The sequence below is a fragment of the Gopherus evgoodei genome, chromosome 1 (assembly GCF_007399415.2).
Source record: "Gopherus evgoodei ecotype Sinaloan lineage chromosome 1, rGopEvg1_v1.p, whole genome shotgun sequence".
Taxonomy (NCBI): domain Eukaryota; kingdom Metazoa; phylum Chordata; order Testudines; family Testudinidae; genus Gopherus; species Gopherus evgoodei.
Genome location: NC_044322.1, coordinates 219,158,493 through 219,229,432, shown reverse-complemented (window position 1 = coordinate 219,229,432; position 70,940 = coordinate 219,158,493). Strand labels below are relative to the sequence as shown.

At 48.8% G+C, this 70,940-nt stretch overlaps 1 protein-coding gene across 3 annotated transcripts; it reads right to left on the bottom strand.

Moving 5' to 3' along the window:
- Positions 1-27,107: 27,107 nt before the first annotated feature.
- LOC115636641 (zinc finger protein 3-like) lies at positions 27,108-42,394 on the bottom strand. 3 transcript variants are annotated; one of them, XM_030537010.1, is made up of 10 exons: positions 42,310-42,394; positions 41,590-41,676; positions 39,773-39,994; positions 39,115-39,137; positions 37,659-37,771; positions 37,326-37,358; positions 36,330-36,434; positions 33,854-33,942; positions 32,985-33,111; positions 27,108-28,057 (listed from the first exon to the last, which is right to left on the bottom strand). In XM_030537010.1, the coding sequence occupies exons 5-10, from the start codon at positions 37,759-37,761 to the stop codon at positions 27,435-27,437; spliced, it is 1,080 nt and encodes a 359-aa protein (XP_030392870.1). In that variant the 5' UTR covers positions 37,762-37,771; positions 39,115-39,137; positions 39,773-39,994; positions 41,590-41,676; positions 42,310-42,394; the 3' UTR covers positions 27,108-27,434. The 3 variants fall into 3 exon arrangements, with proteins under 3 accessions (XP_030392870.1, XP_030392882.1, XP_030392876.1); XM_030537022.1 differs by lacking the exon at positions 42,310-42,394 and having other exon boundaries at positions 27,108-28,054; positions 41,590-42,228; XM_030537016.1 differs by lacking the exon at positions 42,310-42,394 and having other exon boundaries at positions 37,659-37,774; positions 41,590-42,226.
- Between the last annotated feature and the right edge of the window lie 28,546 nt (positions 42,395-70,940).

Sequence of the window (70,940 nt, the reverse complement as noted above, 5' to 3'; positions counted from 1 at the left end):
GCACCCTTTCCAGCCCACCTGGGTGCAGACAATCGAGGAAGAGAGCATCTGCCATCCAGCTCCATCCCATCTAGAGCAAATGTGTGGAGGTCTCCAGAGCCATCACCAGTGTGGTGGGAATGGCCCAGCAATAGTGTGGTGGGAATGGCCCAGAACCTGCCAGGTGCTGAACACCCACAACCACAATCAGTGAAATCAGTGGGAACTGAGGACTACTCCTCCCTCCTAGGACTGGCACCTTGTGAACGAACTTTCATTGAGGACTAGTCAGGTTCTGCTCTTTCTCTGGCCTGAGAGGGAGTGGGGCCTACTGGGGTGAAGGGAGCTGCTTGTCCAAACTAACAGAGAGCCCCATTGCTCTGAAAGGATGAGACTTTCCCAGTTTCACAGGGCCCCACTGGTGAGGGGGAACATTGAGAGCAGCCTGTGCTGTGAGCTGCTGCCAGTGCGTGTGGACGGTAGCCTCCCTGCCCTGGGGTGGGGTGTGTGGTGAGGAGGAATTGCCTCAGCAGAGGGGATGTGGGCAGGGGAGCAGGCAGGCCCATTAATGAGAGGCTGCCTTGAGGCCAGACTCGTGACTGCTCCCCACTCAGTTCCAGGATGGAGCGGCTGAAGCGGATGCTGAGGAGGAAGGCTGGGCAGGTGGCTCTGGAGCCAGTAGGGAGCAGCGTCCACCTTGCCCAGGAGGAGAGTGGCCCCTCTGTACTCGTGGGCAGGGAAGAAGCCGGTGGGCAGGCAAAGCAGAGGAGCTCCCTGACCTTCTGGAAGAAGAGAAAAACACCAGCTCCCTTAGCAGGCCCTGAGGCACCTTCTGGTCCCAAATGGAGGTGGCCCCAGGTGATGCTATGGAGGAGGGACCCAGGAGAGGGTGTGAGCCAGGCAAGGTGGCTCTGCGGCTTCCTTTCCAGGAAACGGAGGAGCCAGGAGCCCAGCCCCAGGGCCCAGCAAGAGCCATTCACCAGCCTGGCCACTGAGGAGCCCCCAGCCAGCCCAGAGCAGGAGTTGGGTGGCTCCAGCACGGGGACCAGCAGCTCCGCCTACTCCCGAGGGGCCAGCAGCTCCTCTGTGGGGTCTGACAGCCCTGAGGCTGAAGGCTCCCTCTTTGCAGGTGAGGGGAGATCCAGAAGATGGGGGAAGGATGGGGGCAGTGGGGGATTATGAACATCCTGTGCCTATTGGGTCACCAAGGCGCCAGGACTGAGCCACAGGAGCCCCACTAACACCAGTGGGGGTGACACAGCCACACCCTGTGGCAGGGGATGCTGTGCAGAACTGGGGGAGCTCTAGCCTTCCCTGATGAGGTTGAGGGGGGGCTGATGGCCATGGGGCCCTGATTCTGATGGGCCTGAGGGTGTCTCTGGGAGGGGCAGGGTGGGGCCCTCTATGCCATGGGGTTCCTTGTTGAGGATGAGGGACATTGATCCATTTCTCTACACTGCATCCCCCCAGTGGCAGCAGGGATTATCCTTTCTCCTTCTCTCCCTGGTGCAGAGACCTTCAGTGCCCAGCAGGAGTGGGCTGAGGCAGAGGAAGAGGAGTGGGCTGAGGAGGAGGAGGAGGAAGAAGAGAAGGAAGAGGAGGAGGATGTGTCCCCCGAACAAGACACCATCAGGGTCATCCAAGAGCACCTCCAGGGCAGAGCTGAGGTACAAAAATCTTCCAGCTGCGCTGCCCCCGAGTCTATCCTGCCCCTTGTTCCATCCCCACCCACGCAAGGGGGTCTTGTCCCAGAGAATCCATCACCCACAATGGGGGGAACTTCTCCCTTGTTACCTGACACCCCAAAGTGGGAGCATTTGTCTCACACAGGCCAAGGTATCTGCTCCCTGCAGACACTGTCCCAGTTACAACCCATCTGTGCAGGACGACATTGATTTCGGGAAACAGAGCGGCTTTCCCTGTCCATCTCCATGGGGTTCCTGAGCCATGCAGCTGGTGTAGATGGGAAGGGAGGTCCCTTCCTAACCGTCTCTTTCTCTCTCCCCCCACCCCACTCCTAGTTGGTGGAGGACAGGGCCCAACAACTTTGCTTCCTTCATGCTGTCCTACATCTGTGCTTCTTGGCACAGCAGCAGGGGCTTGACATTCTGGAGCCCCATCACTCCAAAGCAGTCCTCGTGGAGAGCATTGCGGTGAGTGGGACCCCGTGTCTGGCCTCTGGGGCAAGGGACCCAGAAATGGGAGGAAGAGCTGGTGGGGCCAGAGGGGGAAGCAGAGGACAGTGGTTCCTGGGGTTGGGGAGCAGGGAAGGGAGAGCTTCTGACACCGATCAGGAACTGGTAGTGGGGGAATTGTAAGGCTGGAGGGGATGTGGGGGAGGGGGAAGGAAGTTTGATGGATGGGAGGAATGGGGGCCCAGCTGGTTGGGGGTGGTGGGGACACTAGCTAAGCACCTTCTGCCCTGCCTTCCTCAGCTCGACTTTCCTCTTTCGCCCCATTCCTGCCTCACTTCCTCCTTTGGCAAGTCACACAAAGGAAGCCAGCAGGAAGTGACAGCGTCTATAGGCCAAGGGCAGTGGAGGCCAAGCCACAAACCTCTAAGAGGTGACTGGCCTAGATCATCTAGCTTTCCCCTGCTGATGCCAAGGTGCTTTCTCAGCTCATTTCACCACCCTCTGTTCGGAAGGGGTTGGGGTTATCCAAGGGACAGGCCAGTGGCAGAAGGTTGAGCACCTTGCTGGACAACTAGGAAAAGGAAGCCATCATCTGTCTGCTTGGTTTTGAACAAGGGGCCTTTTGCATGGTAGGGAAACATGAGAACCACAACACTACAGAAACTCTATTACAGGCTTCTTCCCTTTGCTTCAAATTCCAGCCACTTGGCTGGCGCTCGCCCTGGCACACACTGATGAGCGAACCTGGAGACAGTGGTGGCAGCCCTTCAATGGGTCAGCTAGTAGAGAAAAGGACTGGAGCCGGCGCTCAGGAAGTCGTCCTGACGTCGCCGTTGTGACTCCAGCTTGAAGGGGAGCTTCTTTTTCTTCCCCTTGCGGAGAAAGAGCAAGAGAAGAAAGAAAGCTCAGGTGGGCCAACTGGGTGCAGAAGCCTATGCTGCCTTTTCCTGCAGCAGAACCTGAAATGAGGGACTTGCATTGGTAAAGAAAACACCCCACCCCTGCATAAAGAGGGATAAGAGAGCCTGGGACTGAACCAGGAACCTCTGGAGCTTCAGTCTAACAGCCACCTAATTGAGCTGCTTCAGCACCTGCAGAATGTATTTTTGGGCTGCTTTTTCTCTGTCCAGGATGTGTTTGTCAGGCCTGGAACACAAAAAGATCGTCATTGCGAGTGGCCCATAAGGGCAAGATGAATTTTTGCCTGCTTTGCTCACCTTGACCTGCTTCCTCTCTCCATTCCTGCCTTAGATCCTGGGTTATCTGGTGGCTGAAGGTGACTGGGACCCAGCGGCATAGGGAGGAAGTTGGTCAGCTCAACCCCAGCAGCAAGAGTCCTACTGCCACTTGGTGCCCCACCCTGTTGTTCCAGCTTCACCTACTGCAGCTCAAATTCTCCAAGACTTCCCCCCTTCCCCAGCTCAGTCTCCTACATTCCCCATCTGGATCCTCAATACCCCTCACACATTTTTTAAGAACAGAAGAATGGCCACATTGGGTCATACCAAAGGGGCTGGGGGAGTTAGCCTGCAGCCCACGACTGCAGGCGGTAGGGGCTGGTACTCATGACACAGAGTGCTCTGAACTCTGGGGGCCGTGCCTCAGGTGCTCTGGGCACTGGGGGCCGGTGCTCTGGGCACTAGGGGTGCGATGTCTGCCCAACACTCAGGGTGTGGGGGCTGGTGCCCTGGGTGCTAGAGCCACTGGGAGCCACACCATCCACACCACTGGGGACCATGCCATCTGCCTATCTGGAATTTCCTCTAATATATGAGAGTGGATCTTAAACTGCTCATATTTGCATTATTTTCTTTTTAATCATTAAACACAGCTATCGCATTTTAGATGTTGCACTTTCCTATGTAATTATCTTATACTGATTTTTTTTTTAATTCTTTCAGGTTTTGAGACGTGCCCTGGGTTTTTAATTGCAGCCCTTTGTTTTTGGAGGGAGTCCACACTGATTAGGCCACAACTGGAGTACTGTGTCCAGTTGTGGGTGCCACATTTCAGGAAAGATGTGAACAAATTGGAGAAAGTGCAGAGAAGAGCAACAAAAATGATTAAAGATCTAGAAAACGTGAGCTATGAAGGAAGATTAAAAAAATTGAGTGTGTTTAATCTGGAGAAGAGATGGCTGAGAGGGGACATGATCACAGTTTTCAAGTACATAAAAAGTTGTTACAAGGAGGAAGGAGACACATTATTCTTAATCTGAGGATAGGACAAGAAATGATGGGCTTAAATTGCAGCAAGGGAGGTTTAGGTTGGACATTAGGAAAAACTTCCTAACTTTAAGCATTGGAGTAAATTTCCCAGGGAGGTTGTGGAATCTCTGTCAGTGGAGATTTTTAAGAGCACGTTAGACAAACACCTATCAGGGTTGGTCTAGATTATACTTCTGAGTGCAGGGGACTGGACTAGATGACCTCTCAAGGTCCCTTGCAGTCCTATGATTCTATGATTTTGCATATTGGAGGATGTGGGTGGTTAAATCTCCACCCCCCAGCCTCATCTGATCAGATCCATGGTCCTATTAAGCCTTGTATTTCCCCTCCCCCAGCAGATATCCTGTCTGTGGGAGTGGCCAATGCCAGAAATAGTAAAGGAAACTCTAACCCCTCCCCACTGGCTGCACAATGACCCATTTCATAGGTTATTATATGGGAAAAGTCCCTCCTGAACCCCCAGCCAGAGAACAGTTTGAGACATGAAGTGTGATAGTTAGCCCATCCCTTTAATCCCCCTGCAGATACTCCAGCCAAGAGTGGGGGCACTGCAGAGACCCCAGCCAAGAGTGGGATCCCCAGTTGTGCCAGGCACTGCAGAGTCCCTGAGCAAGGGTGGAGGCCGATTCTGCCAAGTGTTGTACAACTCATAGTGAGAGAGAGAGTCCTGGCTGCCAAGAGCTCACAGGCAAAATAGATGAAGTGTGGGAGGGTGCTTACCATTTTACAGATGGGGGAACTGAGGCCCAAAGATGTGATGTAATTTGTCCATGTTTGAACAGAGAATAATGGGGCCAAATTGGGAACTGAGTCACAACCTGGCCCTTAACCATAAGCCAAATATTGTCAATTGCATAGTAGAGGCCTCAATGGGAAGTTGCAGAATCTCCTTCATTGGAGGGTTTGAAGAAGGGATTATGCAAACACCTGTCAGGGATCACCTAGGGATGCTTGGACCTGAATATTGGGCTCCCTCTCTGCCCCACCTTTCTGTATGATTCTCCTGTGTGGTTTTGTTCTGTGTCATTGTTCCATGCTGAGCTGTTTTGCACAGTGTCACTTTGCACTCTGATGCATTGTTTCGTGTTGTATGTTTTTTGCACTGCCTTGTGCTGCATTGGTTTGAGCTGAGCTCTTTTCCAATGTGTCATTTTGCCCTATAGGGCGTTCATTTGCACGGTGCTGAAGTGTCAGGCTTTACACTCCTACGTGTTGTCACTTTGTGCTGTGGAATGTCAGTTCACGCTGAATTGTTAGATGTTAGACTGGGATGTTTTCACTTTTGTTGTTGTTTATATTATATTGCGATGGCATTGAATTATAGAGCTGTACGGCTGCAAGGGCCCTGGAGAGGTCATGAAATCCAGCCCTCTCTGCTGAGGCAGGGCCAAGCAGAGATGATGCATTGGGGGCATATGGAATCAAGTGCCATCAGCATTCGGCCCAGGCAGGGAGCAGAAGGAGGGAACCAGAACCAGAGCAGGTTGCCTATGGGACCAAGTATATGTAGAGTATCCTTGACAGAGCTTTGTTCAACCTGTTCTTAAAAACCTCCAAGGACAGAGACTCCACAGATAGCCTTGGAAGCATATTCCAGAGCTTAACTACACTCAGAGTTAGAAAGCTGTTCCCAACATCTAACGTGAATCTCCTTGGCTGCAGATTAAGCCTATTACTTCTTGTCCTACCATCAGTGGACATGGAGACCAATTGATCATTTTCCTATTTATAATGACCAATCTTTTCTCTCTGCAGTCATCCGTTAAATGGTTATTATCTCCTCTCTTGCCTGGGGTAGAATGAAAGAGGAGAAAATTCTATTTGTTCTTTCTTCATGTTTTACTGAAGCTCAGAGAGGAAGGAACCTGACCTGCCTAAGATTGTAGAGAGGACAGAGAGTTTATTTCATTTTGGGCTATGACTATTAGCAGAAGAGTGACACCTAAGGGCTGTTGCTGCTGCCTAATATGGGGTTAAACTCATGATGGCGGGATTAAGAGTCTCATGTTCTACCAACTGGGTTAGCTGGATTTGAAGTCAGTCAACTGCCCAGTTTCAGTGTAGAAGGGGCCCTGAGGACGTTTATTTTCAGAGCTGATGTTCCCTGTCTGACATTTGCCTTCTTTCCTGGTTTGTTATGTCTCCAGCAAGCAAACCAGAGCTGTCACAAGGCTGGTTAGATGCTGCTCTCTAGCCCAAAGAGCTGGGGTTGATTTAGCATGCTGTCGCCACCAGCTGGTCAGAGTAACCAGGGTGAGAGGGTGGAATTTAGGATTCTCCCACCAGTGGGAGGTGCTGTTGGACTCATCTCATGGAGGAGAGTCTGAAAAAGCTTCTCAGCTCCCAGAAAGGGGGCAGACAAGCTGGTTCCCCGCATACCACACACACATTTTCACAGGGAATCAGGTCCCCTGGAGAAAAACTCAAAAGAAGCCCAGGCCCAGGTGTGTCAGAGAAGGGAATCACTTTTTGCCTTAAGAGGTGGGTGAGGGAAACCTTCAGGTCCTTAGATCCCTCCAGTGTCTGATAGAACCATCTGTGGGGAAAGTCTGGGGAAGGCGAGGAGGACAAGGGCTTGCAGCTGTTGTGCAATCACCATGCTCCCAGCAGAAGGGTCCAGGGGGCTCAGCACTCAGAACTCACAAGATGGTAAAGCTCAGAGCCCCGTTACACAGAGTCAGACTGCACTCAGTCCACAGCGAGAGGGAGCAACACCCCTCCCTTGGTCTCTTTGCCAGAACTCCTATCAGCTCAGTGTCCTTCCTGCAAGAGTCGGCTGCTGAGAGGGTTGCGATGGGTTAAATGAAGGCAAAGGAGGATTGTTCCTCTTGGCTTTCCATTGTGTTGCTCTGTGATCCTGCTGGAGGAAGCCGAAGCATCATTTGAGTTTGTTTCAGTGGCTTGGGTTGGACTTAGGTTGTGACTCTGAGCACAGGGGTTCCTGCACTCTGTTCTTAGCCCCTCTGGGAATGGACAATGGCGCACCATCAGAAAGTGAGTAGAAAGTATCCTAAGAAAGTGTAGTATAAGTGAGGAGAAAAACAGTGTTGTTGGTCTTGTGGTTAGGATTTGGCACTTTCAGGGCCATAGCCTGGGTTCAATTCCTGGTCAGGGAAATATTCCTTGAAACCAAAAAAGCTTCAGTTGCTCTTCATTTGCAATGTAAACAAATCCACAGCTTTTTTTCCTGATTCCCCCATCTTCCCAGTGCCTCCATGGCAGAGCTGGCTCCAGGCACCAGTGCAGCAAGCAGGCACCTGGGGCAGCCAATGGAAAGGGGAGGCTTCAGTGGGAATTCGGCCTTCTCAGTCTCTCTCGGAGGGAAAGAATTGCTGCCAAAAGCAAGGACTTGCTGCTGATTGCAGCTTTTTGTTGTTTTTTTTTTCCGCTTGGGATGGGAAAAACTCTGGATCTGCCCCTGCTCCATGGAAAACAATTTGTTAAATCCCAGGTGAGTGGAGTTCTATCAGTTCTCAGCCTGAGTCCTTAGGTCTTAATCCTGAGGATATTGTCCCACCATGGGGCCATTTCCTGCCTTTCTTTCATACAGAAGCACAATTTTCCTTGCACAGACACAGGAACAGCAAGATCTTTCTCTGTCCCTTGTGCAAAGCAGGGGGCCAAAATCCATGGAAACAATGGATGAGCTGTGGGCCCTGGGCACATCCAGCCCTGGCAGTGAGATGCTCCCTCCCCTTTTTCTTTATGCTGCTGTTGTTATTTCATGGATTGTCTGGGATGGGGGAAAAGCTGAGTTCACTCCAGATGGAGGGTGAAAAGGACCCTGAAAATCTCAGGACCCAACCCCTGCTACCAGAATCACAGAGGTGCTGGGGATTTGAGTAGGAAAGGGACTGTGTGAATTGTCAAGGTAGGGAATGAATAACAATCTACAGCAAGATCCACCTCATTAATCACTGACACAGGCTAATCCTGCTGCTGATAGAAAGGAAACTGGGAGTGATTCTTTGCTGTTCAGCCATGGAAACAGTGACCCAATTGCACCGCAGTGAATGTGCTGGGGAAGGCTGGACTTCACAGGCAGGTGGAAACATCTAGAACTCCCCACCCCACTTCTGCCACCAGGGTGAGGTGTTGAGCTGCTCACAGCTGACCTTGCAGCAGGAGATTGCAGCACACCCAATGCTGGGGAGAGGGCTGAGTGTATCTCTGCACCCTGAGACCAGGGCACAAAGTCTCTCTGCTCCACACATAGAATCTGGCCCTGCTGCAAAGTGACCCCTATGAACAAGTAACCTCCAGGAGAGCAGGACTGGCCCTCAGAGAGGGGATGGGCTTCTCGTGAAGCTTATAGGTCACTGGATGCAGTGGAAACAGGATGGGTCTGAGTGTAACCCATAGCAAACACAACCCAGCTGGGGATGTAGCTCAGTAGTAAAGTGTATGCTTTGCATGTACAAGGCCCTGGATTCAATTCCTAGTATCTCCAGGTTCATTTTTTCACCCTGCTTTACTCATGCCAAAAGGGGATGTGGCCCAGCAATCTCCCTGCACCAGTTTATGTCTGCACTATGGGATTATCCCAATTTTACATAAACCAGTTTTGTTTATGTCAAGTGCACGCAGCCACACTAAGCACATTAATTCGGCGGTGTGCATCCATGTACCGAGGCTAGCGTCAATTTCCGGAGCGTTGCACTGTGGGAAGCTTTCCCATAGTTCCCGCAGTCTCCTCTGCCCATTGGAATTCTGGGTTGAGTTCCCAATGCATGATGGTGCAAAAACAGTGTCGCAGGTGATTCTGGGTAAATGTCGTCACTCATTCCTTCCTCCGTGAAAGCAACGGCAGACAATCATTTTGTGCCCTTTTTCCCTGGATTGCCCTGGCAGATGCCATAGCATGGCAACCATGGAGCCTGTTTTGCCTTTTGTCACTGTCACCGTATGTGTACTGGATGCCGCTGACAGAGGCAGTACTGCAGTGCTACACAGCAGCATTCATTTGCTATTGCAGGGTAGCAGAGATGGTTACCAGTCATTCTGTACTGTTTGCTGTACCATTGTAAATTGGTGATGAGATATTGGTTATCAGTTGTTCTATACCATTTGCTGCTGTCATGGGTGCTCCTGGCTAGCCTTAGCTCCTCCTTTATGGTTTATCTAAAAATAGAGTCAGTCCTGCCTAGAATATGGGGCAAGTGTACTAGAGAACCAGTGTATCAGAGAACCAGCGAGCACAGCTGCTCTGTGTCAGATCCTGCAGAAATGATGAGCTGCATGCTATTCACGGGGGGTGCCCCTGCAACAACCCCACCCATTGATTCCCTTCTCTTCATTCCTTCCAGTGACCAGGATATCATCCAGATAGCACTGAACTCCTGACAAGCCACACAAGAACTGGTCCATAGCCCTCTGGAACAGGGCAGGAGCAGACGTTATTCCGAAGGGTAGGCGATAGTATTGATAAAGCCCCTTATAAGTCACAATAGTCAACAGCTCTTGGGACTTTTCATCGACGTGCATCTATAAATATGCTTGACTCAGATCAATCTTACTGAACTTTTGTCCCCCAGCCAGGCCTGCGAAGAGGTCATCGATGCGGGGAAGCGGGTATTGCTCTGCACACAACACTGGGTTGACAGTGACTTTAAAAACACTGCAAATCCGGAGAGAGCCATCTTTCTTCACTATTGGAACGATAGGAGTGACCCATGAGCTATGGGTAACTGGTATTAGGACTCCATTGGTGACCAGGCACTCTAGGTCTGCTTCAACTTTTGGCCTGATGGCATATGGCACAGTTCGGGCTTTCAGATATTTTGGTGGACTGTCAGGTTTAATGGTCAATGTCACAGTGATTCCCTTCATACTTCCCAAATCATCTCCAAAAACAGCAGCATGTTTCCTTAGTATAGGGGTTAGACTGGTTTCTTCTTTAGTCATCCGGTGCACTTCTGTCCAGTTCAGCTGAATCTTCCCAAGCCAAGACCTATCCATTAAGGCTGGGTAGTTACCTCTCACCACAAACAGTGGAAATTTAGCAGCCTGTCCATTGAGCTCCACCTTAACATCAATAGTGCCCGACATGGGCACAGCTTCTCCCGTATACATCTTCAGAACAGTTTTTGTTGCCTTAAGCAGAAGATGCTGTAGCTTTTCTTTATACACAGTCTCGGAGACCAGTGAGACGGCTGCACCAGCGTCCAATTCCATGCGTATAGGTTTGCCATCCAACAACGAGGTCACCCAGTATTCATGTGAGCCCACTGCCAAAGACAAAACATGCAGTGGCACTTCCGCTTGCAATGAGGTGTCGCCTTGATCATCCTGGGTCTGCTCTAGGGTATACAGGGTTCCTCTTTTTGTCGGCCAGACCACAGGCCTCTTTTTCTTTTGTTTACAGGCACACTCAATGTGTCCCTTTTTGCTACAGTGTCGGCATACCAGGTCCTTACACCAGCATTCTGATGCCTGGTGACCTGGCTTACCACAGCGGTAACATTCCTGACTCTGCAGAGTTTTGTGGGTAGGTTCTTGTGACACTTTATGCACACTAGGGGACACCATTATAGGACCCAATCACATCAGCCACACTATCAGAGGCTCACTCACCTGCACATCTACCAATGTGATATATGCTATTATGTGCCAGCAATGCCCCTCTGCCATGTACATTGGCCAAACCAGACAGTATCCACGTAAAATAATAATGGACACAAATCACATGTCAAGAATTATAACATTCAAAAACCAGTTGGAGAACACTTCAATCTCCTGGTCACGCATTTACAGACCTAAAAGTTGCAATATTACAACAAAAAACCTTCAAACACAGACTCCCATGAGAGACTGCTGAAGTGGAATTAATTTGCCAGCTGGACACCATTGAATTAGGCTTGAATAAAGACTGGGAGTGGATGGGTTATTACACAAAGTAAAACTATTTCCCCATGTTTATTTGTCCCCCTACTGTTACTTACACCTTCTTGTCAACTGTTGGAAATGGGCCATCCCGATTATCACTACAAACGTTTTTTTTCTCCTGCTGATAATAGCTCACCTTAACTGCTCACTCTTGTTATAGTGTGTATGGCAACATCCATTTTTTCATGTTCTCTCTGTGTGTGTATATATATATCTTCCTGCTGTATTTTCCACTGCATGCATCCAATGAAGTGGGTTTTATCCCACCAAAACTTATGCTCAAATAAATTTGTTAGACTTCAAGGTGGCATGAGTACTCCTCTTTCTTTTTGCAGATAAATTAATGGAGGTTAAGTCCATGAATGGCTATTAGCCAGGATGGGTAAGGAATGGTGTCCCAAGTCTCTGTTGTCAGAGGGTGGAGATGGATGGCAGGAGAGAGATCACTTGATCATTACCTGTTCAGTCCCTCTGGGGCACCTGGCAATGGTCGCTGTTGGCAGATAGGATGCGGAGTTGGATGGACCTTTGGTCTGACCCAGTATGGCTGTTCTTAAGTTCTTATGAAGGGAGGGGCAGAGCATTGTGACAGAGTTTCTGTAGTGTAGTGGTTATCACATTTGCCTAACCTGCAAAAGATCCCTGGTTCAGAAACATGCTGGCTTAATTTTCCCAGCTCCTAGTGGCTTGTCCCTGCTGTTGTAGGAGCAACAGTGATTTCTATGCTCAATAGGTCAGTTCTACTTCCCCCGCTCCCACTTTTGTCTCCTTTCCCTCTCTGAATGCCTGTGAAGTGGATTTCCCCCTCCCGCTCACTCCTGGAATGCTTGTGGGATGAATGGGCTGGTTGAAGAGCAGAAGAGCTCCCAGGTAGACAAGATGTCTGGGACTCTAATTAGGCAGCACTCACACAGTCAGAGCATGCACACTGCTCAAGGTGGAGTGTGACCAACCAGATGCAGCCAAGTCATCTCTAGTCACAGGCCATTAGGTGCAGGTCCTTAAAAGAGGAAGGGGCCATGTGCTCAGGAGAGCACTCACAAGCTTGTACCTCCAGTGAATGCCCTTTGCCCGGACCGCCTGGCCAGTGGTTCTCTGCGTTGTATTTCATTCTGCCTCAGGAAGACTTACCTTCATCACACCGTCCATCACGGTGCTGTGGGACACTTACCTTGCAGAATCCTGACATCTCCAGTGCTGTGCTGGTCCTGGGAGTGTGAGTATGCAAGTGTGAGTATGACAGCCTCCACCCCTCTTCTTTTGAGCTTAACTGTCAGTATAATAAACGTGCTGCTTTCTGCCAAACTCTGGTGGGTCATTAGTCCTCCCTACTCTTACTAGCCGGCCCAATTTTGGGTAACACCTGAGATAAACTCAACCCCTGCAGGACAGAGGGTGGTGAAATGAGCTGAGAAAAAGCCTTGGCATCAGCAGGGGAAAGCTAGAGGATCTGGGCCAGTCACCTTTTGAAGCCTTGTGACTTGGTCTCCTCTGCCCTGGGAGGTTGGCCTATGGCGGCCGACTCTTCCTGCTGGTCTCCTCTGGTGACTTGCCAAAGGAGGAAGTGAGGCAGGAATGGGGCAAAAGAGGAAAATCAAGCTGACGAAGGCAGGGCAGAAGCTAAAGCGCCTCAGTGTGGCTAAGTGGGGTTAGTAGAGCACCACCATTCGTTCTGCAAAGCCTGGGGAGGTGCGGTTGGCTGCTGGGAGATAGAATCCTGTGCCTGCCTCTTGGCTTCCCAGGGATGACTACTTGTTGCCCAGGAGAAGAAGGATGGTTCTGAGTGAAAGTAAGACAAGCAAAGCTATGGGAGGAAATTTGGGTGCAGAGTGCAGGCTCTGCGCTCGGGGAGGGGGTTGGGATGCAGGAGGGGTGGCCCTTACCCCGGGCACTGCAGCTCCCAAAGTAACCAGTACATGCAACCCTCCAGCAGTAGCTCCTAGGTGGGCGGGTCCAGGGGGTCTCCATGTGCTGCTGCCTGCAGGTGCTGACCCCCGAGCTCCCATTGGCTGCAGTTCTTGGCCAATGGGAGCTGCAGAGTTGGTACTCAGGGAGGGGCAGTGCATGGAGACACTCGGGGATGCTGGGACATGCCAGCCACTTCTGGGAGCGGCACGGAGTGATGGAGGCAGAGTGGGCAGGAAGCCACCTTAGTGCTGCTGGCACATCTCTGCACATCCATTGGGGGAGGGAAGCAGAGGGTCTCCATGCGTTGCCTGGGGTAAGGGTAGTGCACAGAGCTGCCTCCCCTCCCGGGTCTATTACAGGAGTGGGTGAGTGGGGTCTTTTGGCCTGCAAGGTGCAGCAGGTCGGACTAGATGATCACACTGGTCCCTTCTGACCTTAAAGGCTCTGAGTCTAAAAGGGAGAGGGAAGTAAAGGAAAAAAAATAAATCAAACATTGTAATACCAGGATGACTCCACCTGCTCATTGTATAGTCCTGCCCCTTTCTTCTTCCACTGTGTGTTTAATGACCTGCAGGACATAGATTCTCTCATTCCTTTGCTAAACTGGTACAATGTGACTGACATTAAACCAATTCCCAGCAGAGAAAACATCACGTCCCTGCATTGGCTGGGAATTAAACCCAGCTCAATTGCTTGGAGGACAGCTATGCACACCACTATACCACCAATGCATCTGGAAGAAGTAGCACTTATGCTTGCCCAATGAGGCTAGACCAGAACTGAGGTGTTTTCCTGCCTGTTAAAATATACTGGATTCTCATCACTAAAAAAACTCACCTCCATCTTCACCTGGGTTTGAATCATCAGCATTTCAATTAGCCACCAAAGCTGTTAATCACAGACACAGGTAACTACATACTTTCCAAGCTTGTCTATGAAGCACCTACAGGGGTACAACTGGCTGGTGATGGAGGTGCTGGGGTTATGAGTTCAGGCCTTACCCAGAACATCAGTTTTCATTAGCCATGGAGCTTCCCCCACTTACTTTGTCTAATTCACATGGAAAGTGCCATATGAGGGTGATGAGAGTAAATTCTAAACTCTGAAATGCAGAGGTGGCCCAGAGATTGGGACAAGGCATTTGAAGAGAAAAAAGCTCTATGAGTATAAAACCAGACAGTCTCCAGGGGCAGATACGGTACAACCCCTCAGCAGGGAGCCATTTGGGGGAGGGGGTTTCACTTCCTCTGTTCAATGTCCTGAGAGGTATATGAAGGTGAAGATAACGCCATGGCTAACAGGTGACTGGCACGTCCTGGGTTAAAGAAAGGAAGGGACCTGGGTTAATAGTCTGAAGTATTTGTGTTACCGTCACTGTCTGACCCCCCTTCAGTCCGGAGCAGGTTTGTACTTTGCTGTGTGGAACGCACAGACTCCTGGAGAGCAGGGGCAGCTGTTTCCACGGCAGAGAGCCTGGAACTTAGGAGACTTCCTTGACTTGCTGTTTTGAAGCAATTCAGTAAAATAACAGTGGAGCTACAATGTCCAGTCCAAAATTTCACCCCCCCCCCGCTCCTAAAATGCTATTTTAGGATCTAAACAGGAGGCTTCCAGCACCAGGACACCTGACCAGAGAGCTCAGTATAGGGTGTAAGAGCTGCTGACTCTAAGAGTCCTGGGCTAAATCCACTTGCAGGTGGAAGTGTTTTGATTTGATGGATAATGAGCACCAGCTACCAGGGGAGAAGCCCTGAGGGCCCACTGCCATTCCAGCTGCTGCTGTGGTGGGGGACACCAACAGGGGGCCTTCTGCTGCTCTGGCCAGCCCAGGAGTGCTGCTGGGGGTCAAGCTGCGGCTGCTCCAACTGCCCTCGGAACAGCTGTCAAGTGGTCCCCAGGGCCAGCTGCATTGGCTGCTGCTTGGGCAGTCCTCGGAGCCAGCAGCTTGGGCAGCCCTAGAGTCAGCCACAATGGCCACTGTAGAAATCATGGAGGTTGCAGGAAGTCACAGAATCCATCACTGCCACAACCTCCATGACAGACACAGATCCCTTCCAATGAGACAAAGCCCTCCCTGCTGTGACTGCAGTTCCTGGACGAGAAGAGTAGAAAAGAAAGCGAAGAGAGAAGGAAAAGGAGAGACTCCCTGTCACCTCTCTCCTGCCTTGTATTCTGTAACCCCATTTCACTGGGTTCCCTGTGCTGGTGCCAGGGGGTGACACTAGAGTTCTGCGGATTTGCGGGGAGGGGAAGGGGGCTCTTCACTTCTCAACATTTCACACAAATTTGTCTTCGGGCTAAAATTTCTCCTGTGGGGCCTCTCAGTCAGAGCTGTACCCCACCCCCTTTAGTGGGGGAGGGGGGGTAATTTTTAGTATTTTTATTTTGAAGTGTTTGGCTTAACTGTGATCTTCTCTTTCCCTAACTATATTGCAATTTGGGATTTATTTTTATCTTGCCTCTCTTTTGTTCATGTCATTATAATTGTAACAGCAAAGGAATCTGCAGGAGCAAAAACTGACTCAAAACTTTATTTCCTCATCATGCAGGAACATCATACAAACAGCTCATGCAGCTAGAATCATAACACGGAAGGCCAGGGGATGGGAGATACAGGTTTCCAAGTGTTCTGTCTTTCTCAGATGACACATTCCAGCCCCTTGTGTGCCTCCATCCTGTATGACCTGCTGGACTTCGACACATTTAATGATTCATTCTATGGATAATGTGATTGTAACACATGTGACTGAAATTAAACCACTTCAAGATGAGGAAACAACAGAAGAGAAAATCCATCATGGCATTAGCTTGGAATCAAACCCAGATCAAATGCTTAGAAGGCACCTATGCACACCACCACATCTGGTGGGAATAGCTTTCCTGCAGGCTACGTGTGCTGGCAAAGAGGGGTGACACATGACCATGGAGTTAGTGAGTAGGATGGATGGGCTGGAAACTGCCTGACAGCTGGGAGCAGAGTTAGGATCACAGAGTGACTGAAAGGGGGCAAAGGTGAAAATAGATCTCACTGGGAGCTGGCCCCACCCCTAGGAGAGCGGAACTGAAGCTCCACTTCTATCATAGAAAAATCTTCCCTGAGAAGGAAGGGAACAGCTTGTTTTAAATGTAAGCAGAGTCAGGATAAGCTCTACTCTGACATCTGGTGGAAAGAATTTCAGAGAGTGTATTTGCATAGGCACGCCTACCCTATCCCAGACTGCCGAGCTGTGGGACTGCTTGGTGACAAATGACTCACCCTCAGTTGGGTGGTACTTGCTAGACAAGGGACATGGGTTCCAAAACCCAGTGAATTGAGAGAGGCTGGGGATAGGTATTTGTCCCTGGTGGTGCAGTTGCCTTGTGGAGTCAGAAGAACCAGTTCCACTCTCTTCACTGTGGAATGTCAGAGTTGATTTTTTTTATTCTCTCAAGAATCTAAATACAGGTTACTGAGCTGAACTCACTTTGGACTAATAGTGCACTAGCACTGGGGCTCCCCCACTAAGAGTTGAAATCACTAAAGAGTTGAGAGCACTGAGTACTGTGCTAACTAGTGGGGGAGCTTGAAGCTATACTGTGGAACAGAGCAGCTGGTGGAGTGGAGCAGTTGTGGGGACAGCTGCAGCAGATCATGGGACAGCTGGTGGCAGCAGAGTGGCTGGCAGAGCGGAGTAGCTGTGGGATGGGTGGAGCGGCCCACAGAGTGAGCGGAGCCGAGCAGTTTGCAGAGAGAACTGGAGCCGCTCATGGAGCAGAGCAGCTGGTGGAGCGGAGCAGTTTCTGAGGACGGCTGGAGGAGCAGCGTGGAGCGGCTGGTAAAGCGGAGCAGTTCATGGAGAAGGCGGAAGCAGAACCCACGGAGAGGCAGGGCAGTTGGCCCCGGACCACATAAGGTGCCCCTTTCTACCCAGGCTGGGGGGAGGGACTTCTACAGATAAACTCTCGAACTCTGTGGTGGCATTGACCAGAGACTTTTGGGTTGTTGGACTTTGGGGTGATTGGACTTAAAACCCCAAGGGGAAAAAGGACAGTGCCAAACGTACTTGGAGGTGGGTTTTTGTTTATGGTTTGTGTTATAACCCTGTTTGTCGTGTTTCTCCAATGGGATGCCGCATTGATTCCTTCCTTTATTAAAAAGATTTTGCTACACTCAGACTCCGTGCTTGCGAGAGGGGAAGTATTGCCTCCTAGAGGCACCCAGGGGGGTGTGGTATGTGAGTGTCCCAGGTCACTGGTGGGGCTCGAGCCAGTTATGCATTGTGTTACTGAAACGGAACCCCTGGATACTGAACCCGGCCCTTGTTGCTGCCAACTCAGACGGGCAGAAGGGTTACATTTTTGGGTGCTTGTCCGGGATCCCTGGGTCAGTACCCCTCGCAAGCACCTGTTGAGTGTTCCACTGTATTGGGAAATAATTGTGTTTATATTTTGAGGAAACTACTGTTTGTATAATGGCTAATATGTCGGGTTTGTTGGGCTCCAGTCCTGCAGCCTCTAGCTCAGGGGCGGCAGATTCAGCCTATGATTGGGCAAACGCACTGGGGCATATATTGGAAAAGATTGTGTTGGCCTATGCTACGTCGAACTCTTGTCGTAAGTTAAGGTTATTTGATGGGGAAGAGGAGTTTGAACTCTGGTCGGAGCATACTACTGAAATGCTGTGGGAGTGGGCTGTACCCGATGTAGAAAAGCGACGATGTCTAACAGAGAGCCTTAGTGGCCCAGCATTAGATGTAATTCGAACCCTGAAGCTCATTGACCCTGAGGTCAGTGTGAAGGACTGCCTAGAGACCCTTGATAATACCTTTGGGAGCGTAGAGGACCCTGAGGACAGTTACTGTAAATTCATTAATTCCCGACAGCAAAAGGGTGAGAAAATTTCAGCCTATATACAGAGGCTGGAGAGACTACTTCAGAGAGCTGTTATGAAGGGAGCAGTGACTGCTGAGCAGATGGATCAGACCAGACTGGCTCAAGTTGTAAGAGGGACTCAGTATCAGAACCCGATCCTACTTCACCTCCGACTAAGAGAACGGCAGGAACATCCCCCAAGTTACTCCCAGATGATAAAGGAGGTCAGGGAAGAAGAAGAAAGGCAGGCGGCCAGCGAGTGTTGGGAAGCCCAAACATTGGAACCAGCCAGCACGACACCACCACCAATGGCCAGTGTACTGATGGTGAGCACCACAGAGGAACTTGCCCAACAAATGTAGGTCCTGACAGAACGGATAGCTGAGCTGCAAAGCATCATTGACCGAGCTAAGATTTCCAAGAATAAGGAGCCTCAGACTGTGATGATAGAGAAGTCAGTATCTAGAGTCACCGTCCCACCTCGCCGAATGGGGAAAGGACAATTCTTTTGCTACCGGTGTGGTCAGGATGGGCACAGTGCTGCTAACTGCCATAAGGAAGAGAACCCCTCCTTAGTGTATGAAAAGCTGAGGATTAGTTGGAAGAGAACCAGTAGCTGTCAGAAGGTCCGGGGACAGAGACCACCTAGGCCTAGAGGATTTGAAGATTCCCCCAGAAGAGACCATCCAGCTGGGATCCCTGCAGGACTGATAGGGCCTCGAGCAGAGGTCATGGTGAGGATTGAAGGGGCGGAGTGTAAAGCCATGCTTGACACTGGATCTCAAGTGACTATTATATTTCAGTCATTCTACCAACAGATGCTTAGGCACCTGCCCATACAGCCACTGACTGGCATTGGTCTGTGTGGCCTCAGCATGGATGAATACCCCATCAAGGGTATGTCATAGTGCACCTGGAATTCCCAGAGGAGGTTGCTGGGGTAAGGCAAGAGGTAGACACCGCTGCCTTAATATGCCCTGACGCGAAAGGGACCTCTGATGTGTCTGTGCTGATAGGGACCAACTCCAGCCTCTTTAGGATATTGGCCGATTACTGCAGACAGCAAGCAGGAGACCAATATTTGAACACCTTGGTGATACACACACACTGTGCCGCGGCTTACAGAAAAATTGACGACACAAGAAAAGTGATGCCTGATTTGCCAGTAGGAGCACTGAGGTATGCGGGCCCGGTCCCTTTAGTGGTGCCTGCCATGTCAGAAAAGGAGGTGATTATCAGGAGTACCTGCCTAAAAGGCAGTAAGGGAACATTAGCTGTGGTAGAGCAGCCAACCAAGGGAGGACTCCCAGAAGGAGTGCTGGTTCTCAGTGGAGTCATAACCCTACCTGCTGAAGCCCAGGAGGAGGTGACGATACTGGTTGCTAATGAAACACGCCGTGATGTGTTTGTAAAACCAGGGCAGAAGATTGCAGACATCTTTGAGCCTGAAAGCGTTGTGAGACCCCAGTGTGAAGCTGAAGTTCCAATGATAGATCCTGCGAAGTTTGACTTCGGGGACTCACCGCTGTCTGAGGAGTGGAAGGATCGCCTGAGGAAGAAGCTTTGCGAGAGATCCAAGGTGTTCTCACTACATGAGTGGGACGTGGGATGTGCAAAGGGAGTGGAACACCATATCAGGCTACAAGATCCCCGACCCTTCAGGGAGAGATCTAGGAGGATTGCCCTCTCTGAGATGGAAGACGTGCGCCATCATCTTCAAGAGCTGATCGCGAATGGTATCATCACAGAGTCACGAAGCCCCTATGCCTCACCCATTGTGGTCGTTCGTAAGAAGAGTGGAAAAATCAGGATGTGTATTGACTACCGCACCCAAAACAGGTGCATTACAGTTGATCAATACACCATGCCTCGAGTACAAGATGCCTTGGACTGTTTGCTGGGTAGTCAGTAGTTCTCTGTGTTGGATCTTCGGAGTGGATACTACCAGATCCCTCTGGGAGAAGAGGATAAGGAGAAGACAGCCTTCATCTGCCTGTTAGGGTTCTACCAGTTCGAACGCATGCCACAAGGGATTTCTGGGGCCCCTGCCACATTTCAATGACTTATGGAAAAAGTCGTAGGAGACATGAATTTACTGCAGGTGTTAGTTTACTTGGATGACCTGATTGTGTTTGGAAGAACCCTGGAGGAACATGAAGAAAGACTTCTTAAAGTGCTCGATAGGTTGGAGGCATACGGTTTGAAGCTTTCAATCGATAAATGCCAGTTCTGCCAAACCTCAGTGAAGTATGTAGGTCACATCGTGTCCCAAGAGGGTGTGAGTACTGACCCCGATAAAATAGAAGCACTCACTACCTGGCCACGTCCCAGTAACTACAGAGAACTCAAGACGTTTCTTGGATTTAGTAGCTACTACCGCAGATTTGTGAAGAACTATGCTACGATTGTAAAACCTCTGAATGATCTTACCAGGGGATACCAGTCCAACAAGAACAAATCTAAGACCCAGAATAAGCGGAGGCCTCCAAAGCCTCCTTTGCAGAGACACTATGGCCCCTTCGAACCATTTGGGCCGTGGTAGGATGAAAGATGTGAGAGGGCTTTTTGAGAAATCATTACTTGCCTAACTCATGCTCCCATCCTAGTCTTTGCTGACCCAAGCAAACCGTTTATCCTGCATACTGATGCCAGTTTGGAGGGTCTGGGAGCAGTACTGTATCAGGAAGTGGAAGGCAAATGCAAACCGGTAGCCTTTGCCAGCCGAGGACTGTCTGACATTGAAACTCGCTACCCCATCCACAAGCTGGAGTTCTTGGCCTTGAAATGGGCCATCACTGAGAAATTTCGAGACTACTTGTACGGTGCTCAGTTCCAGGTGTGGACAGACAACAACCCACTGACCTATGTGTTAACAAGTGCTAAATTGGATGCTACAGGCCAGAGATGGGTAGCCGCCTTGGCTAGCTATGAGTTCAGCATTCAATACCGATCAGGGAGGAGCAATGTAGATGCAGATGAAGGTGCTGTGCCAAAGCTGCCTTCCAACGTAAACATCCGGCTCCCTGCAGCTAACCAACCCCTACTCAGCACATCTGAGAGTGAGTCTGAGGAGGAAGACGCAACCATGGTGTATCCTGGGATGAAGACAAGATTTCAGTCTCGATCCGCTGAATCAGAAGAGAGCACATCCTCTTCCGCCCTAAACCCTATGGCAGAAGTATTTAGGCCCATTCCTGACATCCCTGAGCCACTGGTGGGACCCTCGTGTAATGACTTACACAGGCTATTGGAGAGTGGTGACGTATAGATGGAGGATGTCCAGAGCACCTGTGACCCTCCACTGTTAGAACTAGAAATGCAGGGGCCTATGCCAGTATCTGAGGGGAACTCACAGGAAACCTCCCCATCCGTCACTCAAGAGGATGTCCCCCCTACCATAGCAACAGAGATTCTCAATAGTCGAGACAGGGTAATAAGACCAGTGAAACAGTTAACTTACAATGCACCTGGGGTGATTAGTGAGGAGCCTATATATTTAGCACACAGGTTTGTGAAAGCTAAAGTGGGCTATCTAATGCCTTTTGGAGGGGACCAATAAGTTGGTATAGTAGGGAATGTGATTTGTCGGGACGACAAATTCTTGGCTGGGGGGAGGATGTAAGCAGAGTCGGGATAAGCTCTACCCTGACATCTGGTGGAAAGAATTTCAGAGAGTGTATTTGCATAGACACGCCTACCCTATCCCAGACTGCCGAGCTGTGGGACTGCTTGGTGACAAATGACTCACCCTCAGTTGGGTGGTACTTGCTAGACAAGGGACATGGGTTCCAAAACCCAGTGAATTGAGAGAGGCTGGGGACAAGTATTTGTGCCTGGTGGTGCAGTTTCCTTGTGGAGCCAGAAGCACTAGTTCCACCTTCTCCTTTCTCCACTGTGGAATGTCAGAGTTGATTTTTTTTATTCCCTCAAGAATCTAAATACAGGTTACAGAGCTGAACTCACTTTGGGCTAATGGTGCACTAGCACTGGGGCTCCCCCACTAAGAGTTGAAATCACTAAAGAGCTGAGATTACTGAGCTGAGAGCACTGCGTACTGTGCTAACTAGTGGGGGAGCTTGAAGCTATACTGTGGAACAGAGCAGCTAGTGGAGTGGAGCAGTTGTGGGGACGGCTGGAGCGGATCACGGGACAGCTGGTGGCAGCAGAGTGGCTGGCAGAGCGGAGTAGCTGTGGGACGAGTGGAGCGGCCCACAGAGCGAGCGGAGCTGAGCAGTTTGCAGAGAGAACTGGAGCCGCTCATGGAGCAGAGCAGCTGGTGGAGCGGAGCAGTTTCTGAGGACGGCTGGAGGAGCAGCGTGGAGCGGCTGGTAAAGCAGAGCAGTTCATGGAGAAGGCGGAAGCAGAACCCACGGAGAGGCAGGGCAGTTGGCCCCGGACCACGTAAGGTGCCCCTTTCTACCCAGGCTGGGGGGACGGACCTCTACAGATAAACTCTCGAACTCTGGGGTGGCATTGACCAGAGACTTTTGGGTTGTTGGACTTTGGGGTGATTGGACTTAAAACCCCAAGGGGAAAAAGGACAGTGCCAAACGTACTTGGAGGTGGGTTTTTGTTTATGGTTTGTGTTATAACCCTGTTTGTCGTGTTTCTCCAATGGGATGCCGCATTGATTCCTTCCTTTATTAAAAAGATTTTGCTACACTCAGACTCCGTGCTTGCGAGAGGGGAAGTATTGCCTCCTAGAGGCGCCCAAGGGGGTGCGGTATGTGAGTGTCCCAGGTCACTGGGTGGTGGCTCGAGCCCGTTATGCATTGTGTTACTGAAACGGAACCCCTGGATATTGAACCCGGCCCTTGTTGCTGCCAACTCAGACGGGCAGAAGGGTTACATAAAGACAAGGTTTGTGTTTGTTCCTGCTACATACAGAGGGGCTGGGTAGTGCTGATTCCAGCCCCCAGACTCTGAGAGGATAAGGAACAAATTCAGGCTGCCAGTGACCTGCAGGAGGGAGATCATCTTTTGACAGTGACGGATGCCTCATCCTAAAGGCATTTGTCTGCTCCCTTCTAGTGAGAGTTTGGCACAGGAATGCAGCTCTCACTCCTGGGTTTCTCCTGGGGAAATAATGTTTCTGTGCAAAACACTAAAGCTTGTAATAGAAAGGAGGGAAAGGAAATGGCCACATGATGGGACCAGGACATAAGGAATGAAACATAAGATGTTTCTCCCATGTGCATTGACTTTGAACCTTGTTTGCGGTGTTATGTTGGTCCCAGGGGTCCTTTGGGGTGCCTGGCATTGGCCACTTTCGGAAGACTGGACAGTGGGCTAGATGAACTGGTCTGACTCAGTGTGGCCGTTCTTACGTTCTAACTGCTGTTTGTGGATGAGACGACCTTTCAGGCTACACAGAACTGAAGAAGTGTGCGGGGTTAGTTCCAAAGCTTGTCTCTTTCACCAACAGAAGTTGGTCCTCTGCAGGCTCTTACCCTCGCCCACCTCATCTCTCTTGGACTCTGATAAGTGCTTTCTCTCCACTCCCTTTGGAGAGAAGTTAAGTTTTCCCTTTGGGAACCTATCAGGCTGAAGCAACTGTATTGATTGTGACACTAGAATCCAAGATTTAATACTATAAATAAATGAGTCTAAACCTGAGGTTCTGGTTTTCACATTGGTTTTCCTAACTCAGTTCCCAATGCTCTTCTAGAAAGGTCTCCAGGCTGCCTGCCCAGCCCAGCAAAAGTGGCAAGGAGAAAGCCCACAATGCTGCTGTTTCAGGTAGTTGAAGGCTGCTATCAACCCCCCCTCACTCAGTCAGTCCCCAGTCTGTGGCAGTGCATGGGAGTCTTCCGTCCTATGTGCAAGACTCTGCACTTCTCCTTGTTGAACTTCCTCAGATTTCTTTTGGCCCAATCCTCTAATTTGTCTAGGTTACTCTGGACCCAAACCCTGTCCTCCAGTGCTTGGATTCTTTACATGCTTTCACAGAGCAAAGAGCACATGTTCCATGATTTCCTAGGGCAGAGTTTTATGCTTTAGGAAGCTTCCCCTGTGTGAATTTGACAGGTAGATCAACATAGACACACATTGTGACCCTTCTTAGGGTGCTGAGGGCTGTGAGTCTCCTTGTTGCCATCTGCCATGAGGAAGAGGGAGTTTTGCATTTGGATGTTAGTGACCAAACTCATCAGCCTGCTGGAACTCAAGCACCCTCCTCTGAGCTACTGCAGCCAACCTTACCCCTGAGTTCCTTCAATGTCCCCCTCTGGGGTCCAGCCCGGATCAGCAGATACTCAGAGAACTCCCAGATCCTCTCTTCCTGAAGTAACCCAGGTTACTAGTTTTACTGTAGACCATGGCTACTGTACAGCACTTGAGTACAGTTATTGAACAAGCAAAAAAAATTTTAATAAGGGACAGAGATTTAAACAAACAAATGTGAGTGCTGGAAACCATTACCAACTAAACAAAATCAGAAAATGCAACCTATATTTTAATAGTTACCTTTCCTATTTAAATTGATTTTCACCTCACACTTCAGTCAATTTCACTGATTGCTAGTTCCTAGGAGCCAGGGCCCTGCCTTTCATGAAGCACCACTAATCACTAGGAATCTCCTTGATGAATGTACCCAGAATGTTTTTCTCCACCCTGTTATGAACTGAATCAGTCTTTTGTCTTTACTCACAGAAAGGGCGATCTCCTCATTCTCATATTGGCCTCGTCACTTCCACAGGGTTTTGATGTCTATAGTTTGTCTTTGATGGTTTTCCATTGGCTTTTCTGGGTCAGTGCAAAGGTTGACAATGCAGCAATACATCACATAACTGGCTAGCAAGGGACAGATGCCAATTCCCTCCCACTTGAATGGGCTGTCCCTACCAAGACCTTTGACTGGGGTGACTCACTTTCATGAACAGAGGGTTGGACTACATGACCTCCTGAGGTCCCTTCCAACCCTGATATTCTATGATTCTATGACAATACCACATGGGCATAATTTTCCATATACTTAAATTACTCCTTAAATATGACTCATACACACCTGTCATAGTGCTTAGGAGTATCAATAATTTACAAGCTTTCAGTAGAGATCTCACTGCTATGCTTCCTGGATAAATATCATAAAAGCAGTGTATTAGGTGTGGTGAGTTTGTCAGGTCTGAGACAGGAGTTGCTTGTGAATAACAGTGACCCCTTTGCCAATTGGCATCAATGAGCTTTTGTCACACATGCTCTGAGCTATACAGTCACACCCTGCTATAATAGAAAGGCCAGCACAAAAAACAGAGAGACGAACAATAAGATACTAAAATTACAATGGTTGGAACTCTCCATTTCTCTCAGTCTTTGGATTGATGGATACTGAGAACTGTAGTTACAGTTGAGGAACCAAGTGATCGGACAGCTGTCTCAGCCCGCCATGCTAGTAACTTTCTCACATACAGGGAGATGGGTCAAAATTGGAATTGATGTCATGACTTGCTTCCCATAGGGGATCAATCTGTCTAAGGCTGTGTCTACATTTCGAACACTGGAAATATTCTTCTGACAACCTAACACTGTCTACACTGGGTCACATTAACTACCTCTCTCAGTGGAGAGGACTTTTCACACCCCGAGAGATGTGGCTATGTCAACATAGCTTTTCAGCATAGACCAGCCTTTAGATTGCTTATTGAGCTGAAAGGTAATGGACTTCAGCCTTTTCCTTCATACTGATGGTTGATGAGTGCAGCTTTCCTACATACACACATCCTATTATAGATGTCAAACCTTTCCTTTGCAAATTAGAAAAGTGGGGAAGACAGTGACCCTTACAGTCTAAGTGGATAAAAACTTATACAATTTATCTCCTCAAGTAGTTTTCCTTTTACTAGAAATTGACTTTGAACCTAAGCAAAATAAGTTCTATTTGAAAACACAAAAATTAAAATCTAAATTGGGCCAATATTTTCTTATACACTCTTTCTCACACACATTCTCCCACTTCAACCTTTGGAGTGAAGTTTTCAACTAGAACTCCTTACACTACAGGGGGTAAATTAAAACAAATTAATCTTTCAAGATTAGCCATCATTTCCTGTATGACTAACAAAACAAAAAACAAGACAACTTTCAGTTTTCCAAAATAATTCAGATGAAACTTGGGATTTAAACTCCAAATAACCACACTATGTTTGGGATCCATTTAAATCCCCTTCCAGGTCTTTGAAACTTTTATCTCCAGTTATAGCGTCTCTGGTATAGGATTAAACAAGTCAAAGCATCATCTCCAAGCACAGACAGCTGAGAATGCTTCATCACATGACACTTGGAGAAGTGGATGGATAGAATGAAAATAAACTCTGTATGGCACAGACAAAACGTAACAGTTCTGCAGTGATGGAGAAGGAGGGAATCGCTGAGTCACCTCGTATCCTTCCAGTGTCACAGAGACTGAAATAACACTTTTTTTTCCTGTCCCTGTTCCTCTTCATTTAAATATAATCTGAAAAGTGCCCAATATAACTGCTTTTCAGCAAAACCCAGAGCAACGTGAGGACAACTGGCAATGATACAATCTTTGTCATTGTGACTCTAACAATAACTTTGCAATAGGAGAAATGGTATAAATGTGATGCTCCCTGTTTCCTGGGATTCAAGTTACTCATGGGACAATTGTGCTGATAGAAAGGATCAATGGGTAAACCTCAAATCAGGGCGAACATCAAAAGGAAAAAAATGGGCCACTCATCTGGACAAGCTGAAGGAGCTTTAAAAGTTACTATGTGGGTGTGACGAACTAGGAATGTTCTTGTTTTCTCTGAATACTGTATTGGTGCCTCAGAGTCCCCTATGCAGTTCTTAAGTATCTAGCAGAGCAAAGGGCCAGTGCACCTAAATGCCTGACACTCTGTCTCCTAGCAACTGATGGCCTGGGCCCCTTCTCTGCAAAGGTGCCAATTGAAGGTGTTGGAGACAAAGAGGTCAGGTGACCTCCTGGCCCGGGAAAGGAACTGAGCAAAAGAGGAGGGGCTGGAGGGGTTTTTCAGTCTGGAGCAGGCTGGGGATGAGGAGTGAAGTGCAGATGTGGGGGTCTGGCTCACTGCCCCCCAGAATGTACCCAGCTGAGGGGTCCCGTTCACTGTACCTACAAGCTCTTTCTTAGACTGTGTTCCTGTCATCAAATAAACCTCTGTTTTACTGGCTGGCTGAGTCACGTCTGACTGCAAAGTGGGGGTGCAGGACCCTGTCACTTCCCCAGGATCCCGCTGGGGCGGTCTCATTGTGGGAAGCGCACGGAGAGGGAGAGGATGCTGAATGCTCTAAGGAGCGATCCAGGAGCTGAAGACGTGTGAGTTCCATGCCCTGAAAACAGTCTGCTCCAAGGGAGAGGAGGCTCCCCAAAGTCCTGACTGGCTTTGTGGGGAGCAGTTCCAGACCATTGCCCAGGGATTCTGTGTGAATCAGGAAAAAATATTAAAGAAAAAAAGTATTGATAGCCTTAGAGGTTTTTATGATGTTTATCTCCCCTGCAGATTCTCTGATTGCTAAAATGGGCTGAGCGCCAAGAGAAGGTATTCCCACTTTCACGGCATTTATAGGGCCTCTCCCCTGTGTGGATTCTCTGATGATTAATAAGGTTTGAGCTGTAAATGAAGGTTTTCCCAAACTCGCTGCATTTGTAGGGCTTCTCCCCTGTGTGGATTCTCTCATGGGTAATAAGATGTGAGCTGCGCTTGAAGGTTTTCCCACACTCACTGCATTCATAGGGTTTCTCACCTGTGTGGATTCTCTGATGCTTTATATGGGCTGAGTAGTCACATACGTTTTTCCCATCAGTGCATGTATTTTTTCTCTTTCCCATGAGGATTTCCTGCTGGGTTGTGGTTTCCTTGATGTCCTTCTGAGTTCGCCAACAGGAAATATATTTACCCACTTTCTCTCCTGGCTGGTTTCCGCACTCTCTTTCTGGTCTGTGCTGAATCTCACAGGAGTTTCCCTGTTCATGACTCCTGGACACATTCCTTTCCGATCTTTGTGATAATTCTCTGTGTTTATCCACTTGCTCAACATTTTCCTGTTGAGAATTCTGCTCCTCTTTCTCACATACCATTACGTCACCTGCTGTGACAAGAGACAGAAACCTCAGACAGGCATGGAAAAGGGAAGGCCAAACCAAAACAAGTGCTGGAGAGAGGTCAAATAAAAATCAGGAACTGAACTCCCCCAAACTCTTCCCCCAAATGTAGAAGTGGGATTTTAGGTTGGTATTTTATATAATTTGGAATGAAGGATAATTAATAATTATGTAGCATGCATCAAGTATATTGGTGTATGATCTGATCATATCCTGCCAGCCACCCTTTTTGAGTAACAAAAAGGAATGGGTTAATGGGCCAACGGACAAAGATACATCAGCCAGAATCTGTGTCTGGACTGATTCCAAGGCAGTAACAGACCTTTGAGGGTCACCAATTTGTTGCAGGTTTAGCATTTTAAAATAAGTAAAAGAATGCCATGGTTGTTTTCTTTTGAATTGCAATTTGATGTTCCCATTCAAAATGTTGTGTGTAAATTAATTCTGTTTTGTGTGTGAATGAGGAATGTGTGTGTTAAGAGGTAAGTGTGAAGGCTATCGCTGAACCAGATGTATGAGGAAGGAACTGAAGAAAGACACAAGGGCGCCAGGAGGCTGCAACATGCCCCTATTGAAATGTCAGAGGAGGGCAGACTGATGATTCTAAAGATGAGACAGGCACCTATTAGTGGGGACAAGATAGCTGTAATCAAAACCAACATGGGACAGCTCCCTGAGGAACTAGAAGAAAGAACAAGATAAAGGATGAGGAGGACAATTTAAGAAAACAAGCACTAGTCAAACAACAATTGATTACAACATGATGGTGCAAAACTCATTGGTCCCAAAGAAGGAAAATCACTATATGATCAGGGTGCCTTGCCATGAAACTTTGGGTTCATCCTGCCAAGACTTCCCCAGAGCATTGTGTCATGATCAACAGAACCCAGCTCCTCCTACCCATGATCAACCTAGCTGGCCACTAGATTGATCTGGACTGGTAACTATAACATCGACTGGCAGGACAGTATGTGTGTATGTGGTGCGGGATTGAATGCATATGCTAAATGTTGTATCTTCAATAAATGCAGTGTATTGCCTTTTCCCCTGAAAAAGATCCCATGTGCTTCTTATAAGCATAGCAGGGTAACACCCACAAGATAGCTAGCTACCACATCTTGGAGAGACTTTTCAAGTTAAGTGGTTCATCAAGACACACTTGGTTGACAGTGAATCATGGGAGAAGCCCATCTACACTGAGTGGACTGTCATGGAAATGCGCTGTCTGGAATCTAGGTAATGGCTTCATGCAATGACTGAGGGAAATGGGGCATGAACATGTGACTTGCCCATGTGACTCCAAACTCCATCCTGTGGCTCTAATTTTCCACAGAAAGAACCATGGGATGCCCTTCACACGTCAAAAGCTATAAAAAGCCCTGGAAACACCTCCATTTTATCTTCAATCCTGCTTCTTACCTCCGGAGAAACTTTGCTACACACTGAAGCTCTGAGCAAAGGACTGAATGACCCATCCAAGCTGTAGATGGACTCCAGAGACTTGATTTGAACCTGCAGTTTATTCCATCACTGCTACAAGCCTGAACCAAGAACTTTGCCATTACGAGTGTAATTGATTCCCTTAGCCAATTTTAACTCTCCCCTTTCTTTCTTTTTATGAGTAAATCTTTAGATATTAGATAGTAAAGGATTGGAACTGGCATGATTTTTGGGTGAGATTTAAGTTGTATATTCACCTGGGAGTGGCTGGCCCTTTGGGATCAGAAGAAACTATTATTTAATGACACTGGTTGTAAAGAACTACTCATCTCTGAATCCAGTGTTTTTGGTGGTGATATAAGAACTGGAATGCTTGAGAAAACTGCCTTTATGTTTTCTTGTTAGCCAGTGTGGTGAAACAGGAGTTTACTTTTGTGGCTGGTTTGATCTATCTTATAAAAGAACAGGAGTACTTGTGGCACCGAAGAGATTTAATCTAAATTTGCTGTGCTGTAGTTTGAACTGCCTCTTGTCCTGCCCTCTGTGACAAGAGAGAAGAACTGTTCACCATGCTTTGTATAGCAGCCTGAAGCAGGGAAGACTAGCAGGGACCACAACCTGCCCGTTGGGCTACAGAGCCAGGAAAGCAACCTCCACCCCTCCAGAAGCTGAGGGGCGGGGCAGGAAGCAGAAGGACAAAAGGACAAAAGGCAGTAGGGCTGGAGCTGCCGAGGGAGACAGACACTGAGGACCTGCTGGGGCGGCCACCAGGGTCACTAGCCAGTCGAGGTGCCAATGAGCTGATGGGGCTGCCACAGACACCGACCCTGGGGAAATGGAGGCCAGAGGTACCAAACCCTGGGGATTGTAGGAAGTAGCCAAGGGAAACTAGACCATCGTCTGGCTGAGTGTTGGCCTGACACTAAGTAAGGGTGTTGTGGGCGGATCCCCCTATAATCCAGTGGTGGATTACACTGCCACTGCTAGGGCACGGGACTGGGACCCGGCGGACTCAGGTGGGCCAGGATCCCCCTATCTCCTGCCATCCCACCTTCGGCCAGGAGGCCTGTGTTGGTCGACCGTCCACCGAGCTAGGACGCTAGACTGTTTAGTGTGTGCCCTGGGCAAAGCCCCTGATTGTTTGCTGCCCCACCCTGCCTGAGGACCTGGGCTTGGAAACTTTGCAGCTCTGCCCTGAGACAGACCAGGAAGGACGGCCACACACGCTCACACAGCCTTTCGAGTATTTGAAAACCACTGTCATATCCCCCCCCCCCCATTAACTCTTTTTTCCAAAGTAAACACATCGAGTTCCATCAGCCTTTGCTCACTGGTTTGTGTTCCACTCTTTGATCATCTTTGTCACTTGCCTCTGGATTCTTTCCAGTTTCTCTACATCCTGTCTAGTCACTGGTGACCAAAACTGGACCCAGGAGTCACTCTGAGGCCTAACCAGTGCTCAGTAGAGCAGTACTATCACCATCTGTGATTTGCATGCTATGCTTCTGTTAATGCATTTGCTTCTTTTTGCAGCATCATCACACTGTTGAGGTTGTGATCCGTCACAACTCCCAGATCCTTCTTAGTGGTGCTGCTGCCATGCCAGTTATCCCCCAGTCAGTATTTATGCATTGGGTTTTTCTCCCCAACTGTAGCACCTTACACTTGTCTTTGTTCAATTTCATTGGTGTCTATAGCCCAGTTTGCCAATTTATCACAATCCCTTTGAAGTTTTGCTCTAGCCTCCAAAGTGTTGACAACCCCCCCCAGCTTTGTGTCATCTGCAAATTTGATCAGTATGTTCTCTATTCTTACATCCAGGTCGTTAATGAAGACGTTAAATAGCAACAGACACAAAACAGATCCCTGTGAAACCCCATTTGAGAAATCCCTCCAATCTGACATCATTCCAATAATAGTTATTCTTTGCTTGCGGTTGTGTAACCAATTACATATCCACTTAATGGGAGTTCTGTTGAACCTGCATTTCTCCAGCTTACTCATGGGACTGTGTCAAAAGCCTTTTTGAAGTCCAGGTCTATTTTAGCCACCAGACCAGTTACCCTATCAAAGAAGGATATCAGGCTAGTTTGTCATGCTATGTTCTCAGTAAATCCATGCTCGCTGCTATCGATTACCCCTTCATCCTCCAGGTGTTCACAAATTGAATGTTTTATACATTGCTCTAGTAGCTTCCCTGGTACTGAGGTCAGGCTGACTAGGCTCCAGCTCCTCCTTTTTCCCCTCTGTAAAGATGGGCACTATGTTAACCCTTCTCCAGGCTTCTGGGACCTCTTCTGTCATCTGAGTTGAACAGCAAGAAAGGAGGTGGGGGGGCTGTTTTGGGGGATTAAGAGCGCTGTGATCAACATTTCAGCTGTTGAGCTTGAGCTGATGACTAGCCATCCACGAGGAGTCATCAGAGGGAGGCGAAGATTTCAGTTTGGACAGAAGGAGACAGGTCTGGAGTAGAGCGGTAGATCTGTGATTCATCAGCATATGGACAGTAGCTGAATTTGTGTTTGGGGATGAGATTTCCTAGAGATAAAGTGCAGAGGAAGTGACCAAGGACCAAGGACTGAGCCCTGTAGAACCCCCACAGAAAAGTGGAGTGGAGGTGAGGACGATCTTCCTAAGGACACACTGAAGAAGTGGTTACAGAGGTAAGAGGAGAACCAGGAAGCAGACAAGATGTCAAGACAATGACCATGGTCAGTGGTATTAAAGGTGGCTGACTGGTCAAGAAGAATAAGAGTGGAGCACTGGTTCTGAGCTTTGCTTAGGGAGAGGTCATTAGAGACTATGGCAAAAGCATTCTCAGTGGAATGCCCCAAATATCTGCCTCCCTTCCCTTCCCACTGCCACCAGATCCTTCCTGCTCCTTGGAGTAACCACTCCCCATCCCCTTCCCACTATCCTCAGTCTTTTCCACTTCCAAGGATCCCAGATCTCCTACCCAATCCCCCCAGCTCCAACAACACCACTGCTGGGACCTCCACCCCTTTTCTCCATTCCCAGGCTCCCACTCCCCCAAACCACCACACTCCGTGTTCCCAGGAGATTCTGTCTCTCATTCCTCACCTCTTCTTTCTTCCATGGTACCCATCCCTCCCTGATTCCCTCTAGTCTTCCACATACCTATCCCTTTCCCCCACTACACTCAGCCTTCCCTACCTTGTGGCACCCCACAAGCAATAGCTCCCCCATCATCTTCTCCCCTCCCATATTCCCTGCACAGGGTCAGCTGTAGCTGTAACTGGATGGTGGAGGGAGGAGTTGGAGCAGCTTGGCAGAGCTGTGACTGTGATATGAAGGGAGGTGCACGTGAACCCTGAGGAACCTAGTCTGCCCCATTTCAATGCTCTCAATGGGCTGTTGCTGAGACAGGGCAGATCAGAGGTGGCATTGTGGGGCTGGCGTGAACCTTAACTCTTCATTTCCCCTTCTAAGAACCGAGGGGACAGGAATCCTTACCCAGCGAGGTCACAGTCTCATAGTTCTCCTGCATGACGTCTCTGCAGAGGGCTCTTTGATGGGGGTCCAGCAGAGCCCACTCTTCCCTGGTGAAATACACAGCCACCTCCTCGAAGGGCACCAGCCCCTGAAAGAGCAAGAGCCCCTCACTCACAACCTGCTGTCCCACTCACAACCCCAGTATTCATGGGGGAGAGGAGCCAATCAAATGGATGCTCTGAGAGAGAGAGAGAGAGTCAGCAAGGTCTCACCCCCACCCTGCTCAGAGCAGACAGGAGACAAAACAGGAGGAGAGCTAGAGATCCCCTCCCCCTCCTAGCAGACAGAGGGGGAAGGGTCTTCTCATTCGTCACACACCTACAAGCCAGAGGCTGATGCGGGGGATGCGGCCCTCAGCAGGCTCCAGGGTTGGCTCCCCAGTAGGAATCCCAACAGGCTTCCCATTGCCGGCAGCTGGAAGGAAGGGGAGGGATTATCTACTCTAGGCCCCACTGGTGGGTAACCTCCCACCCCCTCCTTCGAATCTCCTAGCAGCCTCTTGCCAGTAGGTTCATGTTCTTGCACGGGGAATCTGATACATTTCCCCAGCGCTGTCCAGTGTTCCCCCACCCCCAACACAACCCCATTCCACAAATAGGGTCATTTCCTCCCCCAGACTCCATGGGTCTGTTCCCAGAATCCAGGACTTGGGTTAAACGTTTCCCAGCAAATTTGTCACATGCCTTGTCCCCCTTCCTTTCTCCATCCTGGGTATTTCCTACCCCCATCCCACCTCCATGCTAAGCTCCCCCAAAGATCACAGGCCCTCAGTATTTCCTGCTCCTCTCCCCTCACCAGGAACCCACTAGCAACCCCGCAATAATCCCTACCTGGACTGACTCCACAACAGCCAGTTCCCTTCCCTGTCCCGTGGGAGGCTGGGACAATCTGGAGCCAAAGGTGGGTGTTACTCTGCTGCCTGTCAGGGTGAGAAGGGTGACAGGGAAGATTTCAGTAGTTAGTTCCTGTCACATCATGATTTTCCCTGGCCTTTTCCCTGAACAAGATGTTTCTGACTCACATGCTGGGAAAATATTCCATCACTTTATCACAGCCCAGACCCAGCCCTTCCCATTAGCACTAAACCCACTGTGCTAGTTTTAAAACCCTGAGGGCAACTCTCCCAACGGTGGGGACCAGGCAGAGGCAGGAACAGGACAAAGTCTGCCTTGCTGGCACGGGAAATAAAATGAAGTTTGCTGGTGATATTAAGATGGAAGATAGAGACAAACAATGAAACATTAAGTGAGACTCACTTCCATTTTATGTATTATGTTCCTCACCCTCATGCTTCAGGGTTTCAGCCACTACTGGTAGGGGTCAGGAAGGGATTCCCTCCCCCCCAATGTATTTTGAGAGGGTTTCTTTAATCTCCTTCTTCTGAAACTTCAGGAATGGCCAGAAAAGATGACAAGATATTGGGCGGGGTGGACCAGGGCTGTGAAGTGGCACTGATTATTCAGTCTCTTTCTCTCTCTAAGGGGCTTGGCTGGCTGGTTCTTGCTCCCATGCTCAGGGTCTAACTCACACTATAGGTGAGATGGGGAAGGTATTTCCCTTCCAGGTCAGGTTGTCACTGACCTGTGGGGGGAGTTTCATCTTCCTCTGCAGCGTGGGGTGTGGGGCACTCACTAGGATTATCCAGAAATATCTCACTGAACCATTTACCTGCCACTGCAGGGGTCTGGGGCATTGGTGCACCTCAGTCCCTCCTATTCTCTGCCTGGGGCATGTAAGAGTCTAGTATCCTGGGGGCTGCAAGACTGGTCTCACTCCAGCTGTTGGGTTTAGTGGGTGGGCGCTGGGGGGTGTTGGCAGCCAGTGCTAGACAGGAGGTCAGACCAGATGACTCAGTGGTCCCTTCTGGCCTTACACTTTATGACTCTATGACTGGATGTGGGCAGGTTTGGGAGCTTGTGACCTCTGCCCCCCACCCTCGCTTATTTCTCCTTCATTTTCTGACTTCTGTTTCCCCTTCTCCCCTCTCTCTGCCTGGAAGACTTAGTGACCAACGATCCCTGGGTTCCTTTACTCTCCTGCGATTGCTGACAGCAATGAATGCCGGTTTGGATCCAAATTTTCTGCCTCATCCCCATCTCTACTAACCACTGCAGGGGTTTCAGTCTCACTGGCTGGGATACAGGCAATGAAAGGGTTACTGTGCACAGCTGCAAACTGCCTAATTTCACCGCTCAAATAAGTAAACAAGTACCACTTACTGGCAGTCAATTTTTTTCTGACCCCTGTACATTTATTTAAAAAGTAAGAATACAACATGCATCCGTGCTGAGTCTATATATAACTTGTATATTTCAAGAGGCTGGCAGAGAACACTTGACCACAATGAACAGGGGAGTGCAGGAGTGGGGGAGTGAGATTTTCTTTGCTTTAGATCATAATGAAACACTCAACATATCACAGCCTCCTGACTGCCTTTCCTGAGCCCCCGGGGGGTCGCAAACCACCAGCTGAGAAACACCAGCCTAGATCATTCTTTTGTATTGGCATTGACTACACATGGGAAGAGAGTGCTACATGGTACGCGGACAAAGCATGAATGAGCCAAGAGCAATGGCATATATGGACCAACCCTGGGAATTGTTAATTCCAATAACACCCACATTTTGAACTCTCTGCCTTACTTCACTGTAAAAAGACGACAAAAGTTCGTAAGATCTTACAATACCCTCTAGCAACAAGTTGATGAAAAGCAGGTTAAATTCTTTTCAGCCATGAAAGCCATGCACAGGTGCAAGACGACCAACGACAGAAAATTCAATTAGTCGAAACAAAAGGGGCTAATGATGTCGTTCAGGGCCAGCACTAAGCTCTATGCTTGGTGAACAAGAAAACGTGGAAACAAAGTTACCCAGGCCACATTTGGCCTTAGGCACATGGATTAAATTAGTAAACAGAATAATAAAAAATTAACTATGCCACCCACTTTAATTCCTTTTTGGGACTTTTAAAAAGAGATTGGGGGGGAGGGGGGCAGAAAATCATCTCCCACCTCACTCCTGACATGGCAACACTGCTACATTTCCTTTCTGAGAGACTTTGTTTTCATTATATTTTAACTTGTGTTCCCTCCTCTTTCCCCTCATGATGCATGATCATTAATTTGCACTTCATTTTGACAATAGTTTCTCAGAAAGGCTCCAAGGGCTTGTCAGTTAAAATATGTTCCAAAGAGACCCACTGCTCCCGGGATTAGTGACTTTCTTAAAGTCTCTCAGTGCTTGTACGTTAAACTAGTTTTCTAAAAAGAGCCCTCTTTTTAAGAGCAGGATTAGTAATGAAACTTACCCTGTTTCCCACAAGCCACAGCCTCTGTGCCTTTACTCTCCAGTGCTACAGCTTCAAATAATTCTGCTGAGGATGTTTCCCAGAAATTAATCATCATCGGGATGGCTAGGAATGTATTGGGGGGGGGGGGGGGAATTAAGATTCAATCTTAAATGAATAAAATCATTCCAAGAACTATAAATGTATTTAAGGCATAATGTAAGCATAAAAAAAAATTTAGAGCAAAAGGTTAATTAAAAGAACCAAACAAACGTTGCGTTCTTAAAGAAATGCAGGTTATGCAAATATATATATACACACATTGAATTGCTATTTTAATCAAATTAGATGCTAACAGCTGTTTTATTTATTTAAAGTGTAAAAATCAGCTACAACCTGTCACAAGAACTAAATAGTGCACTAAAATAATTATAAGTTAAAAAAATTAATACATTACCAATTTTAAAAGTTACAACAAAAAAAGTCTCTATATTTTTTTTAAAAAGCCAAAACACTCTAACTACACTAACAAACTTACAAATAAATATGTTTTTTAAAAAAAAAAGCTCAGTCTTTGTATTTCTTTTTTTTAAAGTATCAAGCAGTCACTCAAACACAGGAAAAGTTGTCAAAGACCTTAGTGGTCTTTGCAAAAATGCTTTAAGATCAGACTATGCAAACTTAATTAAAAACACTATTAATATTACTGCAATTAAAACGGCAAATTAAAATTCTTAAAATGAATGTAGTCAGTAAAAAATGCAATAATTAAAGAAAGCAAAGGCAAAAAAAATTAATGAGTACTAAAAAACCTGCAAAACACTCTAAATGCTTATGTGACATTGATGAGCTAAAATATTTAAGAGACAATCAGTTGAAAATATAGTGGTGAAAGAACAAAGTAACATCACTTCCCATTGTTACACAGCTTCCAGGTGCTGGAGGCTGCGATTCCCTGTTGTTAACACGGTTATTGGTCTGAAATCTCCCCTTGGCCAGTCAGAGACAGACACGTACCTGTGTTGCTCCCCAGCCCCCGTCGCAGCATCTCTAGGGGAAGGAGAAGATGGGAGAGGTGAGAATTCAGGCCCTCACATTCGAGGATAAATCCTCATTGCTTATTAATGGAACTGCTGTTAACTACGAGATGATGACAGAGATCAGATGCTGATAACGCAGCCGCTGCAGATAGAGCCAGCCCCAAAGGGCTGCTCCATGGGGAAGGGCGACTCGCTGAGCTGGGCTGTGAGATGGAGCCGAGGATCAGTGACATCACTAGAGTCCCTGATTCCTCCCCAGGGCGAGGGTTGCTCTAACCAGAGGAGACGCCACCCACAGACTCCAACTCACCTTTGAATCCCAGCAGAGCCTCCTGCAGCATGGCACTTTTCAGAGAGAAATCGCTTAGTCTCTTCTCCAGCTCTGCAAATGACGGCTCTGGCTTCCGAAACATCCCATCCTCTCTGCTGGGGAAAGGAGGGGTGAGAAATAGGCCTGAGCCCCAGACCCTGAGCCCAGCAACACCCAAAACTCCAGGACACCTGGATCTGAGCTTTCTAGTCTGAGATGGTCGTTGTCATGTTGAGTCACCTCAGCCCTGTGCTCCCCAGAGAGACGGGAAGTGGGGAGACACTAGAGCAAGGAACGGAGACATTGTTCAGGAGCTTTCTCAGGGACGCTCTGGTTCTGTGGGGGGCAGAGCCATCCCCTACGCTGGTTTACTGCAGTAACAAGGGGCACCAGCACTGGGATTATGTGGAAAGGGAGGAGACACAGACCAAAGAGTGGGCATGTCCTACATGCTGACAGTGGCCACAGAGAGAGCTCAGGGCTCCAGCAGAGAATGAACATGGGTCCTTAAATACCAAAACCCTCAAGCCCTTCAGCTGAAGCAGTAGTCCTGGGGTGTCCAGCTCATTTGGCAGAGAGGGCCAGATTGCCCTGTCCATTATGGTCAGTGGGCCACGGCATCAGGTTAGGACTCTGTGCCCTGCTCCATTCACAGCAGAACACTCACTGCTCTCCATGGGACACCCACGTACAAGCAACAAGGGGAGAATCTGCCCTTTGCATCGGAAATAAAATTTTAGTTCTTAGTATTTTGCCAAGTCTTTGTCTGTCACACTCAGCATCACTCAAGAGGAAAACAGCCCCTTCCCGGACACCCTGTAGGGCCCTACTGGTTCTTTCCTGTGATTCCCTGCCTTTCCCACCCTCCTTTCTTCATTTCTCTCTTGCTTCCTTGTTGTTGTGACTTCTCCTCTGTTCTTCCCTCACTACAGCAACCCGCTATTCCCACCCCAAAAGGCTTCACTCCTGCCCTTTCCCTGTTCCACCTGCTCGAGTGATCAGCCAGGAAACGTTGAATGTTGATATCAAAGTGTTGCTATTTCATTTGACATCCCGGTGACATTAACAGGCGACAGGAGAGTTCATGCTCTCTGAGCTACAGCTTCAGGCTGCTGGCAGCCCCAGCAAGGCAACGCTGTCTCCGTTTACACTGGGGAGGTGCTGGGGGCCAGCAACTCACTTTAACAAACATGAAAGCTGAGATTCTGCGCCCTCAGAATACGTGATGTTGCCACGTCAGTCCAGGAGACAGGCCTGGTCTGTCTCATCGGCCCTGTGTCTAGCAGCCCTGCTGTGACCTCATTAGTGATCAGACAGTAACCGACTCTTCTCCTACCCGAGTCAGCCACTAGGGGAGCCAGAATCACACGCTCCAAGGGCAGCAGACAGCTTCATATTCAGCGCAGTTATCAAACCTAATGGCCCATGAGGGAGCGAAATGGAGCTCAGGACTTACCTGCCCCCAGTGCTCCCAGCATCCTAAAGAGGGAGAAAAAGAGGAAGCCATCAGGGGGAGTGTCCCTGGGTGGAGAGGCCTCCTGCTCTGCAGGGGTCACCATTGAGGCCTCGGGCAGTAGGGGAATTTCAGGTTTACATTCCCAGAGCAGTTGCCCCCCACCAGGGACTTTCCCCTATGCAGCCCCAGCAATCCCTGCAGGCAGGTCGCCACTGCAGAAGTCTTCTCCCTGGGCACTTTACAGGCAGAACATATTTCTCTGCATTGAGAATCAAATTCTGCCTAGTGCTGAGAGACCCAGAAGGTCCCTGGACCCACTATACCAATTAACCTGCAGTGAGAGGGGCCGTGGGCCTGTCTCAGGACCTCAGCATGGTGGGGAAGGGGATTTCACCCTCCAAGTGCAAATGCAGAGAGTCATTTCCAGGAGAGAAGGTCTTGGGCTGCAGCATCCAGGACTCCCAGGGCCCATCCCTGGCGCCGCTGCCAGACTCACTGTGTGACCTTGGGCAGGGCTCTGCCCCTCCCTCTGCCTCACTTTCCCCATTTGTCCCAGAGGGATAATGCCCCTGATCCCACTCTGTAAAGTGCTTTGGGGTCCAGGGCTCAGAAGCACCTATGGAAACGCTGCGTATGATCCTTGCAATGACAGCCTGACCTGCAGGGGTTGGCTCAGCGGCTGCTGGCCCTTCTCTCCTCCCCTCTCGTTGAGCAGGGAAATCGCCCAGGACAGGCTGCAGATGCCCTCATCCTTTCTCTAGACAATGGCTCTCTCTAGCTCTTCCAGCTGGGACAGCAGCTGCTGCTCCTGCTCCTCCAGAAACCCTTGCAGCTCCTGCCACTCCCAGATGATCTTCTGCCTCTTGGCTGCCGTCTGTTTCTGCAACAGTGAGAGGGCGGCTCAGTAACAGGGGAACATAGAACATAAGAACGGCCAGACTGGGTCAGACCAAAGGTCCATCTAGCCCAATACCCTGTCTTCTGACAGTGGCCAATGCCAGGTGCCCCAGAGGGAATGAACAGAACAGGGAATCATTAAGTGATCCATCCCCTGCCGCCCATTCCCAGCTTCTGGCAAACAGAGGCTAGGGACACCATCCCTGCCCATCCTGGCTAATAGCCACTAATAGACTTATCCTCCATGAACTTATCTAGTTCTTTTTTGAACTCTTTTAATGTCTTGGCCTTCACAACATCCTCTGGCAAGGGGGTCCACAAGCTGACTGTTTTTTGTGTGAAGAAATACTTCCTTTTGTTTGTTTTAAATCTGCTGCCTATTCATTTCACTGGGTGACCTCTAGTTCTTGTGTTATGAGGAATAAATAACACTTCCTTATTTACTTTCGCCACACAAGTCATGATTTTATAGACCTCTACTATATCCTCCCTTCCCTCTTTAGTCATCTCTTTTCCAAGCTGAACAGTCTCAGGCTTTGTCTACACTGGCACTTCTCTCCTGCTGACAAACAGCAGCAACACTGTGCGCCTGTTAACAGCACGGCTGTAGCGGCAGAGCCGTGTCGCTAAAAGCTGCGGCGTGTAGCCATAGCCTCAGTCTTATTAATCTCTCCTCAGACGGAAGCTGTTCTGGACCCTTCCTCATTTTTGTTGGCCTTCTCTGTACCTTTTCCAATTCCAATGTTTGTTTGTTTGTTTTTTTTGAGATGAGGTGACAGATCTGCATACAGTATTGAAGGTGTGGAGGTACCATGGATTTATATAGAGGCAATAGGATATTTTCTGTTTTATTGTCTATCCCTTTCCTAATGATTCCCCACATTCTGTTTGGTTTTTTGACTGCCGCTGCACAGTGAGTGGATGTTTCCAGACAACTATCCACAGTGACTCCAAAATCTCTTTCTTGAATGGTAACAGCTAATTTAGACCCCATCATTTTATGTCCACTTGATATTATCTTTTCCAATGTGTATTATTTTGCGTTTATCAACATTGACATTCATCTGCTCGGTACCTAGGGAAAATCATAAATGTGCCTTGGGGTGGTTGGCAGAGTTATTTACCAGAACATAAGATCTCTTGCAGTGAGTGATGGGAAGTTCATTTATTCCAGGAAGGGAGGCGGGATCAGGGCCGGGGTGAGCTGTACATCACCAACAGGAGGGACACTTCTCCCTAAAACCTCATCAACTTGCACTGAGCCAAATCCTCCATCTCTGCAGCCCACATTTCATCTCCTTCCTCCACATCCCCCCAGGAGCTAGAAAGGATCCCTGGTCACTGTGACATCCAGCCAGCCTGTGGGCAGGGGCTCTGGACTAACATAGACTGACCCTCTCCTGCCAAGCAGCCTCCTGCATCCTCAGGGCATCATGTTACCCCTGTGTCTGACCCTGCCCTCTCCCTGGGCTCCAGTGCAGAAGGGTCCCTGGCTGAGGCGGGCAGGGTGGGCCCTGCATTCACCAGGTCATTCTTATGCCAGACAAAGCTCAGTGACGGGGGGCTCTGGACACCTACCAGCAGCTCCTCACTTTGCTGCTCCTCCTTGGCTTTGGCTGCTTCTCTCTCTTTCCCCAGAGGGTCCAGATGCTTTGGTGGCACCTCCTGAAAGAAGCAGGGGAGGGAGGGTTAGAAACTGCTGCAAACCTCCCAGCTGCCAGATTTTAGGGCCCGCCCTGCCCTGCAGACGCCTGTGCAGGGTCCCTGGGACTCAGACTGAGAGGAGATGGTGAAACAGAGAGCAGCTTTTTCCAGAGGAAACGCAGGGCCCCAGGCTGCAGTGACAGGGGTGCAGCCCAACCTCCAGCTCCCCGGGGCCTCACCCACATACCAAGCAGCCAACTTCAGACACTCTCCCACTTTCCCAGCTCCAGCCCCCAAAGCTCCCGCAGGGCCAGATCTGAACATGGAGCCCCTCGAACATCCCCAATCCCCAGCCCTGACCCACCCCAAACTCCCATCAGCCCCACAGTCCCCGCCCCCAGCTGCTGCCCCCCCTCCGCCTGGCTCTGACACCCTAGATCCCTCCCAGCTCCTGGGCCCAGCCTGGGCTCCGAGCTCTGCAGCGAGCTCGCACTCTGGACCCCTCCTGCAGCTCCCGGCCCAGCCGCTCCCCGGCTCTGCCACCCCGGCCCCACAACAGGGGCTGCTCCGCCCCGCCACGCCCGGGACACTCGCCCCCCACAGCCCCGCTCCGGCCGCAGGGAGCTCGGGGACCCGCCCGGGCAGGGAGCGAACCAGGCAGCCGGGCTCGGCCCCTCCCAGCAGGAGCGTGTCTGCCCCGCGCTGCCCCGCCGTCTGCAGGGTTGGAGCAGCCTCCGCGCTGCGCTCCCGGCCCCAGCCATCGCCCCGCTGCTGCACACAGGGGCGCGGGCAGGAAGAGGCGGCTCCTCTCCGGGCCTGGCCCCGCCCCCGGGCCCCTCGCAGGGGGGTTGGGACACGCAGGGAAGCAGGGACCCGCCTCAGCCCAGAGGGGGCAGGAGAGGGGCTGGGTCTCCCCAGGAGAAAAGCAGGGGTAGGGGCTGGTGCTGCTGAACCATCAGACCAAGGAGCCCCTGGCTGAGAATGCAGCGAGCACGTGTCAGGTCAGCGCTGGAGATGGGACCCAGCCCGTGTCAATCACCTGCCTCTAAAGCGTCTAAATCCCCTAGGCACAGCTCGCCAGGGCACAGCTTGGGAACTGCACTGGAAATACATCCTGCAGGAAGCCCCCTCCCCCTACAGCAGAGTGGCCCAGCAGCAGTGTGTTGGGCCTATAACCCAGGGATTGATGAATCAAAACCATCCTGTGCTAGCTTGGGTTTTATTCCAGCCTTGGAAATAATCCAGCTGCCTGCGTGTGTTCTGCAAAGAAAAGAACAAATTTTCTCTCTGTTCACCCTTCCACCATGATTAAAGGAAGAAATAAAGCCCCAGCAAAGCCCTGCCCCACAGAGTCCCCTCCTGGACTGCGAGAGTTGTGCAGTGACTAGGGCTCCAGCTCAGGGTTGCCAGGTTTATATAACTTTTGGTGATGCCCAGAAAGGGTCCAAGTCCTGCCCCTTCCCCTCCCCCCAACCTCTGCCTAAGGCTCTAGGAGGGAGTTTGGGTACATGAGGTGCAGGTTCTGGGATGGGGCGGGAGGTTGGGGTGCAGGGGAGGCAGGGGGCAGACCCTGGGAGGGCAGTTTGGGTGTGGGCTCTGGGCTGGGGCATGGGGTTGGGTTGCAGGGGGGGCAGTGGCAGACTCTGGGAGAGAGTTTGGGTGCGTGCAGGATCTAGGCTGGGGCAGAGTGTTAGGGTGTGGCACCTATCTTGGGCAGCTCCTGAAAGTGACCCACACCCACATCTAGCAGCAACTTCTACATGGAGAAGGCCAGGAGGGGATCTCCTGGGGCCACTACCCACAGGCAACACTCATGCACCTCCCATTGCCACAGTTCCAATGGCAGAGTTGGCACTTGGGGCAGGGGCAGCACGTGAGAGACACACCCCACAGGGACGTGCCAGATGCTTCTGGGAATGGTGTGCTGTGCAGAGCGAGGGTGAGCAGGAATCTGCTTTAGCCCCACTGTGCCGCCAGTAGTAGTGGCAGGAGCCCCCAGGGCCAGCTGATCTGACTTTCTGATAGGGAAGCCACAGGAGTGGTCATGCACCCCTCATGAGCAGTTCTGGGGAGTCTTTCTGGGGCTCCTGGAGTAGGTGGCAGAGAGGTGCAGCCTCAGCACCAAGTCTGTTTCCCTGGAGGAGAGAGGGGGCTGCAGGGTGATATCCCACCTCTGTGCATCCAGGAGCCTCTTCTCCCTTCTACTATGCTGGAGCCTCCTCTGCTCCCTTCAACTATGCTGGAGCCTCCATATTTATTTATTGGCAAATAAAATTTGCAGAATTTTAAAATATTGTGCACAGAATTTTAATTTTTTTGGTGCAGAATCTCCTCAGGAGTGAAACTGACTCAGAGAACCTCCTTGGATTGTCACTGCTTGGTTAACCACTCAGTCACCACACCAATGCACATTAGACAGTATGCTACCCCAGCTACAAACTGGTGCTGATTTCCCGTTTAGGACATTAGCCGTTACTGACAAGATGTGTCCGTGTTCTTTTCTTTATCTCATGCTGCTAGTTAGAAGGATCAGTATTGATTTTTAAAAAAAAAAAATACACAACCCCCTAAACCTGCTTTTAGCAATCAGAATAATTTAGCGTCACCTTATTTTTGCCTGCCCCAGTACAAAAGCAGAGGCTTTTCTGGGTTTCCTGACTCAGAGGATGAAAATGAACGCGTGTCGGTCCGCACTGCTGTGAATCGTTGTCAAGCAGAACCCATCATTGGCATTGGTAGTGTAGACACAGCCTCAGACTCAGTGCTGGCTAGGGGAAGTATTGCCTCTAGAGACACCGAGGGGTGGTGTGAGATTGTCCTAGATTACTGGGTGGGGGCTTGTGCGGGTTCTGTGTTGTGTTCTTAAAAAGAATCCCCAAGATATTGAACCCTGGGCCATGTTGCTGCTGACTCCAACTGGCAGAAGGGTCACAGAAAGAAGCAGAGGAAAGGGGCGAAGCACTAGTGAATTTATGCAATTATTCAGTAAAGAGGCCTGGCACCAAGGAACTACCTGTGCAAGCACCCTTGGCAGGGAGGGGGATCTGTGATGTCCTTGGTAATGGAGATACAGCCCAGGGAGGGGGCAGTAAATGGAGCGGGGCAGATTTGTGAGTTGGGAACCCCTCTCCCCGGGTATTTCCCCTGCAGGCTTGTTTCAGTGTCTCTTTTTGCTCTTTCCCTGTGTAACCCAGTGGTTCTCAAACTTTTGGAACTGGTGACCCCTTGCACAAAGCAAGGTGCCGAGTGCGACCCATGCCTATCAATTCAAAACACATTTTTTCATATTTAACGTTATTTTAAATGTTTAATTTATAACCCAATTCTTTAAAATGAGTTTAACTTTTGTCACCACTTTTAAATTAAGCCTGGAACACACTTTGATTGAATTATTGTTATAAGCAGAAAAGGGGTTTTAAAATAATTACTGTTTAATACTGGGGGTGTGAAGACATTTGTCAATATCACTTTTCACAGCAGACTTTGCTCCATTGCCACCCTTACTTCTGCTGCCTGCAGAGCTGGGTGGTTTGTGACCCCCACATAATAACCTCACGCCCCCCCACATGAGGGGTTGTAACTCCCAGTCTGAGAACTCCTGGGCTGCCCCTTCCCGCTCTGGCTGGGACACTTGACCCCTGTCCCGTTCCCAGGGGGCACGTGCTTTCCTGGAGCTCGATCTGCTGCTCCTGATGGGAGTCAGAGCTGGTGGAAGGGGGTTGTCAGTGGGGCCAGCAGTGCTGGAAGACACAGACACAGGGCGGCAGAGATGGGCTAAGGAGGGGCCGCTTGTACAGAGTCACTTCCCTGCCAGCCCTCAGTGCTCTGGCCCCCGCTCCTCCCATCCCCTAGGGCCTGCCTTAATTCATACAGTCCCTTTCCCGTCATATCCCCAGCACATCAGTGATTGCGATAGCAGGGGCAGGTTTTCTCTGGGGCACTGAGCTTTGCCAGGAGGTTGGTGGCTCCTTTCTTTCCTCACTCTGGAGTAAACTCAGCTTTTTATTCCATCCCTGATGTTTCATGGAATAACAACAGCAGCATGAAGAAAGAGGTGGGCACAGCAGGTCTCAGGGGAGGGGCAGAGAGGTGAAAGTGGTGGGCTGGGCTGGGCTGGGCAGGGGAAGGAACAGAGAGGTGTGGGTGGCAGGCAGGACAGGTCTCAGGGGAGAGGCAGAGAGGTGTGGGCGGCAGGCAGGATGGGTATCACAGGAAGGGCAGAGAGGTGTGGGTGGTGGGCAGACCTTGGGGCACAGGGTGTAGAGGCACAAGCAGCAGGCAAGGAGGCCTCAGGGGAGGTGAGGAGCGAGCAAGAGGTGGACTAGATTCTACGGAGCTTCCAGTGCTCATGCCCAGCCTCCCCACATGCAAGAGTCATGGGCCACCTATTCTCTGGGTCTTCACTAACCAAGTCCCTCCCCAAGCTATGTTGATGGGAGAAGCCCTCCTGTTGATACAACACTATCTACACTGGGGTTAGGCTGATATAATTGCATTGCTTGAGGGGGTGGTAAATTTTTTTACACCCTTAAGTAATGTAATTACACTGACCTAATTTTGCAGCATACACCTGTGCAAAGAATCACACACACACCTTGGGAGCAAAACTTCACCTGCTCCTCTGCTTTACAGAATCCAAACACAAGCAAAGCTTGTCAGGCCCTGTGATAAACCTAGTCCCAGATTTGGACCTTAGCGTCCAAAATATGGGGGTTAGCATGAAAACCTCCAAGCTTAGTTACCAGCTTGGACCTGGTAAAGCTGCCACCACCCAAAAAATTAGAGTGTTTTGGGGCACTCTGGTCCCCCCAAACCTTCCCTGGGGACCCCAAGACCCAAATCCCTTGAGTCTCACAACAAAGGGAAATAAACCTTTTCCCTTCCCCCCTCCAGGTGTTCCTGGAGAGATGCACAGAAGCAAACTCCGTGAATCTAAACAGAGGGATTCCACCCTCCCCGTTTCCAGCCTTGGAAAACAGAAGTACCGAGAGCTAATCTCTCTTCCCGCCTCACCCAGAGGGAATGCAAAGTCAGGCTAGTAAATCTAACACACACAGATTTCCCCCTGACTTCTTCCTCCCACCAATTCCCTGGTGAGCATAGACTCAATTCCCTGGAGTTCCCCCACTAAAGAAAAACTCCAACAGGTCTTAAAAAGAAGGCTTTATATAAAAAGAAAGAAAAAGTACATAAAAATGGTCTCTCTGTATTAAGGTGACAAATACAGGGTCAATTGCTTAAAAGAAATATGAATAAACAGCCTTATTCAAAAGAATACAATTTAACACATTCCAGCAACTATACCATGTAAATACAAAAGAAAAAACAATAACCCCTATTGTATTATGATCTCTGTACTCACAACTTGGACACAGAAGATTAGAAAGCAGGAAATAGAGAAACACTTCCCATAGCCAAGAAGGAGATTCAAGACAAAGAGTCAGACACAAACTTCCCTCCACCCAGATCTGAAAAAATCTGGTTTCCTGATTGGTCCTCTGGTCAGGTGTTTCAGGTAATTCTTTCGAGGTGTAAGAGACATTAACCCTTAGCTATCTGTTTATGACACGCCCTCCAAATTGCAGACAGTGGGGAAGCTCACTGGCAGCGATTTCCTTCTAGAACTTTAAAATAAACAGATTAATACAACACATGCACCTTTACATATACCACTAAGTATATAACTAACAGACTTCTACATTTTAAGAACACTTTTTAACTACAGGATTCTGGGAAACTCTCACGGGAGAGTGCATCAGCTACTTTGTTAGAAGCTCCTGAGATGTGCTGAATTTTAAAATCAAAATCTTGGAGAGCTAAACTCCAACGAAGAAGTTTCTTGTTGTTCCCCTTGGCAGTATGAAGCCACTTTTGTGCAGCATGGTCAGTTTGTAGCTGGAACCGCCATCCCCAAACATATGGGCGTAGCTTTTCCAGGGCGTACACAATGGCGTAGCATTCCTTTTCACTGACTGACCAGTGACTTTCCCTCTCAAACAGTTTCTTGCTGAGAAACACGACAGGATGGAAGTTGTGATCCGTTGCTTCCTGCATGAGTACTGCTCCTATACCACGCTCAGATGCATCCGTGGTTACTAGGAATGGCTTGTCAAAGTCCGGGGCCCTGAGCACAGGGTCAGATATGAGCGTTGCCTTAAGTTGGGTAAAGGCCTTTTGACACTCATCAGTCCACTTAACTGCATTTGGCTGGGTCTTTAAGGTCAGGTCGGTCAGTGGGGCAGCGATTTGGCTGTAGTATGGTACAAATCGCCTGTAGTATCCGGCCAAGCCTAAGAAGGATTGGACCTGTTTCTTTGACCTTGGGACAGGCCACTTTTGGATAGCATCCACCTTGGCCTGTAGGGGGTTTATGGTTCCTCGACCCACCTGGTGCCCCAGGTAAGTCACTCTGTTTTGGCCTATTTGACACTTTTTGGCCTTAACAGTTAGTCCGGCCTGCCTGATGCGCTCAAAGACCTTTTCCAGGTGTAGTAGGTGTTCAGGCCAGGAGTCTGAAAAAATGGCCACATCATCGAGGTAGGCAACTGCATATTCTCCCAATCCTGCTAGTAGACCATCTACTAGCCTTTGGAAGGTGGTGGGTGCATTTCGCAGCCCAAAAGGAAGGACATTAAATTCATACACCCCCGCATGGGTGACGAATGCTGACCTCTCCTTGGCAGGTTCCTCTAGCGGTACTTGCCAGTACCCCTTGGTTAAGTCTATTGTAGAGATGAACTGAGCATGTCCCAACTTCTCCAATAGCTCATCGGTGCGTGGCATTGGATAGTTGTCCGGACGAGTTACCGCATTTAGCTTACGGTAGTCCACGCAAAAGTGTATTTCCCCATCTGGTTTGGGTACCAGAACCACTGGAGATGCTCATGCACTGGTAGATGAGCGGATTATACCCATCTGTAGCATGTTCTGGATCTCCCGTTCTATAGCAGCTTGGGCGTGAGAAGACACCCGGTAGGGTGGGGTTCTAATGGGGTGAGCATTACCTGTGTCAATGGAGTGGTATGCCCGTTCAGTCCGTCCTGGGGTGGCTGAGAACAATGGGGTGAAGCTAGTGCACAGCTCCTTGATTTGTTGCCGCTGCAGACGTTCCAGGGTGCTTGAGAGGTTCACCTCTTCCACGCCACCGTCTTTTTTCCCGTCGTAGTAGACACCGTCAGGCCACTCAGCATCATCTCCCTGGACTGTAAACTGACAAACCTGTAAGTCTCTGGAATAGAAAGGCTTGAGAGAATTAACATGGTACACTCTGGGCTTTAGTGAGGAATTGGGAAATGCTATGAGGTAGTTCACAGTTCCCAGGCGCTCTTGGACCGTGAATGGCCTTCCCATGATGCTTCCATCTTATGGGCCTGTTGCGCCTTCAAGACCATAACCTGGTCTCCTATCTTGAAGGAACGTTCTCTGGCATGTCTGTCATACCAGGCCTTCTGCTCTTCCTGAGCATCCTTTAGGTTCTCTTTAGCAAGGGCTAAGAAGTGTCGGAGGGTGCTTTGTAGGTTGCTTACAAAGTCCAGAATGTTAGTTCCTGGAGAAGGCGTAAACCCCTCCCATTGCTGCTTCACCAACTGTAATGGCCCCTTAACCTCGTGACCATACACAAGTTCAAAGGGTGAAAACACTAAACTGGGATGTGGTACAGCCCTGTAGGCAAACAGCAACTGCTGCAACACTAGGTCCCAATTATTGGAGTGTTCGTTGACGAATTTATGTATCACGGCCTCCAAAGTTCCATTAAACCTTTCCACCAGGCCATTGGTTTGATGGTGGTACGAGGTGGCAACCAAGTGGTTCACCCCATGCATTTCCCACAGTTTTTGCATGGTCCCTGCCAGGAAATTAGATCCTGAATTTGTAAGGATGTCGGAGGGCCAACCTACCCTGGCAAAAATGTCTGTTAGGGCCAGGCACACAGTGTTAGCCCTGGTGTTGCCTAGAGCTACTGCTTCCGGCCACCGGGTAGCAAAGTCCACTAAAGTCAGTACGTACTGCTTTCCTCTGGGCGTCTTTTTTGAAAAAGGACCCAGAATATCCACAGCTACTCGCTGAAATGGGACCACAATTATGAGGAGTGGCTAGAGAGGGGCCTTGACCTGGTCTTGGGGTTTTCCCACTCTTTGGCATACCTCACAAGACCGGACATACTTGGCAACATCCTTGCCTATCCCCTCCCAGTGGAAGGACTTCCCCAACCGGTCCTTGGTTCTGTTCACCCCAGCATGGCCACTGGGATGATCATGGGCTAAGCTTAAGAGCTTCCCCCGGTACTTAGTTGGAACCACCAACTGTTTTTGCGGCTGCCATTCTTCCCGGTGTCCACCAGAAAGAATCTCCTTGTATAAAAGTCCTTGGTCTATAACAAACCGGGATCGATTAGAAGAGCTGAGAGGCGGTGGGGTGCTTCGTGCCGCTGCCCAAGCTTTCTGAAGGCTGTCATCTGCTTCCTGCTCAGTCTGGAACTGTTCCCTTGAGGCTGGGGTCACCAGTTCTTCCTCAGACTGTGGACTTGGGCTTGGTCCCTCTGGAAGCGATGTAGGTGATGGGGTTGTTTTCGTTGCTGGTGAACCACTCTCTGCTGGTGCACCTGAGGGTATTTCAGGCTCTGGCTGAGCCTTTTGGGTGGGGCTGTCTGTTGCTTCTGCCAGTTTTGGCTCGCTGGCGCCCTTTGGCGTTGAGTTTGAAGATGTGGTTGCACTTGCTGGTGCTGGTTGCTGTTCCAGTTCCGGGCCTGGGACTGGAGGAGCTGTGGCTGTTTTAGTGGTTGGCATGGAATCCGGGTCCACTACCTCTGTCTGGGTCTCTGGTAACACAGACGGGGCGTCTGTGGACGGCTCAGGAACAGGAATGGGTCTGGAAGCTTGCCTGGTTTGGCTACGTGTAACCATTCCCACTCTCTTGGCCCGCTTCACCTGGTTGGCCAAGTCTTCCCCCAGTAGCATGGGGATAGGATAATTGTCATAGACTGCAAAAGTCCACATTCCTGACCAGCCTTTGTACTGGACAGGCAGTTCAGCTGTAAGCAAGTCTACAGCTTGTGACATGAAGGGGTAAATTGTCACTTGGGCCTTTGGGTTGATGAATTTGGGGTCGACGAAGGATTGGTGGATAGCTGACACTTGTGCCCCCGTGTCTCTCCACGCAGTAACCTTCTTTCCGCCCACTCTCAAATTTTCCCTTCGCTCCAAGGGTATTTGAGAGGCATCTGGGCCTGGGGATCTTTTGGGTGATGGTGGTGTAATGAACTGCACTCAGATGGCGTTCTTTGGACAGTTGGCCTTGATATGTCCCAGTTCATTACACTTAAAGCATCTTCCATCTGATGGGTCACTGGGTCGAGGTGAGTTACTGGAGACTGGTGAGGTGGAAGAATAGTGTATCTGTGGCTTTACTTGAGTTGTAGGTGGGGTTTTTGGCTGCCCTCGGTTGTAGGGTTTATGGTCGGTGTGCCCTCTGGGGTAGTCGTTCCCCTTGACAGTAGCTTTCTTGCTTTCTGCCACTTCCATCCATCTAGCTCCAATCTCCCCCACCTCGGTGAGATTTTTGGGTTTTCCATCTTGTATGTACCACGTTATGTCCTCAGGAACACCATCCAAGAACTGCTCCATTTGTATGAGGAGGTGCAGTTCTTCCAAGGTTTTAACATTGTGTCCTGATATCCAGGCCTCATCATTTTTCCCAACGTAGTAGGCGTGTTTGGGAAATGACACATCTGGTTTCCACTTTTGGGTTCTGAAACACCGATGGGCATGATTCGGGGTTATCCCCATTCTGTATCTGGCCTTGGTTTGAAAAATTTTATAGTCGTTCATTTGCTGCTTAGGCATTTCAGCTGCCACCTCTGCTAAAGGTCCACTGAGCTGTGGCCTCAATTCTACCATGTACTGGTCTTCAGGGATGCTGTACCCAAGACAGGCTCTTTCAAAATTTTCCAAGAAGGCCTCAGTGTCATCACCTGCCTTGTAGGTGGGAAATTTCCTGTGATGTGGAACCATAATTGGCGAAGGGTTGTTAGGATTGGCTGGAGCATTCAGCCCAGCTTGCGCTAAGTCCAATTCATGTTTTCTCTGTTTTTCCTTCTCTTCACTTTCTTTTTCTTGTTTTTCCAACTCTCGTTGGTGGGCTGCATTGTTGGCTTCTTCTTGTTTTTGTAGCCTTTCCATTTCTTGTTTGTGAGTTGCCTCATCTCTGGCCATCTGTGTTCTGAGCAATTCTATCTGTTTTTCCATTGCTTCGAGCTGTACTGTGTCTGGTTTTCGTGACATCTTGTTTTCTTGTGTTGGGGTGCTCTCCGGTGTTTGTTGTCTGAACTGCAGGTTCTCTGTTGCCTCCTGGGATCTGCCTGGCAACAGTGCCTATTTCCCTTTCTTCCTCTAGCTAATCTTTTAAATTTAAAGTAAACCAGAAAAACCACTTTATTTGCATGTGTATTTGCCTCCTAATGGGAGTTCTATTGTCTGACAAAAGACCTGTAATAGTTACTTAATGGTTGCTTGCTTAATATGCAAGCCACAACTGCCAGAGAGAGCAGAGAAAAAAAATTATCTCTGGTTCCTTTTAAAACCAAACCCTCTCTGCTAAAAAGCCCCTAGCAGAGAAAAGAAAAAAAAATATTCCTACTGGCTTCTGGATTCTATCTATCCCACTTCTGCCACCATGTCATAAACCTAGTCCCAGATTTGGACCTTAGCGTCCAAAATATGGGGGTTAGCATGAAAACCTCCAAGCTTAGTTACCAGCTTGGACCTGGTAAAGCTGCCACCACCCAAAAAATTAGAGTGTTTTGGGGCACTCTGGTCCCCCCAAACCTTCCCTGGGGACCCCAAGACCCAAATCCCTTGAGTCTCACAACAAAGGGAAATAAACCTTTTCCCTTCCCCACTCCAGGTGTCCTGGAGAGATGCACAGAAGCAAACTGCGTGAATCTAAACAGAGGGATTCCACCCTCCCCATTTCCAGCCTTGGATAAAAGAAGTACCGAGAGCTAATCTCTCTTCCCCCCTCACCCAGAGGGAATGCAAAGTCAGGCTAGTAAATCTAACACACACAGATTTCCCCCTGACTTCTTCCTCCCACCAATTCCCTGGTGAGCACAGACTCAATTCCCTGGAGTTGCCCCACTAAAGAAAAACTCCAACAGGTCTTAAAAAGAAAGCTTTATATAAAAAGAAAGAAAAAGCACATAAAAATGGACTCTCTGTATTAAGGTGACAAATACAGGGTCAATTGCTTAAAAGAAATATGAATAAACAGCCTTATTCAAAAGAATACAATTTAACACATTCCAGCAACTATACCATGTAAATACAAAAGAAAAAAACAATAACCCCTATTGTATTATGATCTCTGTACTCACAACTTGGACACAGAAGATTAGAAAGCAAGAAATAGAGAAACCCTTCCCATAGCCGAGAGGGAGATTCAAGACAAAGACTCAGACACAAACTTCCCTCCACCCAGATCTGAAAAAGTCTGGTTTCCTGATTGGTCCTCTGGTCAGGTGTTTCAGGTACTTCTTTCCAGGTGTAAGAGACATTAACCCTTAGCTATCTGTTTATGACAGGCCCCTATGGGGGTTGGCAGGCAGTCAGGTGTGGGCAGACACAATCCTTTAAATAGCAGCAGGCACCAAGGCTTAGCAGGTTAAAGCACTTGTTTAATAAACAGGAGATCCTGGATTCAACTCCCAGTGGTGCCTTGGGGAGTGGCTTTTGGGGCACCTGGCATTGGCTACTGTCAGAAAATAAGATTCAGAGCTAGATGGACCAATGGTCTATCCCAGTATGGCTATTCCTTTGGTTTAAATTACACTTGCAGGCACTGATAATAGAGTTACTGAAAGTTGGGGTGTTAAGAGCTGATAGGTCAGTGGTCCAGTCCCCTCAGGGATGACCCCTTACCTCTGGGACAGGGGTAGGTCTGGGCTCTCACACCAAATTGTGGCTGCCAGAATCTGTGGGCAGCTCATTTAGTTTACGCCGAAGGTTGAGACCTACTTTGTGCCCAGTGTCTGAGAATGAAAATCCTAAACCACCCTTTGAAATAACAAATGCAGCAGGACGTGTTATTGTCCCTGCCCCAAAGCAGACAGACCAATGGAGAAATGCCATTGAGTCCATGGTAATACTTCACTGCGGTTTTACCATTTCCAGTTGCTAAACTCCCTCTCAACCTTCTGGGCTCCTAGAGCAGGGTACTGAGCCTGAGCCGAGATATGTACATTGCAACTTTACTCCAGACCAAGCTGCATGATCCTGATTAATCCTACACAGCTCAGTCATGGGCATTTCATTGCCTTGGAGACATAGTCTAATGTTATGTCTACACTGTGATTAAAACACCCAGGGCACCTGTCACAAAGCCCGGGTCAGCTGACTCAGGTTTATGGGGCTTTGGCTGCAAGACTATAAAATTACAGTGCAGACATATGGGCTTGAACCCAACCTCTGAGACCCCAGCAGGGGTGAGGGTTTCTGAACCCAGGCTTCAGTGTGAACATAAACATCTGCACCAATTTTTAGCCCCACAGCTTTAGCTCCATGAGCCCAAGTTAGATGACCCAGTCCAGCCCTGTGGATATCTTTATCCCAGGAGAGATGGACTCTAAGGGTACGTCTCCATTGCAATGTCAGCCCAGGTGTGGCACGCTGTGGTCAAAGCAGCACCTGGAAGCCCCATATTCACCACTCTCATATAATGATGTCATGGTTCGTACAAAGTCTGCCTTGTGAGGTGTCATTTCAAAAGTCTTGATCTGTTGAACATTAATATCGTGTTGGATTATGTGTGCTAGCTTTGGTTGGAAAGTTATGAAGTTTTGCTCTGTGTGCATTACTGAAATATGTTATGAGGTTGGGAAATGCCCCCCACCAGCCTTTCAGGTGCGACAATGGAGGAGCCAGACTTGCTGCTGGCCCATTAAAGGTATCCACACTCCCAAGGACTATCCCAGGAACCATGCACAAAGCACACTTCTTCGAGATAGCACAGAGACAATGGACACTGCTTGACTCACATCGTAGCAAAGGAGTTTCCTAGCAAGTTGGAAGAAACTATGAAAGGGGGGTAGAGACATTATGAATTGGCTTCTCTCCCCCACAACTCAACAGCTAGAAACACACCTGGAGGACAAACACTGAACTGAGATAAATCAGAAGAGAATAATAACAGTAATACATTGAAACCAAAGGCCCCAAACAGACTAGTATTGGTTTTTCTGCAGAAAATTTTCAGTTTGGGGAATTTTGTTTTCTCAGTCAGCCTTTGCCAAGGGAAGCAGGGAGAAAATGTTTGAGTTGCCTCCTTCAGAACAGCTTGGCCTAGACACTAGCTCTGGTTCACTGTTGTGTCCTTGCTCAGGATGAGAGTATTTTAATTATTTGGGAAGGTCCCAGAGTGTTTGGGGGAGATTATGAGGATGTTACATTTTGAGATAAAACTAAGACATACAGGACTAGAGAAATGTTTTTTTGTAGAAATCTGGGATTTAGACATTTAATTTGAAGCAAGGGGGGGGTCTGAGTTGCTGAGAAGGTTTTTGTTTGCAAGAAGCAACATTGTTTTATCTATCATTGTACCAAAGGGGGAGATGGTTGTGTATAAAGGAGGGGTGAAGACTAAATGCATCCAATGAGAAAGGGATTTGAACCCATGCATGCAGAGCACCATAGATTAATAGTCCACCATCTTAACCACTTGGCCACCACATCTGAACTTTTAATATAGGGACAGGAGGAGAAATCTAAGGTCAGCAGAGATAGGGACAATATGGCATTTTTATATACTATGCGGAAGCAGGGTTTGAGTGAGCCCCCCCCTCACATCTAGTGAGGAACTGGGGAAAGACTTCAGGAACAGAGTGTGTTTGCATAGACACATCTACTCTGCCTAGGTATGCAGCATGATGGGGCTGCTTCCCCAAAATGACCAGTTTTTGCTGGTGTTGGGTTACAAATCACTTTAGGATTGAATGGAATGAAATGTTATTATCCTTCCTGTATGAGTGAAGGGCAGCAGAATATACCTAGTTGGTCCTGATGCAGGGGTAGGTGGGTGAGGAATAGCTTTTATTGGACTGCATAAAAGTGATTGAGGATGTCACCCTAAACCAGTGGTCCCCAAACATTTCACACTGTGCCATCTTATCCATGGCGGAGGCCCCCCGGAAGCCACGGTCGATAACCAGGGCTTGGAGTGGAGCTGTGGCTTGCTGGGGAGATGGGTGCAGACACAGGTAAGGGGGTCGCAGCTGGGCCAGGGACACAAGCTCAGGCTGAGGGTAGGGTGGGTGAAGAGCTGGGACAGAGTGGGGCTGAGTGGTGCTCCCTCCCTGCCCTCCACGCGGGCTGGCTTAACCCTGAACATTCCTCTGTGCCCCCTAGGAGGCATGCCCCACATTTTGGGAATCACTGCCCTAAACTGACCCCTAGTCACTAAGCAGGGGCTAGTGATGCCAAAGCCCAGGACGGGGAGCCTTGCTAGAGTGGAGCCTGCAGGTCACATGCTGGGGGCTGACACAGGCTCAGTGCTCTGGAACAGCTCTGAAACCAATCCAGGCAGAGTCCTCATCAGTGTGACACCGCACAGGGGACCCTGTCACTGGGGGAAACCTCCTTGCCTTCAGCATGGCCTGGGACTGACCTTGGACCTTTCAGCACCCCTGTTCCATGCCAGGAGCTTCCTGTAGTGAGTCACCTTAGCAGGACACCTGGGAAAGCCTTACACCCCCACCCCCCGAACAGGGCCAGCTTTAGGCCAGTTCCATCAATTCCCCCGAATCGGGCCCCGCGCCTAAGAAGGCAGGGCCACCGGGGAGGTGGGGGGCAAATGTTCTGAGAGCTGGAGAAAAATACCTCCTAGTGAGCTATTGAAAGAGCTCAAACTGTTTAGCTTATCAAAAGAAGATTGAAAGGTGACTTCATTGAAGTGTTGAAGGGCCTTAATGGAGAGGAAAGATTGAGTATGAAAGGGCTCTTTAATCCATCAGAGAAAGGCATAACAAGACCCAATGGCTGGAAGGTGAAAAGAGACAAATTCCTATTACAACTAAGGCACAAATATTCAACAGCGAGGATGATTCACCACAGGGACAAGCTACCAAGGAAAGTGGTGGATTCACCATCTCTTGATGTGATTTAATGAAGACTAGGTGCCTTTCTGGAATGTGTTTGCCCCAAAAGTAGCTATTGTGTCATACCTGTGATATGCAGGGGGTCAGATTAGATGCTCTAATGGTCTCTTCTGGCCATAAAGTCGACTAATTTCTGAAAAACTGAGTGTAGCATTGGGAGCAGCATCTGATGTTTTCCTGTCTAGCCAGCTTGCTTCCTAGAATGAACGCTCCTTGAGTGGGGTGATCCACAGGGAATAGCTCAAACCTCCAAAGTGCCTGGCCAGGGGCAGGACATTGGCACAGCAAGGGAGGGGTGTGGCAGTGACATCACAAAGGTCTTTGGCAGGACCTCAGACTATAGGTCAAAGGTGGTGGGGAGGTGGTGACCTCACAGAGAGATGCTGACATCATCCAGGCAGGATGGGGAAAGGGGCCAGGGAAACCTCAGAGACCCCTGTGGCTTTGCTTCAGCAAGTCTCCTTCTCCAGGTCTCTCTTTGAGGGCTGAGAGAGTATTCGGGTTCACGGACATGAGCGCCAGGAGGAATCTCTTTTGAGTTTTCTCCTTCCCTTTTCCTGATTTTACTAGAAAACAGCCATCCCTGTTTAGAAGGTAAGAGCCTCCTGGAGGTTTGAAACCTGTTCAGTCTGATCCATCTGGTGACAGTTGAATTCTAGGCATGGAAAACACGAGCTTAAGGAGTCAGAATTTTATTCCACACCTGAGATTTTGTCCCATAGAATCAGTGGGGACATTAGGCTTTGTCCTTTTTGTTTCACCTTTTCCTCCATCCCTCCCTCCCTTCTCTCTCTTCATCTCTTGCTTCTTTTGTCTTTTCACCTGTTCCCCTCCCAACACCAGGAGCGGTGTGTGTGTGTGTGTTTTGCGGGGGAGTGCTCAGCAGCTCCCACTGTGGGAAGTCCACCCAAAAATGTGGGGCTGAAATAGTGTTCGGGCAGTGATCCCCACCGGTGACCTGGACCTTCCTTTGGGCTCTCTGGTGAGAACCCTCAGCCTCCCATCCTCAGTCTCTACCCTGATTGTCTGAGCAGGGGGTTATTGACAGGGAGGTGACTCAGGTCCTTGTTGTTCTTGAAGACCAAGTAAATAAGTCATAATCAGTTATATGTTTGATGAATTTTGCTGCTTCTCTGCATTAATTGTCTCTGAGCATTTCATGATCCTCTCTAACGTTGCAGTTCTCCTCAAATACTTGCTGAATAATTACTGTGCACTGTTGTTGGTCTGGAGCTCATCTGAGAGCACTTTATTCAGGTCATTCAATGTCTGAAATTCAAGATCCAATGGTTAGTTTGAAAATCAGGGCTCTTGGGTCCTGTGCCCAACTCTATCACTGACTGGCTGTGTGACCTAAAAGAAGACAATTCTCCTTTCTCAGCCTTAGCTTCTCTCTCTTTCAAGTAGGGATAATAGTGATCCGCTCCTACCTACCTCATGGTGGGTGGAGGATGGGGATCCATTGGAGAGTGTCACTAGGAATAGTGCATAAAATGAGGTGTCCTGTCACGTTTATTCAGAGCAAATTATGACATAGTAGAATAGCTGAAACAGTCTACTCGATTTGTATTTTTTTTATTTTGAAATTGTTAAGAGAAGCAACTACTTAGCTCAGACTGAAGCATCTTATCTAATGTTTGTGATCTAAGTGTCTCCTCTTTGTGTGCGACGAGACAATTTAACACACTGTGACAAACAGGAGATGCTTTTGTTTTGCAACAAAATATTTTTGCAAAGAACTTTCATCCCACTTGTTTTGATTTTGAGAAACAAACTGGTTTAGTCTGAAGGGGATTTTCTGACAGAAACAGTTTCAATGAAATTTCCCCACCATCTCGATTCCTGGGCACTATCTTTGCCTCTGGGGGGTTTTGCTGTTTGTTAGAACAGGAGTCAGGACTGGTGGTTTCTCTTTCTGTCTCTGCCACCGCCTTGCTGTGTAGGCCCTTGGATAGGTCACTTCCCTTCTCTGCACCTCAGGCTCCTCCCCATCTGTCCAGTGGGAACAGAGACAATTCTCAAACTCTAGGCGGTTGTGAGCCTGAGTGAGATAAGGGGCATTAAAGCTCTCTGTGAAGGAGAAAGGGGAGTTTCACTGTGTTTAGCACAAAGGAATTCTAAAGTTTGCTAAAATGTCTAGTCTGCGGAAACAAGAAATGGTCGGGGCCAAACTTTTTAACCACTGCCTTTTTTAAAGCCCATTCAGGGATGTGAGTCCCTGTCTCTTAGGTACCTGTGATTCTTTGCCAGCAGGAGAGAAGAGGTTCCTGCCTCCATTTTTGTGTCCTTAACAAACCAGGTGTTGTGCTCCAGTTCTCATCTGAGATCCCTGAAAAAGAACATCTTCCCATCCTTGAACAAGACAGGACCTATTTTCCAAAGGGGAGCAAAGAGAACCTTGGGACTCACAGTCTAGCTAGCCTCACTTCCACAGCTGGAGAGATCCTGGAATACATTCTTCAACAATCAGTTTGTCAGCAGCACCTACAGGATACCTTGGTTCTTAGGACTAGTGAGAGTGGATTTGTCAAGAACAAATCATTTCAAACCAATCCTCTTTCCTTCTTTGGCAGGGTTCTGGGCCTAGTGGAGATGGGAAAACAGTAGAAGGGATCTATCTTGGTGTTACTAAGGCTTTTGACACAGTCCCATAGGACACTCTCAGAAGCAAACGAGGGAAATGCGGTCTAGATGCAATCAGTGTCATGTGGGTGCACAGTAGGTTGAAAGCACAGACTCCAAGAGCCCTTCTCCAGTCTGGCGGTTCAATGGAGAGGGTGCACCTAGTGGGTCCGGCAGGGATCAATCCGAGGTTCTGTACTATTCAATAGTTTCATGAATGATTTGGAAAATGGAGTGGAGAGCTTGCTTCTAAAATTTGCAACTGACACCAAGCACTTTGGAGCACAGGATTGGAATTCAAAATGCCCTTAACAAATTGGAGAATTGGTCTTCTTGAGCCAAGCTCCATGGCTGGGTCCCTCTCTCTAGACTGGGCTGAAGTGAAACCCCAGAGTCAAACACTCCTCCTCCTGGGCGGTGCGCTCCGACCTTGAATGGTCAGATGATGCTTAGCATTGTCAACATAAGAACATAAGAATGGCCGTACTGGGTCAGACCAAAGGTCCATCTACCCCAGTATCTGTCTACTGACAGTGGCCAATGCCAGGTGCCCCAGAGGGAGTGAACCTAACAGGCAATGATCAAGTGATCTCTCTCCCGCCATCCATCTCCATCCTCTGACGAACAGAGACTAGGGACACCGTTCTTTACCCATCCTGGCTAATAGCCTTTAATGGACTTAACAACCACGAATTTATCCAGTTCTCTTTTAAACACTGTTATAGTCCTAGCCTTCACAACCTCCTCAGGTAAGGAGTTCCACAAGTTGACTGTGCGCTGTGTGAAGAAGAACTTCCTTTTATTTGTTTTAAACCTGCTGCCTATTAATTTCATTTGGTGACCCCTAGTTCTTGTATTATGGGACTAAATAATGATAATGCCTTATCCACTTTCTCCACATCACTCATGATTTTATATAACTCTATCATATACCCCCTTAGTCTCCTCTTTTCCAAGCTGAAAAGTCCTAGCCTCTTTAATCTTTCTTCATATGGGACCCTCTCCAAACCCTTAATCATTTTAATTGCCCTTTTCTGAACCTTTTCTAGTGCTAGAATATCTTTTTTGAGGTGAGGAGACCACATCTGTATATAGTATTCGAGATGTGGGCGTGCCGTGGATTTATATAAGGGCAATAATATATTCTCAGTCTTATTCTCTATCCCCTTTTTAATGATTCCTAACATCCTGTATGCTTTTTGGACTGCCTCTGCACACTGCGTGGACAGAGAGAACTATCCACGATGACTCCAAGATCTTTTTCCTGACTCATTGTAGCTAATTAGCCCTCATCATATTGTATGTATAGTTGGGGTTATTTTTTCCAATGTGCATTACTTGAAATTTATCCACATTCAATTTCATTTGCCATTTTGTTGCCCATTCACTTAGTTTTGTGAGATCTTTTTGAAGTTCTTCACAATCTGCTTTGGTCTTAACTATTGTGAGTAGTTTAGTATCATCTGCAAACTTTGCCACCTCACTGTTTACCCCTTTCTCCAGATCATTTATGAATAAATTGAATAGGATTGGTCCTAGGACTGATCCTTGGGGAACACCACTAGTTACCCCTCTCCATTCTGAGAATTTGCCATTAATTCCTACCCTTTGTTCCCTGTCTTTTAACCAGTTCTGAATCCATGAAAGGACTTTCCCTTTTATCCCATGACAGCTTAATTTACGTAAGAGCCTTTGGTGAGGGACTTTGTCAAAGGCTCTCTGGAAATCTAAATACACTATGTCCACTGGATTCCCCTTCTCCACATGTTTGTTGACCCCTTCAAAGAACTCTAATAAATTAGTAAGACACGATTTCCCTTTACAGAAACCATGTTGACTATTGCTCAACAGTTTATGTTTTTCCATGTTTCTGACAATTTTATTCTTAACTATTGTTTCGACTAATTTGCCCCGTACCGACATTAGACTTACCAGTCTGCAATTGCCAGGATCACCTCCAGAGCCCTTTTTAAATATTGGTGTTACATTAGTTAACTTCCAGTCATTGGGTACCGAAGCCGATTTAAAGGACAGGTTACAAACCTTAGTTAATAGTTCCGCAACTTCACATTTGAATTCTTTCAGAACTCTTGGGTGAATGTCATCTGGTCCCGGTAACTTGTTTATGTTGAGTTTATCAATTAATTCCAAAACCTCCTCTAGTGACAATTCAATCTGTGACAGTTCCTCAGATTTGTCACCTGCAAAAGCCAGCTCAGGTTTGGGAATCTTCCTAACATCCTCAGCTGTGAAGACTGAAGCAAAGAATCCATTTAGTTTCTCCGCAATGACTTTATTGTCTTTAAGTGCTCCTTTTGTATCTCGATCATCAAGGGGCCCCACTGGTTGTTTAGCTGGCTTCCTGCTTCTGATGTACTTAAAAAACATTTTGTTATTACCTTTGGAGTTTTTGGCTAGCTTTTCTTCAAACTCCTCTTTGGCTTTTCTTACTACACTGTTGCACTTAATTTGGCGGCATTTATGCTCCTTTCTATTTGCCTCACTAGACTACGCTGGGGGAAGCTAAAGCCAAGGGACCTGTTATAATGAATCAGCTTTCCACCAGGTGGCATCAACCCCCTCTCTGGGTTTCTATCCCAGAAATACTGTCAGCTCAATGATTTTTCCCCTGACAGAGCCTCCAGCTTATAAACAGAAGAAGTGGAGAGGATTGCCCTGGGATAAATGAAAGCAAAGGAGAATTACTCCTCTGATGACTTTTTATTTTGCTCCTGTGATACTGATGGAGGAACCAGAAGCATAATTTGAGTTTGTGATACCATGTCATCCGTTTTTGGGGCTCAGCTTGTGACACTGAGCACAGGAGATCCTTCACTCTCTGTTCTTGTCCCTTCAAGGCAATGGAGAATGGACCAACGTCTGACAGGTCCCATCCAACAATACAAGAAACTGAAATGCACAGAAAGTTTCTCACCATAGGATTCACTGACCAGGCCAGGGGAAAAGTTTTGCCAGAACTCTTGGTTATAATATCCTTCCCTGACCTTAAATGGAAAGCAAGGGGATAACTCTCAGAGCACATAACCACAGCTTATTAGTTTCACATTCTACACTGTCAATGTACCCTTCTCCCTCCCCCTCTATATTGACCAGCCAAGCCTGCCCCCCTCAAGCCATGCCAAGACTCTTCTGGGTAAGGAGCTTGGAATTTACCCATCTAGGGGCTCTAAATGCACCACTTTTGAAGATGTTTGAATTCCCTCCAACTTCTCTCATACAAATGCTAAATAGTTGGTGGTGTAATGTTAAAGGAGAGGTTGAAATTAGGCTATTTCTTCAGGTAGAAGACAGTGATTGTGTCAGAAGTGGGATGTGAATGTGCGCGTACATATGGAGCATAGAGCAACAAATGACAGTGTTAGGGGGCTTATTCCTTCACCCTCTCACTTCCCTGGTCCTTCTCGCATGAACAGACAGAAACAATACCCGAAGTCCAAAGGCACAAACAATTCTATGTTTATTGGGGTGAACTTCCAGCAAGTATGATTGCAGTTTCCTTCCTTAGTGTCCCCTTCCCAGCTCTGACACCGCAGAGCCTTGTCTGTGTCCCTGTTTCTGTTCCCATCCCCTGTTCCCATTTCTCCCTTTAGCAAAACATGATCCCAATTCCCCCATCCCCAGTCCCTGTTCCCATTTCCCACCCCCAGCCTTTACTTCCTGATTGACTGCAGACTATATAGTAAAACCTGAGTTTTGCTTAGCTATTCCTTAACCAATCATTTTACTGAAATTTAACTAACCAATCCTAACATAATATAACATGGTTATTTAACCAATTATACCCCACCATCTTAATTAGTTTACACCCAACAAAATTAATTATACAGCAGACAGAAACAATCACAGAACCAGACAGAGACCATGCAAATAAACATACAAAACAATACAGAAGTGAGGATTTCAGAACTACATGTATACAGACATAAGGGTTTTCCAGCTGTGTCTATTGATAAGTGAGTTCTTGCCAGACAGGGTGTTATCAAACTAAGTGTCCCTTTCTCTGGAGGTGATAGAAATATCAGGACAGGACTGAATTCCTAATAGCCCAATAGCACCTTATTTCAATATGACTCGTTTGGAATGTGTGAAAGTGACCATACACTTCCCAGCTTATGGCTGCCACTCCTGCTTAGCTGAAGAACCAGGCCTCAGGTGTTAGCTCAGTTTTGGTTTTGGGCTGGGTAGTTGGAATTCAGGGAATCCCAAGCTGGGAACTAAGCTCCCTGAACCTCTAGAGGGACTCGATTGAGGGGTTCTGGCTGTGCCTACAAGTTCTGCTGTAGCCTGTGTTCCTGTTGTCCAATAAACCTTCTGTTTTACTGGCTGGCTGAGAGTCACTGTGAGTCCCAGGAAGAGGAGTGCAGGGCCGGACTCCCCCACACTCCGTGACAACCTCTATAACTAGCTAAGTGATAAAAATACACCTAAATTCTTAAAGTATAGGCCTTTGCAGACAGGCATGAATATCTGTATCCTAACAGTCCTCAAGGGCAGACAGCCTCTGGGTAAGGGAGTGGGGACTCAGATCCTTCTGCTAGCCAATTCCACCGAGGTCATGTATAAGCCAGGGAAGTTTGCCACAATAGCAGGACCAGATGCCCCCTTTACATTTGCCCTCTGTTGTCATTGCTTCCCTCTCTGTTCCCCTCATCTCTACTGCTCTCTTTCTGGGCTTTCCCAGCACCTGGCCCCACAATACTTCCTGGCAGCCAGAGACTGCACTTTCTACACCTGCAGATGTGGCCTCTCTCCTGATTGGTAAGGAAAGGAACCTTTCCAGGAAATGGCCACAGCTTCTGGGAATCTGCAAGTGTCTGTGAAGAGAGTTGGGGTCCTGGCACACAAGGCAACTTAAAAGCTGGGTGCTTAGATAGGGGCTTGAACCTGGACCCTCAGATTAAAAGCTTGATGCTTTACTGACTGAGCTACCATGCAGGTAAAAGAAAGGCAAAGAAAGTCCCCAGAACCCCTCCTCTTTTTCTGCACAGTCACTGCCTGTCAGCAGAACTCCTCCTCCTCCTGAGGGAGACTAAATCTAAGCACCTAGACAGCCAGTCTGTCTGCTGCACTCCAATCCCCCATGCCTGAGTCTCCCTGACAAAGCACTGCACCTAGCCCCATAAAATTAAGTCTCATGTCTAGCTGGGAACTCGACTTCCTGTGCCCAGAGAGTCTGAGCCCCCCTCAGTAGATGACCTGAGAAATACAGTATCCAGCTTTTCTAAAGAAGTGCTTAGACTCCCTCATCATGTGGCCTAAAGGATAAAGCATCTCCCTGTAGATCAGATGATTCAGGATTTGAGTCCTCTCATGGTTGTGTTTACTTTGTGCTGCAAGTCCTGCTTTCTTCATAGCTGGAACCTCTCCTTGGCCACTCAGGCCAATGCTCTGGCCTCAGCTACAGCCCCAGGAAGGAGTTGGTGGTTGGGTGTCACAAAGGCTGGGGCATGAGCCCCAGGTGCTTCCAGTCTAGCCTTTGCCATTCCTGACTTGCCAAAGAAAATGGGCGGCTCCATTGCCAAAGTGAGCACCGTGAGTGGAAACAGACAGAAGCTCCATCAGGGGGCCTGGTCCTGCTTTTCTACCTTCTTCTGATGTTGGCCACAGAGCACCAGCAGCCGCCCCACATGCTGGTCTGTGGGTGTCTTTCAGTGGGGGTTTGGCATGGCAGGGAGCAGGCTGGCTGGGTGTCTTTGTGGCTGTCTGCTGGCCACGCATAGGCATGGTCCTGCCCTTGTCTTGTCCCGCTTCCATTGCTCTGCGGCTTTTAAACCTTCCCCTGGAGCTGTCAGCATCAGCCGCCTCTGCCCTAGGTGCCCAGAGGAGGAGAGGTGTGCTGGGCTCCCGCCTGGGACTCTGCCTCCCTCCTGCCTAGCCCTAACTATGAAGCCTGGCCCTACCATTCCTTTCTTTAAATGCCACGTGGGCAAGAGGAAAAGCACAGTGGCAAGTGCCAAACTTGTGGGCATCAGGTGAAGCCATGAGAAACTCAACCATCAGTAGCCAGTTCTAGAGCCCTAACCCACTGCAGCCATCCCACCCAGAGGCCTGAGCCACCCAACAGGATGGGAAAGACTTGTTCTTATACAACTGGAGACAGGGAAGTTGAGCACTGTAGCTCCTGGTCTTTACCAAAAGCCAACACAAGGTCCCAGTGAAATTTGAACTCAGATTACAAGGTTCAGAGAGCTGCCCATTACACCATGGGACCAGCTTGTACTGCTGTCTCTGTGCATTGGTGACTCTCATGGGGCTGACTCATGTAAGGGACTGTTGGCCCCTTACTAAAACTTAGTGGGGGTTTTGGTTGCCTACTTCCCAGTCCCAATAGAAGAGGGAAGGGTCAATGGGAAATAGGACCCTGAGACAGTCCCCAGGGACAGTGGGGAGAGGTCAAAGCTCCAAGTTAGCCGGACTGACAGGCCAGGCAGTGTAATGAGGGAGTCACCAAACCAGAGAGTCCCATCAGCCATGTGAGCTGGAACTGCCTGGGCAAGAGTGAGGCAGAGCTAAGCAGAGAGCAGGAGCCCAAGAAGAGCCAGGAAGAAGAGCTGCGCAGGTGTAGTGCCAGAAACTGCTCCCTGTAGGACTTTGCTACCTGTAGCAGTTACTGATACCTGAGGTTGTTATTTGCCGACTTGTCCTAATTTGCTAAAACTTAACAGTGGTGGGGGATGGAAGCATAAAGGTTTCATCCTTCAAATGACCCTGCCTGGTGTCATCTGTATATATTATCTCTTAATACAGGAATGTAAAAAATAGAGTGAGGTCATTTAAACATTTATTTTGCAGCTTCATTTACTGTGCTAACAATGTAGCATTCTGACACCGATACTTCTGCCCATGTGACCTGTGGGTTGGATTCATTTTAGTGGGATGCAGGACATGTGGAGGATAATTTAAACCCTTAATTTCCTTAGGGTTTCCCTTCAATATACTTCTATGCTGGTGCGATTTCTGACCAATGCACATCTATCATATTTATTACAATAGCACAAGTAAGTAAGTCACACAAGTGACATAGTCTAAGGGCCGGGCTACACTTGCAAATTAGAGCCCATTAAAGCAGCCCTGGGTGCTCTAACTCCTGAGGTGTCCACACTGGCAAGGCACATAGAGCACCTGGGCTCCGCAGCTGGAGCGCTCCGGATAATCCACCTCCATGAGAAGCAAAAAGCTCACTGCGCCCCACTGAAATGCCCGGGCATCAGTGTGGACGACATGTTGCATTACTGCACTGTGATTGGCCTCAGGAAACGTCCCATAATCCCCTGAAGCCAAGTGTCCACTCTGGTTATTGTTTTGAAATCGGCTGCAGGCATGCAGATATCCCCTTTCAAAGCTCCATTTCTGACAGCCGGCTGCTTTTCTGCTCTGGGACAAAGCAACCATTAGTGTGGAAAGTTGCTGTTGTGAGTGTGTGTGAGAGAGAGGCGGTGTCATAAACAGATAGCTAAGGGTTAATGTCTCTTTCACCTGGAAAGGAGTAACCTGAAACACCTGACCAGAGGACCAGTCAGGAAACAAGACTTTTTCAAATTTGGGTGGAGGGAAGTTTTGGGTGTGAGTTCTTTGTCCTTTGTCTTGTGTCTGACCCTCTCGGCTCTGAGAGTGATTTTTCTATCTCCTGCCTTTCTAATCTTCTGTTTCCAAGTTGTAAGTACAAAAATAGTAAGACAATAAGGTTTATATTGTTTTCTTTTGTATTTACATGTGTGTAGTTGCTGGAATGTTTTGAATTGTATTCTTTTTGAATAAGGCTGTTTATTCATTTTTCTTTTAAGCAATTGACCCTGTATTTGTCACCTTAATACAGAGAGACCATTTTTATGTCCTTTTCTTTCTTTTTTATATAAAGCCTTCTTTTTAAGACTTGTTGGAGTTTTTTCTTTAGTGGGGACTCCAGGGAATTGAGTCTGCAGCTCACCAGGGAATTGGTGGGAGGAAGAAGTCAGGGGGGGAAATCTCTTTGTGTTAGATTTACTAACCTGACTTTGCATACCCTCTGGTGAGGGGGGAAGTACTTGTGTTTCCAGGACTGGAAACAGGGAGGGTGGAGTCCCTCTGTTTAGATTCACGGAGCTTGCTTCTGTATATCTCTCCAGGAACCCAGGGAGGGAACACCCGGAGGGGGGAAGGGAAATGGTTTATTCCCCTTTGTTGTGAGACTCAAGGAATCTGAGTCTGGGGGTCCCCCAGGGAAGGTTTTGGGGAGACCACAGTGCACCAGGCACTGTATAGATTCCTGGCTGGTGGCAGCTTTACCAGGTCCAAGCTGGTAACTAAGCTTGGAGGTTTTCATGCTAACACCCATATTTTGGACGCTAAGGTCCAGATCTGGGAAAAATGTTATGACAGGGGGGTCTGCTGCTGTCCGAACACACAAGACAGCATGCTGACACACTTTCAGGCCCCCAAACACACTGTCTCTCCCCCCACATAGACACAACTCACTCCCTGTCATACTCCACCCCCGCCCCCATTTGAAAAGCATGTTGCAGTCACTTGCACACTGGGATAGCTACCACAATGCACTGCTCTCTGTGGCATTGTCAGAGCTGCTAATGTGGCCACTCCAGTGCGCTTGCAGCTGACAGTATAAACACACGGCAGCATTTTCCCTGCTGTGGTTTAACTCCCAGCCTCTACATCTGCAAGTGTAGCCAAGCCTTAAATTTGCCAGATCAACCAAACTACGTAACTGCCCTTTACCATCATTTGCAGTGAGTAGAGGCAACATGGAGCACATACCGCACTTGCTGGCTCAGCCTTGTACATGCTGGGGTGGCCACCTTCCCATTGATGAGACCTGGTCCCACCATCTCCATGGAGCTCCAGTCTGCCCTGCTGCTGTCCCTGTCTGTGTTGTTTTCTCTAGCAGCTGACTGGAAGGTGCACACTGGCTGCATGCCATGTAGCCGGGTTGTCTCCAAGGGAGAAAGCAGGAAGAATAGCGCCTTCATAGCTCACCCAATATTCCATAACATAGTTAAGGAAAATATTTCTCAATGAACTCTCAGTAAAAGATCAGAAACAGCCACTGTCTGCATCAGTCTACGAGCATTGGTATTTTCTTGAAATTTGTCAGACCAACCTAACTAACACCTAAACACATTTGAATCTCTTTTCAACTGTTTCTCATTCTCAAGGTCTGCTTTGCCTCCAGACAGATCCATTCTCTTTCAGAATGGCCTTGCTCTTTCATTGAGGTGTCGGAGTAAACACTCCCCTTCCCTCTATTCTCAGACAAACACTAGTATTAACTGTTTGCTACTGATGGGTCTAGAAAGCATTTGTGGAGTGGAAGATGCTGTTTCTGGGGGATTGTTCCCAAGATCCAGTACTTTGTATTCAAATGTCTCCCAGCTTTGTTGGTGAAAATAACACCAAGGCTTCTTTGCAATATAAAAGAGATTTTTACCCTAGCTAGGACTTGAACCTACAATCTCTGGCTTAGGAAGTCAATGTGTTATCCATTAGGCCACTGAAATACCTCTGAAAAAAGTATGGAAATTCCCTCTCTTAATTGCACATTCCTCACATTCACTCAGAAGCCAAATACCCCATTTAATCGCGTTACAGAAATGTCTCCATCCCCTGGCAGCGAGGCAATGGGGCAGGTCGCAGACAGAGCTGAGCATCACCTTTCTGCCAGCCATCTTTAGAGAAGAACCCCACCCTAGAGCCTCTCGCTCCTTCAGCACCTCCATGTCTGTGGCTCTGAGTGGCAGTAGGATGATTGGGGGCAAATCTGGGGCTGGAAGGGGGGTAAGGTCAGCCTGTAAGGAGTAACCAGGTGAGGCAGACCCAGGGGAGGCTGTGGGCTGCTGGTCGGTTGTTGGGATCTGAGCTCTAGATAAAAGCTGCACAGTGACCTGACCCCAAGGTTATAAGGCCAACACAGTGACCCCCTTATTGGCCTCGGTGAAGCGCAAACCCTTGTTACTAAGGGCATTTAGGAGTCTCTGTCCATTAATAACTTCTGAGAGCTCCCCAGGAGGCTGTGAGCATCAGCCACCTCCTGCCTCACAGGTTAGACTCTTGGCGCTGTGCCAGCCACCTCCTCGCTTGCAGGCCCAGTGTAAGAAGAAGGAGGCCCAGTGCTAGCAGAAGAGGGTTTTGGTTAATCGACCTCTGTGTTATAGGCACAGGACGCTTCCACTCAGTAGCATAGCTGGGGGGGGAGCAAGGGGAGCAGCTAAGGGTGTTGGGTTCCTCCAGTGGGGCTGTGGAGCAGCCATTTGTTTTCCTGTTTGCACTCCTTTGCGGTGTGAAAATCGGGGAGGGGAGGCAGAAGCCCCAGTTCCCTCCCGAAATGTCTAGGGGGGAAGCCAGGACAACAGGGTGGGGCAGCAAGTGGTGGCCAGACTCTCACTGCCAGGGTCTAGTCTAGCTCAGGGTCCAGCTCAACTTCCTCCCCACGCCACTGGCCCCCAGTCCCCTTCCACCACCAGGTGAACCTGGGCATTAAGGCAGGAATGGGGTGAGGAAGCAAGTCAAGCTGAGCAAGGCAGGCAAAAGCGAGTCTTGTCTTCATGGGCCACTCACAATGACATCCTTTTTGTGTACAAGTGCTGCAAAAACATCCTGGACAGAGAAGCAGCAGGCCAAAACACTACCTCACAGCTGCCAAAGTAACTCAGTTGGGAGAGCGTTAGACTGAAGATCCCTGGTTCAATCCTGGACTTTGGCAGGCCCTTTTATACCTCTTTGTGCAGGGGCAGCTTGTTTTCTGGGAGCACAGCAGCACCTTTATCTGAGGCAAGTACCTGATTTTGAGCTCCCCAGCAGGACAAGAGAGTGTGGGCTTCTGCCCCTAGTTGGCCCACCTGACCTATAACAATGAGGGATAGGAGCTGTCTCTTCCACATGACTTATTGGTCAACCCAATATAGTGGGAAGAGAGTGAGGCAGGATGGCCCTCGGAGATGATGCCAGAGGGGGCAGGGACTGGGAAGGAAAGCTCCTCTGCAAAGCCGAAGAAGGGCAATACTGGGGAAGGGGCATCTGTAAAGGTGTCCATGTAGAACATGGCAGGGATTCAGGAGGAGGCTCTTGATATTCAGTGCCTTGGAGCAGCTGAACTTGGACATGGTGGGCATTCAAGAAATGCACATAAATGACTTTAGGGTAGCTCGATGGGCAGAGGGTGATTGGAGGAAGGGCCTGTCTTTCTGATCCTCTGGGCCAGGGAAGAACAATGGGGTTGGACTTTCGTTCTTCACATTCGCGGTGCAAGTACAGAAGGTGGTGGAGCTCCAACCAGGGAGCTAATTACTGTTGGACTTTGTACTCGGTGACAGTAGTTACCACTATATTAGTGTTTATAGTCCCCAGTTAAGGTGTGAAAGAAAAGATCTATTGTAGGAACTGGCTCCCTTCCTCTGGACCGCACGGTGTTTGGTGTTGGGGGGGGGTGTATTTTAATTGTGTCAGCCAGCCTGGGGACCGCTGGTCCTGTTTTCCCGACCGTCAGAGGAAATGTTTTTACAATGAC

Excerpts from the sequence above, each read along its gene's own strand:
- LOC115636641 (XM_030537010.1), bottom strand. The coding sequence starts at position 37,761 with ATGTTTCGGAAGCCAGAGCCGTCATTTGCAGAGCTGGAGAAGAGACTA. Across the intron at positions 37,359-37,658 it reads GGCTCTGCTGGGATTCAAAG|AGATGCTGCGACGGGGGCTG; the intron begins GTGAGTTGGAGT and ends TCCTTCCCCTAG. Across the intron at positions 28,058-32,984 it reads TGAGACTGTGACCTCGCTGG|CAGGTGACGTAATGGTATGT; the intron begins GTAAGGATTCCT and ends CTCTTGTCACAG.